Source organism: Callospermophilus lateralis, chromosome 17, assembly GCF_048772815.1.
Source record: "Callospermophilus lateralis isolate mCalLat2 chromosome 17, mCalLat2.hap1, whole genome shotgun sequence".
NCBI lineage: Eukaryota > Metazoa > Chordata > Mammalia > Rodentia > Sciuridae > Callospermophilus > Callospermophilus lateralis.
In genome coordinates, this window is record NC_135321.1 from 62944597 (window position 1) to 63016685 (window position 72089).

Consider the following 72089-nt stretch of genomic DNA (forward strand, 5'->3'; position numbering starts at 1 on the left):
GTTCTCTCTAGTATATAGAGCATGTCCTGGATGCAGGGAGCCCACATGGGGTGGTCAAAGTGACTGAACAGAAGAGGCAAAGGCAAGGCCTGTGTTGGGTCAGGTCAACTTGCAGGGAAGTGTGGGTTGTGGATTGTGACTGATCCTGATGAACCCAGGCCAGTGCTTTGGCCCCTATCTGGACTGGAGCCTACCATGAATCTGGAGGAGGGATTGTGGAGGGCTCTTCAGGAATGTCAATGCATACCTTTGATCAGATGATCTATGAAAGGGCAGAAAAGTGTGTCAGATATCTGGGGCTAGGCCTAAGTGCTAGGGAACATGGGTTGAACAGCTGGCTCTGTTGGAGCTTCTCACCCAGCCAGGAAGGGCATCTGCTACCACAGAGAAAACCACTGATCGCTTACATCTCCAAGCATTACTTCCCTCTACCTGGAGCGCTAGACACTCTCTAACAGTTCCAGAAGCTCTGGCCTCAATGTTCTTAGTTCCACCACTGCCTGGATGTTCAGGGTTAGGGTGTAGGGCAGTAACCAGGCAAGCTCAGGGGGTGTCCACCATCAGTGAGGTCTGTTCACAGGGTACAAGTTTCACTACCTTGGGGTTGGCCAACCACCTGGAAAATAAACCATCTTCTAGCATATGGATCAACCCTGCTCATGAACAATGCCACAATAACACCCTCATGTTTCAGAAAAATTTAGAGTTCAAAAAACATGATCAGGGAATGCCAGTGTCTCAGATGCCCCAAGCACACACCTCTGGCATCATAATTCATGTAATTCTCACTATTCAAACAAATGAAATACAGCCCTCATTGGAAGGTGGGTTGGGGTGGGAAACCAGGTGTTCCACTACTTTCAGCACAGCTTGGATTTTCACATGACCTCTCCTGAGTCTTGGGTTCTTGGTATATAGTTCTAACCCCACCATTAATAGAGAGAGAGTTGTCATCCATAAATCATATCTTTGACCAGATGCTGATGCTTGGCTTTTCTGCGTGGTTCAGCGCATGGACATGAGAAGCCTGGAATAAGTGTGGGAGGATGTTAGAGAAATTTGCCTGGTGCACTAAGGACCACATGGTTCTCTTCAGGTGCTAAGTGATGTCAGGAGCACTCAGAATGGTTTCTGCATTCGGAAATAATCCCTCCTGGGACCAGCCAATCCCATGGTCTGAGCACTACTCCCCATGCCTGCTACCAGCTCCTCATTGCTATGAAGCTACAGCTTGAGTTTTCCAATAAGAAATCTTTTTTTAAAATAATCCTATGTCTTGCTTACCTGTCAGGTTTGTGGATTTTGAGGCTGAAGAGATAGAGGACCCAAAGCTTCAGTTGATGATAGTTTCCAGTGTCAGACACATCCAATCCCATAGAGGCTCAATCTTCCACATTCTCCAGTCTTTGAGATTGTGCAGCAAGAGAGAGCTAAACACATTCCCATAAAAATTTATGATTAAAAAAAAGGTGATAACGGGGTGTGATAGCACACATGTGAACATTCTTTCAGAATAGGGCACTTCTCTTGCCAGTGGAACAGCCCCTGAGCATTTGGGATTCCAGATGCCCTTGGATTTGAAGTGGATATAGCCTATTCCAAGGTGCTATCTTCTCTCCCCCTGCCTATGTAAAGAGTCAACACACCGTCTGCCTAGGACATGAGTCCATGTGGCCCAAGTATATCGAATATGGGTATCTCAAAATGTCCTCCCACATGACATACATTGTCCCACTGGTGCAGAGTCTCCTCTAATGGTTCCTGATGTCAGAATGTGCAGGGCCATCCTGGACCAGAGTAGATCCCTTAAACACTTTCTTTCACTGAATGGATGGAGCACAGCTAGAACAACCATGTACGCATCACCCTCTTACCCTCTGTCCTAGTGTGAACCTCCAGAAAGACTGGCCCTGAGGCTCACCCACCAGAAGTCTAATACTGCAGGTATCCAGAGACCAAAGTTCCTGACTAGATCACACTTGAAGTCATAACTGTATAGATGGATATCATGAACATCTGGTGGGGTTTCCCAACTTCACCATGTGGATAGGCCCACATTTGGCCATAGCGAAGTCCATGGGAAACTTGGAAGAGAATGAAATGGAGTGACATCTAAAAGGGGACAATTTGTATCAAGATCTAAATCTCCTGCCCTAGACTGATGAGCTGTGCTCCAAGAGGACTTTTTCACCAAGGTGGGCTGGGCTGGGAATCCAGGTGTCTACAAGACTTTGGGAATGTCAGCCTGGACTCATGGAATTATGTTTTATTCTTTACATTCTCAGCACTGTTTGTCTGTTGGGTGGGGTAGCTCATGGTCTTGATTTAGCAACTCCACGGTGTGAACCAGAAGACACCATCCATGCTTCCTACAACTCCCAGAGGTGTCTTGGGCTTGGGGACCCTTCCTACCAAGGCCACACACAATTTCTTCTTCTCCAGGCACAGGCTTCAATTTCCACACCCCCATTTCTTGGAAGTGTTGCTTTTCATAGGACTACACATGGATATCTTGACCCTAACCAAAGAGCTGGACCAGGAGGAAGGACTCACCCAGCAGAATGGCCATCAGAACTTCAGTCTGACACCAAGACAGGTGATACCTCCCATTCATTTTTACACATGCCACAAGTCCCTCTGTCTACCCTCATACCCAATACAGACTGAGCATGGGCCATTTCTGTTCTGTAGCTGGTGAAAATGCAACTATTGCCCTCAAAGTAGAAATGAACAGTGTAGGCGCCTGAAAGTTATGTTGTACCCCGACTATAGTGCTTCTAAATCAACTGCCAGCCAAGGTATAGAGGGACATAGTGATAGCACTGAACATGAGTCCTATATGGAGATCTGGCCCACCAGGGGTCACATAACCCTAGGTCCTATAATGAAAGCACACTGGTATCTTCCTGCACTGTTGTGAGTCTTCCTCAATGGGGCCCATCCAGTCCTCAACTCTTCCCTGGACCACAGAATCTCTTCTCTAAGCCTGGGCCAGTGAAGGGCAGTGGGTCCCAGCAGAACTTCTCCTACAGGAGCCACATGAGAAAGCAGAGGTGTTTAGTGAGGACAACCATGACCCTCCATACCCCGAACATCCTCCTGGCTTCCCAGCACCTTCTGCTGTGCTGCAACTGTCCCAGAACCAGGAATTCACAAAGGCCCCTTCATCCCCGGAGGCTGAGCACTACAGGCTCCTCTGCCCAAAAGAAGAGTCCTCATCTCTATCCCCCTCCTGATGCCAATCTATGAAGTGAACTACAGATTGACACCCAATGCATGCAGGAAAGACACCCTACTCTGGGTATCATCTCCAGGTCTCTGGAAAGAAACATATGGCTCTGGGGCTGATTCCTATTGCCCAGCATCTGAGAGGAATGTCAGTCATCAGACCCCAGAGAAAGAAGAAGAGGCATTGAAGACAGTAGGATAGGTATCAGGTGAGCCAACCTCTCAGGCAGGGTCTTGGTGAGATCTCACCTTCACTACATCCTGCAACACAAGGGGCAAAGATCCTTGTCTTTCAGAACTGATCCTGCTAGTCCTCAGGAAAGGGAGGGCAAGGAGAGGGCACTGGGAATGTAGGAGGAAGGCCAAAGGTGGGAACTGGGAAGGGAGAAGGAGAGAGGTGCATACCTGGGGCAAAGCTATACATGGCGGGAGTTGACTGTCAAGAGTGAAGAAAAAGCATTTAGTAGAGAAATGTTCTCATGGCTGCTGCCTTCTGCTGTGGTGTCTGTGCTACTCTGTGGGGTGAGGACTGAGAGGAGGAGGTATCTGCAGATTCCATTCCTCAGGGTGCACAGATGCAGGGCCAAGCCCTTGCCTCCATATTTAGCCTGCACCTTCCACTGATGCTGGAAGAAAAACAGAACAAAAGCTTAACAGAAACCCAGTCATTATGTTGTTTACATAGCCTCAGTTAATTTAAGGGGCCTTCTCTGTACATCCCTTCATGAACTGTGTCCCATAACCATCTCTGTTACCAATTGGCTGAGGATTCAAACATCCATCTGGAGAGCAAGCACAAATAGGAAAAGTGCACCTCCCTTAATATTATCTGTTCTCAGTTTCCAGGGCCAACATATCCCAGATCTTAGCATTCACAGCCCTAAGAGTGAATGACAGTGACCCTCAGTGTCCAGTGAGAGCAGCTCTGCCATTGTGTTCCTGACAGGAGGAACGAGTAGCTACTGAGAGTTCCCTGGAACTCTTTCAACAACCAGACCTAGTAGCTCTTAGCAGCTCTCCATTGCTCTCTGTCATTCTCTTTCATAACTGTCCTCAGGGTGACCTTCCAGGTCTGCTTTCAGTGCCAGCAGCCTTTCCTGTAACCAGTTCTTAGTAAAATCAGCTCTACCTGCTCTACTTGAGATAAAAGGCATGCATAGGTTGAATATAACAATGTACTTGAGGCCTCACTAGGAGTTATGCTGCACCACAAGGGTAAGTGTTAAAGGAACTTTTTGCATAAGGAGATTGGGAAGGAAGCTCATTTACTTAAAAAGAAAAAACAAGGTGGGCTCAAGCACACACAGTATCCTTCCAGGAAACCATGGGACTTCCCTGAGGTATGGGTAGGAAGAGGCTCCTCATACAGCAGACCAAAACCAGCTAAGGAGATTCAAAATGGTGGTATCATTGAAAGAGATTGAAGGATGGAGTGATCTCAAATATACTTTGACCAAATATAATTCTAGGTCACAGTGACATAATTGGGTCAGCCATGAATGTCAAAGACAGGGAAACCAATGTTTTTCTTTCCTTTTGGTATTTTTGGTGGTACAGGTTATTGAACTCTGGACCTCACACATGCTAGGCAAGTATTTGATCACTGTGCCACAACCCAAGCCCCCAAAGTTTTCTTTAAATGCCTTTTGGAAAGTGTTGGCCCTTTCTCTTCTGTCTCATGTAAGAGAGATGTTTGGAGCCTTCCGTCTTTTAAACCATCATAGAATTTTCTAGAATTGGCAATGGGGATGGCATTTTACTTAGATAGCTTATTTCTGATCCTGTGGAAGAGGCTAGATATCCAGGATGAACAAATATTCAGCATCACAAAGGGCTTCCTGCATAGGTGGACAAGGCTTGGTTTCTAGGGAAAGAAGTCATGGCTCCCTTTGAAACTTCAGCTAACAACACAGTCAAGATACATTCTGCCTGTTGTCATTACTCCCCAGATGGCAAGCCAGACAGGCATCCTACAGATCACTGATAACAATTTTAGAAAACAGGCGAGTGATGGACCACGTAATTTGGAGCATCATTCAAGAACTGAGGTGAGCTGGGGCAAGCTGATCCATCACCCTGCAAGATCCCCACCTACACACATGGGTGATGGCCACTGCAGAAGCACACTGTACACAGGCCCTGAAGTTCCTGACACACCACTAAGCATGCACAATTCAATGACTCAAATTCTTTTTTCCCAAAGCATACAGTAAATGAAAGTGAGGAAATACAGAGTGAGATTGGGGCTAACTAATAGTGTTAGTGCTTTTCCAAATGCTAGTTAGCATAAATTGGGACCAATAGCATTTGTCTTTTTCCAGAGCCTTACAGGCATAAGCTTGGACACATCACAGTGATGCAAGGGCAATATAAACCCCTAGACTAGCACACTTGGTCAGAGAAAGCCAGCTATCAGGTCCCCTCTTGCACTGCAGGAGTTCGATACATGTTCTTCAATAAATCCTACTGTTACACTCACTCTTCCTGGTCTGCAGAGTTCATTCTTTGAATTTGCAAGAAAGATCCCAGGAAAAGGAATTGATGGTGAGCCACTGGGTTCTGCATTGACATAGAAGTGTATAAACCACCTTTGAGAGGAGCACAAATACTTAGCTGCAGAAAACTGCACTTCACACAGTCTTAACCTGCCAGCGGAAGCAGAAAAAACCCAGTTTCACCTGCTAACAGGGGTAGAAAATCAAGATTCTTCTTTCTGTGCCCAAATTGGGGCTTCTATGGAGGGTGACTGAAATGGAGCAACAAACTGTCTCCTTCATTTCTGGAGTTCTATACTCCTTATAGAAATAACTCTCTCTTTCAAAAATAATTAATGTCTGTCACCCATCTAAAATTCAGTAGAGCACCTGCTAGTCTAAAGCCACAAGTGTCAGACTTACTGGAGGAGGCTTGTTCAATATCTTTTGTCACTAAAGTAGAAATGTTGGTCAAGCTCAGCTTCAACCTCTCTCTGAGGAATACAACAGATCAATGGATCCATTAAGTGTTTGCTTTTTTTTCCACTTTAAGACTGACTGGACTCAATGGTGGGAAGGGGTCCCTTACCTGGTGTATCTTGGATCCTAACACAATGTCTTAGTCTGATCCAAGGTCTTTGAAAAACAGTAAGACACTAATCCCCAGACGGTGAGCCACATTGTCTATTGCTCCAGTTTTCTTCCCTTCTTTTCCTTTCTGTGTCTCTCTCACACATGCGCTGTAAACATCATGTAGATTCTGATTTCTTATACTCATTTAAATCCCAATTGTTTCAATAGAACACATGAATGAGGTTTTGAGGAATTTTCAATCCTTAGCGCACCTGTTAGGACCCAAATCCCATGCTGTCTCTGGTGAGCTTCACTCAGGAGCAAGGTCCCATTCTCTGGGTTTCCAAACCCTGCCTGTTCAGAGAAGAACCCTGCCAGTTCATCCCTCTCCTAGTCTAGACTTCAGATTAGGAACTTTGCCTCCACCAGGGGAGAGAGCCAAAAAACTTTTTTTTTCCCCACAGCATGGAGGGGATTCTGGTGCTCAGAACCCAGGAAGAAAAAGACACAGCATGACAATCCACAATTCAAAGTCTCTTAAACCATATTTGATTTAATGTTTGTGCTGATGCAACAGGATTGTAGTGGCCCTAAGAATGAGTATGATAAGAAATATATTAGGAAAGACTAGAATCTTCTTTAGGGCACTTAACCTAGAGGGACATGGCTCTCTTTTAGCATAATAACTAGGTTCCTCAAGGACATGTAACTCTCTTTATACTGCCCCCACAATGCATGGCAAAACAGTACAGAAAAACAGAAGATCACTCCTTTGAAGAGGGAAATGACACAGGAAAGGATTTTTGAATAATGCATTGGTCAGCACAACTAATATGTTATGAAGGCCTCAGAATGTGGTCACTCATGTCTTGAGGATCATGGTACTTTGTGGTGCTAAGAGCAACTACTCCAACTAGCAGGATTCAAAGGGTGGTCATCCATGGCTTTCAGGTCCACATGGCACTGAGGGATACCTCAATATGCCAATGGAGGGATGCCAAAGGAGGTCTTCTTCCCCTTTGTCTTTTAGATGGGTTATACTCCACCTGGCACCCGACTCCTTGAAGAAGTATTTGGAAACATTGGTATTTCTTTGACACTCAGACCCTAAAGAAGTGTCTGGTATTTTTCTGAGCCCAAGCTTGGCCTGAATACCAGCTGGAGGATGTGGAAAAATAGCCTCCTGAGGCAAGTATAAACTGTAATCCAGTTTACACTTAAACATAAATTGTAAAAGGGAGAAAAAAGTTGCCACAGGTACCCTATACATAACAAGCTTTTTTTTTTCTTCCTGGAGACACAACCCAAAATTATGCAACCAATGTAAATTAGACTCTTCACTCTTGGCTACACTAAAAAAATGCAATCCTAAGATTCTCAAGCTATATCAGCACCAATATTTTCAGCAAATAGAATAGAACTTTACTGGCTCTAAGTATGAGTATGATTGCAAATATATCAGGAAAAGGCTAAAATGGAAAGCAGTTTCTCTTAGAGAAGGATCAAATACAGAAAAGCCGTTTTTCTAAACATTTATATCCTCCTTACTCAGGTTTTGCCAACAGAGCCCCAACATTCTGAGGAAATAGAAAATCAGGAGAATGCACTTCAGCTCCTTCCTATACCTACAAGTCATAGGAAAGAGTCCCAAAAGACTCATTATACTACAGGTCACTTTTCTCTGCAAGGCTTGAGACAAATTAAGAGTGACTTAGAAAGATTCCAGGATGACCTTGATAAATATACAGAGATATTTCATGGCATTAACCAAACTTTGACCTACCTTGGAAAGACATAATGATGTTAATGAACCAAATTCTCTCTAGCACTGAACACTAGGATGCTTTATGGGTGGCTGAATCCTCTGGGGATGAATGATATATAGTGCAAGTCCCAGGAGGCCTTCTCCTTCTAACTGAAATGGACTCAGAAGAAACATAGCCAACAAAGCAATAGGCAGTTCTCTAGGAGGATCAAAAATGGGATACAGATGGGTCACATGGGGCAATGGAAGGGAAAGTACTTTCAGGATTGTGTGGTACAGGGCTTTAGGAAAACCCATACTAAATCTCCAAATTATTTCAAACAATCTGGAGAATGCAGAAACTTCCACAAACATTTTAGAAAAACTCAGGGAAGCCTTAATTAAATACACCACAATGTCCCCTGTTTCCCCAGCATAACAACCTGAAAAACAAATTCATAACTCAATCATTAGGAAAAAATTACAAAATCAACTGCAAAAGGGAGACAACACTTTAGATAGTTTCTTAAAACATGCCACTTGGGTGTTTTACAATCATGACCAAGAGGAAGAGGAGGAAGAAGATGAGGAGAGAGAGAGGAGAGAGAGAGAGAGAGAACAAAAGAAAGCAACTGCCCTTATGACAGCCCTACAGATGGCCAAATCCAGTAGACAAGGTCCCCAGAGTGGTATTGCTCCCACCATAGCTGGCTAGAATTGTGGCCAAGAGGGACATTACAAGAAAGACTGCCCATGAAACAAAGCAATGCCACCAACACCCTAACCTGTCACTGAAGTGGATCACAGGTGTTTCGAATACGCACACAGGCTAGGACCAGTGGACAAATCCCACACTTCAAACAGTCCAACAATAGGAATGATGGGTCCTGGGGAATCCTTCTTAGGTTCCAACTATTCAGACTGTTTTATTTCTGTACAGGAGCCTAGGATGACCTTGACTGTCGAGGAACGGAAAATTCATTTCTTTCTTGACACTGGTACCATTTTTTCTAATGCCTCTTAAACCTCTGATAAGTCCATCTAATTGACCTTGACTGTTTTACCCCTGCCTCAGGAAGACCTGAGCCTGGCAGACCAAAACCAAACTGAGCTGAGGCAAGCCGTTCTGCTATCCTTCTGCAACAAATCCTGCCCACAGTGGGGATGCCCACTGCACAACTTTTCCAAACCCCAATTACCATAAACTTGACCAATAGTATTGGTTCTCCTTCCAATTAATAAAGACAATAAATATTTTTTACTCAGGAAAAAAGTGAAGTTGAACCAATGGAATTCCCAAGTGCAAAACAATTTCTGACTACCTACATGCATTGTTTAGAATATTTATTTTTTAATTACAGATGGACACAATATCTTCATTTTATTTTCATGTGGTACTGAAGATCAAACCCAGTGCCTCATGCATGCTAGGTGAGTGCTCTACACACCTCTTAGCTGAAACTTCAACTCACAACCCTGCATTTCCATGAATTCTAAAGACAATGTGCAGTGTGAGAAAGGTTGTCTAGTGTTGCATTTCACATGGTGTAATACGGAAATGACACATTAAGATATCAGAAAACAGTGCATAAATACTTTTCTCTCTTTACTGAATTCAAGAGGTTTAAAGATGTATGAAGTTTTGAAGCATTTTGGTGATGGCTTTCCATGATAGAGAGTTGCTGTCTCAGGGTGCCAGGAACATATGGGGCGTTCTGCTAATGCTACAATCTGAGAGCCACTGGTACTCCAACCACAGAACTGATAATACTAAGGGAGCTAGTTGTACTCTGCCTATTTGTGATTGCATCTAAATTAATCCAAAGAAGCCTAAGATGTTTGAGAACCTCTTCTCTCCTGATGCTAATTCTGAATTTCCTTCCTGCCCCATACATACCAGGATATGAAGGTTTTAATGCTTAGTGGGTGAGCAACATGCAGAAAGGGCACTAAGAGAACAACTTCCTCTGTAAGCAGCCCAAACATGTGTTCATGCAGGTTTACTCATGTGAGAGTTCTTCAGTTCTTCCAAATAATGTCCCCTCTGCACATCACCACATCAGCCTACATCTACCTGGAGAAGGCCACATTTTCTTGCAGCAGTGCACTTTGTGCTTACTTCTGAATCTAGGCCTCAGGGGCCTCTTCTGTATATTGACAATTCTTCCTTATTTACTTTCCCTTGTTCCTTGAAACAAAGCTCTATTACATCTTGTGGTTCTCATTTACACTTTCAGTGTTATTTGTACTTCACATATGATACCACACATACATATATACACATGTATGCATAGATTCATATGTCTACTTATACACATATATGTGTTCCAATTCAAATTACAAGGGTGAATATTGTTTACTGGCTGTATCATGAATGATATGCTCAATAGAATAGTGGCTTTCTGGGGTGGAATTTATTTCTGGTTACCATGGGCTTGCCATGGAATCAGGGAGACTGATTAAGGAATAACTGTAGGAATTAAGAAAATTGTTTGTGAGAAAATACTTATCAAAATAGTGCCCAGTCTGGGTTCAAATATCTTTGAGACTTAAAACAACACTTGTATTCCCAATTATCTAGATGCAAGACTCTGGATGAGAAACCTAATTACTCTAAGAAAGATAAGGGCATATTGTTCAATGTCTACTTAAGAAAAGGCCAAGGGGCTGGGGTTCTAGCTCAGTGCCAGGATGCTTCTCTAGGATGTGTGAGGCCCTGGGTTTTAGCCTTAAGAGTAAATCAAACAAACAAACAAATAAATAAATCATGTCCATTGGCATCTACAGGAAAAAAAAAAAACCTTAAAAAAAGGAAAATCCAAAATGACAACAGAAAGTTTTCTCAGACAAAAAACCCAAGAGCCCTACAAAAATTGAGATAAACAATAATGTGAAAGAACTCTTGTCAAATTGAGTAATAAACTCCACTCCATAAAAGATAACATTAAATTATCTGCCCTGCAATATGTAAGGAGTGTTATAGAGCAGGCATTTTGATCTTTAATTTACCTCATTACATTACTCATCTTTCTGTGGCTTTGAAACCATATGTAAGGTAAACCAATTACAAGGAAGAAAACTTTATTTTGACTGAACATTTCAGAGATTTCTTTCTATGTATACTTGGTCAGCTTCATGGTTCTGGAGACTCCCTGGAGGCAGAACATCATGGCAGAGATCACATATTGGAGTAATGCTGCTCACCTCATGGCAGCTGGGAAGTAGACAGCATGAGGCCAGGATCCCAATATCCACCTCAAGGGCATGTCCACAACCATGCAACCTCCTTCCAGCAGGACCCACCGCCTACTGTTTCATCACCTCTCAATATTGCCAGAGGCTGATGAGGAAATATTTATAGACCTTTCATGGATATTTAAGATCCAAATCACAACACATATTTCATTCTATACTTCCTACATCAGGATGCATATGCCTAACACTGCATGCTGGTATTTGGAATTCACAGCTGTGACTTAAGCAAGGTCAAACTGGGTCTCACATGTGGACTGGTGTGAATCATACAGAGATATGGGATTCTGACTACATTCTGGCAGTGAATGAACACTTTGGTTGTTATCTCTTTGGGAGGGGTAAGCACATTTCATGAGAGGGTGGAAGAGAGAGCCAACTCCAAATGGTAGTAGTTCAGTTTATTAGTCGGTTCTCTGCTTCTCAGGCACATATCATAACTGTCTTTCCTGAATTTCTCTGAAAATTGGTTCAGCCAAACTAAATTTTCTGCTTGTCCACCCTGGGACATGCTGCATTCTATAAGGAAGATTATTCAATGTTACTGTAATAGTTAATTCCATGTACTGATTTGGCTAGGCACAAATACCCAGCAGTTTGGGCCAAACACCAGTTAAATGTTACTGTGAAAGTTTTTGTTTTGGGCGTGGGGTGGGAATTCGTATATCCACTCAGTGGACTTTGATTAAAACAGATTACCTTCCACTGTCGGGGATCTCATCTAATTCATACATATATGGCCCCAGGAAGCAGACATCAATTGCCATGTCCCTTAAATACATCTACTAACAGACACCTAAATATTTTTCCACTTCACAACTATTGCTACTACTTCAAGACAAACACACACAGAAACACACACCTGAGGTGGGGTAGTTAATACAAACTCAATACACAAGTAACTCTCCATAGGTATCTCATCTTCATATACAAGCTCACACACTCCCAAATATGAAGAAATAACTCTGTCTTCCAAAATGCAGAAGCCTGCCATCTGCACACCACACAATGAATATATTCATCCGACTGCTCCACAAAATTAGTAACCGACCAGCCTTCACACACTCAACTACATGTGCATGGGTAATGAAAATAAAATTTATTCAAAATCCCTTGTACCAAAACATGATGTCCAGAATGTACAAATATCCCTCCTCCATTTCCCAACTATAATAATCACATTGCAAGTGCAGAGAAAACTACCCAAATGCCTTCCTTAACATAGCCCATATGCAAACACATGTGTATCCAAACTCCCCAGGGTGTTTTCGTGGGAAAACTATATATATACAAGACCACCACAAGTAAAATATTACAAAAACCAGAGCTGACTTTCCCTTGATCTCCCATATCCACACAGAACAAGAAGATGACCATCACCACTTCATCTGACCCACACTTCTGAACACATACCACATTCTCGTCAGGCAGTCGAAACAGAGCAAGATCCAAATTATGAATGCACATCAACACATTAGGGACCCCACCACCCCATCAAAGGAACAGTGAAAACAACCAGAGCCCTCTGAACTCCTACTAACCCTCCAGGACCAGCGCAGCGTCTCATATTCTCACCCAAACAACCACCCCGTGATCTCAGGCCCATCAAAACGGAAGGAAAACTTCCTGGCACCCAGAAATATCCACAGGGGCCCCCAACAGCCCAGCAACGCATACGTGAGACCATATCATCAACTTCACTGCCGCCATACACAAGCACCACAAATTAATAAGACAACATGACTCTCTTTATTGCACAGGACTTGTGGTCACCCGGTTCTCGCATCATCATTTAGGTGCTCTGTCCAGACGAGCCCCGCAACAGCCCACCTACGATGGCCCGTCAATCACGGGGTGACTACAGCAGACTCAACACACTTGGCTCAGTGTGTTCCCTTCTGCAAAGTTGCTAAGGCCTGGGAAATGAGCGTCCTTCAGCTAACAACCCGGATGCCAGGTGACAGTGTCCTCTACATTCACAGGTTTCAGGCGGAACAAGAAGATGACAGTCACCACTTTGTCAGACACCTACAGGAGCCTCAGACCTGCTGACCAGGACTGCGCTTCTCAGGCACCAAACAGGTGCCCTGGAGCCGGGTTTCACACAGGCTGCAAGGGACATGGATGGAGGATGCTTCGACGTGGGCGCGGCACTGGCCATCTCACCCCTCACTGCCAGGCCTGCTGCAAGCGGCCTGCATCCCCTGGGCTGCCTGGCGCAGGGGCCAGAGGAACGGGCAGGGACATAGTGGGAACGGAAGAGGTTCGCGGGTCCAGTACCTAGAGGCTTATGGGACTGAGTCTGGACGCCGCCATGGGAGCCCAGCTGGCCGTTGGGAACCCGCTGTCTGTGCTCGCGCCTGTGCCTTTCCCAGCAGGAGCCCCAATGGACGTTGGAGCCTTTGCATGGCAGCCTGTGCGCGCGCCCTTCCAACCAAGCATGTGCTCAGGCGCGAGGGATGCAGGAGGGACACCCGTGGCCCTGCAGGAGGAAGAAATGGGCAGGGAAGCCTGCAAGGTGTCTCCGGCAAGAAGGCTCCCCATAAAGAGCATCTGGGCTGGTCCTTCATTCAGTGGGAGCACCTGAAATGACAAAGTGATCTTCGCAGTTACAAACTGCTCATGCCTACAGTAGAGACCACCCTGCTGCAGTCCTTGGAAGCTAAGGAAGCTCTCTACCCTGTGCTCCTTCCCATGGCCAGTTTGCACAAATTGAATTTGACTAGTGTTATCATATGAGCACCTGTGGTATAGCAGTTTGAAGCAGTGCAAACTGATTGCATGGGTAAGGGCTGAAGCTCAGTGGCAAAGCACTGACCAAGAGGATACAAGACCCTGAATTCGACCTTGGTTTAGCAAATAAAATTTGCTTTGAAAAATCTGGTCTCCAGCATTCATTACAGTGTATAATTATTTTTTAAAAAATTTAAAAAACCTGTGGAATGAGAACAGAGTTTTTCTGCACTGCATATTTTATATCACTGCTTCAAAAGAAATAACAAGGGAAGAAAGAATGGAAGAAGTTTCCTTTTAGTGCCTGAATATCATGGTTTGCCACCCTCCTGGCATTTATTGAAAAGACTTATAATAAGGTGTTAATATTTCATGAACACCGAACTGTGTGTTTTGCAAGCCAGGGATGGGAGAAAAAAAAATCATCACCAACAAAAACAACAAGAAAAAAACACTTTATACATAAAACACAATCCATACCCCACAGTTTTTTAAGAGTACTGACTGTGTATACCGGTGATTTTGTGCCTCATGAGAGCCATGGTTCACTGGTCCTGCCCATCATTGGAAGCAAAGACAATTTGGTTGTTGAAAGAGAGGGTCACCTGTCACACCCCTCTCCTGTGGATTTTAGAAACTACTTCAAAATGACCTGGAGGCACACACCACTTGTGTCACCCCTGAATTGCCTGAAGGGAACTCAAAGTTCTTCTATACCTATTAGAGCTCTTCCTGGAATGTCTGCCCAGCCACCACCCCCCCCAGGCCAGCTGTCCTTGGCCCCTCCCCCCCTACAGAATGTCTGGATCCAACATTCCACTGTGGTTTACATTTAAACTTTGGCCAGCTTGGCTCAGTTGGACCCTGAGCATCTGTTACAGACAGGTCACTCTCTGGGTCCTGTACTGACGTTTCCCACTGTGGAGACTGTGAGACACTGTGTCAGGTGTCCTGCCTGGCCTTCAGAAGGAGGTGAGCCTGGACAGTCAGGGGTCTGTTATCTGAGGGCAGTCACCCCAAAAACCCTTGCGAGTAAGAATGGAGCACTTACCCTGTGGTCAACTGATTGAACAGAAGTAAGGGAAGGAAAGAGCCTTAGACAATACACTTGAAATGGCCCAGGAATCCCTGGGAAGACTGATACTGCTCATGGGGAGGAGGGCTCCTAAGACCCAGGTCCAGTCTAATCCGGGGAAGTACACTGGGTCAGCAGAAAGGAGAGAGGCCACGGGATTGATTCCTTGTAGAATGGACACAGGTCACTGCATGGTTTTTTAGGCAGTCACAGATGGGGTCCCAGTGAGGCCTTCCTGGAGTCAAGAGGCTGAGCCCTGTGTCCATTCTTCAGACACATGGAAGCTGCCTGGGATATCATTCTGAGGGGACTGACTGGGAGTCTCAGATCATAAGTGGGCAGGGGTAAGAAGTGTTCTTAGTTAGAAAACTGCCCAATGGGGATCTCAATGACCACAGATGCAGTGCGATATAGTCTCTGTGGGTGAGGCTGCAGGGCACTCCAACTGCCATAGCCCAGGGTCCCTCACAGACTTCCTGCCCAGGAAAACTTCTCCTTCCATTCAGACAGCAGGTGTCATTGATTCCAGAAGGGCAGGGAACCAAGGAAACCTTAGCCAACATAGATTTGGGCCTCTGGGGGATCTTCTGAATCGTTATCACTTTCACACTCTGTGTGTGTAGCCTCAGCTCATTGTTTTCAAGACAACACAGAAGACTTTTGCTTATCTTCATGGTTTGGTTGGTGCTCCATGATAAGGGAGCACATGTGGGGTGTTCTTCATTTTCCAGGATCACGTTTGAAGATGACTGGGTTCTTTTGAAGACAGGAAGGAGAATAGCACACAGTTAGGAAGGGGCTCTACTCATATTGTCATTGGAACTTAGGCAGCTGTCCCGATGGATACATGCAAGTGTTGAAGTGTGGTACACCTCCCATTCTTTGACCTCACTCAGCATAATGTCCTGGTGAACAGGAATGTGCTCCCAACAACTTGCTACAGGTAGCAGCTGGTGCAGGCCTGAGTCTCTGGGACACTTTCCTTCCCATTATTCGGAGTACAAAGGAAAAGGACATCAGAATGGCTCTAATTCCCAGGCCCAATAAAAGAATGACCAGTGTCTGTGAAAACCTCTGGAAAACCCCAATCCTCACCATCCCATCAACTTCATAAACCTCAGTAACCTTTGCTGGTCAGCCCTGGAGAGGATCTCCGGGACTCAGTGTCTATCACATAGACCTCTTCCCTGGGAAAGGAGTTTCCTGCATTATGGCAGCAACCAGTGAGCACTAGGATCACAGATGGCCAGGATCTGTCCCCCATTCGTGTTTGGTGTGGGAAGTGCTGGGAGAAGCACCCACATGCTGGGCAGGATGTGCTCCTGGGTGAACTACAGAATTCCTCAGCCTCTAGCTAGGCAGAGATCTCAATCAGGTGTTTCTTGTTTGTGTGTGGATGCCTAGGAATAAAGTGGAGGGGTATATAAGGAGTATTAGCAAAAGGAAGGCTGAGGAGGTGATGGGGGAATAGGTTTAGAACCTGTCACCTTCACAAGTGACCCTAAAGTCCCTGCATCTGCCCTGGAGAAGGTCCCTTTCCTGTTGGTGAGGATGAGGAGGAGCATGGTGCCACTGAATAGAGTCAAGTTGATCCATTTCTAGGGAGTCACCTAGGAGGCCAATGGAGTGTCTGCAAAGGATGCACAAGGGGCCTCTCAGAATCAGAAAAAGCTGAGGTGTCACAGTCAACTGGGAATCCTGGTGTACTGAAAATGAGATTTCTCTGGGTAGAACTATGACTAAAGGAACGGAGCAAGAAATTCACTCAGGGACATTTGCAAACTGCACAATTTCCCTGCCCAAGGGCCCTGAGCTGTGAGCATTTGTTCGCAGATTTCCACTGAGTAAGAAACTGGGGGTCCTCAATCCTGCTGTCATTTTCCCTCCCCCATTCTCCGCTTTGCTTTGCCTCCACAGCATCTGCATCGCGGAGACCAGGCATGAACTTCAATCCTGGTGCCCACATGTCTGCATTCAGGGGCCTACCCTTTCTTCCAGCTGCCCCTGTGCCAACACACCAGCCATTCTGGGAGTTGCCCCTGGCACCAAGGGTGACTGCACCTATCTCCCAGGGTAACCCTCTAGTGCTGTCCACTTACCCTGGACAGTCATATGTGCCAGGGCTGTCCACCTCTGGAAAACATGGGCCACAACTGAGGCCAGTGGGGCCTCCTCATATTCACAACATTATCCACACTCAGACACCCCTCAACTGGAGGGCCCCAGGGGCCTTCTGTGGGGGTGTGGAGCATCCTGCTCCATTCCTCACAGCACCTTCTGCCCTGAGGACCACTGTACCTGCCTCAGACAGTGGAGGGATTCAAAACTATGGGATCCACTGGCACCTGGGCCTTCGCCCTCCAGCACCACGACCATTTGCCCAGATGGCCCCCATCATGTTCCCAATGAATGCACGCCAATGGCCAGGTACAGTGTACGGGGAGGGCACACTACCCACCTTCCCAGCTGCAGTGCCACTAGATGACTCCAGCAGACCTCCCAGCGTGTATGAGAACTTCCGGCGCTGGCAGCGCTTCAAGACCCTGGTCCGCAGGCACCTTCCTCAGACTCCTGATGTGGAAGCACTTTCCTGCTTCCTCATGTGAGTGTTCTCCTCAGGCTCCCCCTTGAGCTCTGTCAGGAGGAAAAGCATGGGTTGGAAAGAGGAGGCTGGGATGTAGGGGAACTGGACGAAAGGTCCTGAGGGTGAGGGGACAAGCTGAGACCAGGGAATGAAACGTGCCTTATGTCCGGTGCCTATCACAGCCCTGTGAGTGCAGGCAATCTTTGTCTCCAATGATCATCACCATCACATGGAGGACTCAAGGTCAGAGGAGGTTCCTGGGGGTAATGTGGGCCAGGAATCGAAGTTGGCTGTCTGACTCCATGCCTCCCCCAGTCATTTCACCTTCCACCATAGACCTGATTGTTCTCAGCACCAGGGACATCCCAACCACAAGTGGGTTTAGTGGTGCTGGCTCCAACACAGAAATCTATGGCTCCCCATACACATTGTCATGAACTCCTGATCAGGACCCTCTGGTGATGTCACACTCGAGGGGAAGCTGTCTTTGGATACTGCATGGGCATGTTCAACTTTGCCCCAGTTTGTAACTGCTCCCAGGCCATTCTGTGCCCTGTCTTCAGTCAGCCTGGGCCACCATGATGCTATGGAAAATTTGTGAAAAAACAAAAAGGCATTCCTTTCTCACAGTTCTTTAGTCAGGATTCCCAGGTAAAGGGTAACTGACCTAAAATCCCATGATTGCTCTCTCTTCTCCTTGCTTGAAAAGACAGCGGGCTCACCTGTGTCCTCACAGTGTCTCCTCCTTCTCCCAGAAGAACACTAATGCCCTCATGAGGCGCCACCCTCAGGATCTCATCTAACCTTCTAAGCACTAAATGCAGTGTCCAGATACCATTCCATTGGGGGTTAGGGCTTCAACAGGTGAATGTTGGGGGATAAAAACATTCATCACATAGTACACCTCAATGATATTTGAGGAATCCAATCACAATCATGCTGGACAATGCAGCCCTTGGTGTTCAAGTTTTGTATAAGTATCCTGGAGTCCCAATGTCAATACTTTGAGTTGAACATCATGGGGCAAATAAAACAAAGGTAGGAGATTATGCTGTTGGTCTACTGATAAAGGAGGGTGACCTTGTGGACACTGATCCTGATGAATTCCAGCCCAGTGCTTCGGTCTCTGTCCCGACGAGAGCCCACCATGACCATGGAAGAGGGCCTGAGGAAGGGTTTGCAGGAATGGCAGCGCACCAGCAACTTTGATCGGATGGTCTTCTATGAGACTGCAGAAAAGTGAGCCAGTTTTCAAGGCCCAGAGCCTACTGATGGGGGATCATGGTTTGCACAGCAGGGTCTGGTACAGACTGTCACCTACCTATGTTTTGGCTCCGAGGCATCTAGCTCTCCAAATAGCGGCTCCTTCTAGCTTGAGGCCTGGGCATTCTCTCGGCAACAATCCCAGAAACACCAGGCTCCATACTCTTGATTCCAACTCTGCCTTGAGGTTCAGGGTCAGGATGGGGAGGAGGTACCAGCCCAGCCAGAGGGTCTGCTGCTGCTTTGCTGGCTCTGCAGAGGGGAAAAGTTGCACTAGATTCACTCGGGCCACCTGCCTGGGAACTGGTACCTCTTTGTAGAGTGAGGTCCATTATAACTCATCAAAGTGGCCACTACTTCAACCTGATGTTCCAGAAGAGGGTGGTGGTGGGGAGTGCATTGTCAGGGCCAGCCACCACCTCAGGTGCCCCCAGGACATGTCTCTGGTCCTTACTGCCTTTGCTCTATGTAATCCCAGCCTTTCTAACAAGGGAAGGGAAGAACCCACCCTCCTTGGAAGAAACCCAATGTTCTCAGCTTAGCTTTCACTTCCACATGACCCTGCCTGTAATTTGGTCTCCCAGGTGATCCTTTCAGGGCCCAAGGTCCCAGCCTCGGTACCCCTGAATTGGGTCAGGACCTCTGGTGTTCCCTGATATAAATCACATCCCTGACCAGTTTCTACAACTAAACTGATGATGTGGTTCCTCCTGGCAGAAACAGGAGAGAGCCAGAACAAGGATCAGCTAGGGGCCCTGCCTGGGTCCCTCAGATCTGATTCCCTTAAGGTGCTAGTTGATGTAGTGTTTCCCGAGAACTGTAGTTCTTCCTCTGTAGCAGCTCCCTCCTGTCACTGGCCGGACCTACTCCAGGACGCAACTCCACATTCCTGCCACTAGCTCCTGACTGGTAGCTTAGAATACTCCATCGCCTAGAATCCCACACCAGCACCTGCCTGGTATGGCTAACCTGATTCTCAGCTCTGCCTGTGCCTGCCTTACCCAAATCCCATCAAGGTTCATGGAGTTTGAGGCTGCAGAGGAGATGGAGGATCCAAGGATGCAGTTGTCAGGGGTCTTCCAGTGCCGACCTCCTCCTGCAACTCCGAGGCTGGACATCCGAAGGCCTCCAGTCCCTGAGGCTGTCCAACAGCCAGGTAGCGTACCCACATTCACACAGTAGTCCATGATAGTGTCCAAACAGTGAAAAAGGCCAAGGCAAGTTGTTGTCCCAAATAAGAACTTTTCCTTCAGTATTGGAGATTCACTCTTACAAGAAAAAAAGCCCCTAACACCTGAGGTCCCTGCCACCCAGCTATGAACTGTGTATTGACTGGGCCAAGTACAGATCTCCTTTCTCTCCTTGTCTATCCAAAGAAACAACACAAGATCTGCCTGGGACTTGGGTCCCGGTAGGGTAGAGTGCATGCAATACCAGTCACTACAAATGTCCTCCCACTTGACTCTCCTAGATGTTGCATCTGGTGCACTATTATATCCCTCGGTTCCTGGGTCAGGTTGTCCTCATGCATGGCATACCAGGTTAGGTCCCCTGAACCCCTGAACCCTGCCTACTACCAAGTGTTTGGGATGAACATGGAATCCTCATTCACACACCACTCTGGTCCTCCCTGTCCTAGTGTGCACCTCCAGAAAGACCAACACTAAGGTATGGTCTGCCCGCTCATTAGCGGCCAAAACCAAGGCACCAGAGACCAAGGTGCCTGAGACAAAGGCACGCAAGTCCAAGGAACGCAAGAACAAGGTGGCCAAGACCAAAGGGCCTGAGAAAAAGGCGCCCGACGAGATCCCACCTGAAGCCATCCAAGAGTACATGGACATCATGGATGAGCTATTCGGGCCTACGAACTTTGCCACGTGGGAGCCCTCCTACTTGTCTACAGAAGAGCTTGCGGCAAACTTGGGAGAGGAAGGACTAGAGCAACAGGATGATTTATACCCAGATCCAAGTCTCATGAGCTATGTTGATGAGAACTTTGTCAACAAGGTGAGCTGGGCTTACAATCTTGGTGTATACAAGGTTTTGGCACTCATGGAATTGAGTTTTCTGGCTTAGAATCTCAGATTTATTTTGTGCATGTGTCTGTGTGTTAGAGAGAGAGAGAGAGAGACAGAGAGAGAGAGAGAGAGAGAGAGAGAGAGAGAGAAAGAGAAAGAGACAGAGAGAGAGAGAGAGAATGTGCATGCACACGTGTGCACTCATACATGGGTGTAGCTGGTACTTGGGATATAACAACCCCATGGTGCAAATGAGCATGGGATTATTATTGCTTCCTCTTTCTCCTAGAAGTCCTCCTGACTTGGGGCCATTTCCTCCCAAGGTCACTCACACTCTCTTCCTTCTCATCCCAGGCAGAGAATATAATTCATCCTCGCTTCCTGCAAGAAATGCTTTCCTCCAAACCATATATAAATATCTTGGCCCTAACAAAAGAACTGGAGCAGCAGGAAGGACTCATTAATGACCAGGTAGAAAGCAGAAGGAAGGTCTCCCAGTAGACCAGGGGTAGGTGATACAGAAGAGAGGCATGGACACCTGATAAAGAAGTGCAGGGACACCAGGAATAACAGTGGTTGGGAAGAAACAAGAGGTAGACAAGAAGAAAATGGCAGCAGGTAGAACAAGGAGATAGAGACACGAGGTTTACCAGGGTTTCAGAACAGACACCAAGGCACAGAGCAATATATGGCAGACTAGGAGACAAAGGGACACAAGTATACAGGAAAGGGAGTTACCACAGGTGGAGAGGGGAGCAAGGGATAGCAGGTAGATGAGGAAGGCACAGGACCTTACTCATGTGGCCCACAGGATGTTATCATTATCCTGTCTGTGATGGCTCCCTGAGTGAGTCTGTTCCAGGATACAGGATGTAGGATGGGAAAAAAAAGGAAGGAGACATGAGAGCCATGAAAGGGTTCAGGATATCAAGCAGAAAGGAAGCCCAGGAGTGTGGCCAGCAGACACTCAGTGTGTTTTTATGAGACCAAGATGAGTAACAGATCCACTTCCCACTGAAATATGATTGTCCTGATCCCTGTGGCCCATTTCATGCATGAAGAAGAGTTGGCCAGTGCCCATATCCTCCTTCAGCTTGTGAAGAAGCACCTTTGCAGGTGCCTCAAGGTCATAATATGTCCCAACAGGACACAAGAACTTCCGAGGCAGCTGCAAAACACGGTGCAGAGAAGCGGAAACATCACACTGATCAAGGGGCCAGCATGGAGGACTGGTCCACAGAGGTGGCTTCCCAGGTCATGAAGAGGAGCAGGACCATCGAGCCAGAGTTGCTGGGTTCAAAGGACACTGCTATCCTCCAAGGCTGTCACGGGTCTTCTTCATTGGGGACCATTCACTCCAACCATCCTCCCCCAAACCGCAGATCCTCCTCCTCAAACCTGGGGAACAAAAGTGTAGTGGGTCCCAGAAAAGCCACTTCTTCTGGGCGGCCACATAAGACAGCCAATAGCTGCAGTGTGGACGAGGACCTCCAAAGCCTGGATTTTCTCCTTATCTCCCAGCACCGCCTGCTGCCCTGGGAACTGTCCCAGAGCCAGGCCCCTCCAATAGAAACCCTGTGCTCAGGAGATCAAGCAATCCAGGCCCCACATCACCAGAGAGGACTCCTCAGCTCCCACCCTCCTCCAGGTGCCATGACCATGAAGAGTGCTCTCACTGGACGCACATGCTTCATGAAAAACACACCCTGCACTGGGCCTCCCCTCCAGGTCACTGGAGGGCAAGATGTGGATCTGGAGCTGGCTAAAACCTCACAGCCTCTGAAGAGGAAGTGCACATCATCAGGCAACCTAAAGGAGAAGAGGCCCTGAGGACAGTCCTGTTGACCAGTGGCCTCTGGGGTGTCTGCCCCTCAGGCAAGATCTCACCTTGCTTCATTCTGTTTTGGAAGGTCCAAAGGTTCTTCATCACATAGGACAGTTCCTGTGGGTTCTCAGAAAAATGAAGGGAGTGGGAGGGTATAGTAAATGTAGAAAGAGGGTAGGGGGAGGTACTGAGAGGGGAGGGTCACAATGTTCAATCCTGGGTGGGAAGCTGTACCTTGTTTGACTGTAACTGGGAATAAAGGCACTTTGGTAGGAAAAAAATCTGCAGCTTCTGCCTTCTGCCATGTTTTCTGTGCACCCAAATGCAGTGAGAATTGAGAGGTGATAACTGGGGTTGCTAGGACCCAGGGTGCACAAGTGTCCATCTATTGGGTCTTGTTTCCAGATTTAGATGAGTCCTCCCCCTAATCCTGAGAGAAAACAGACAAGATTCCAAAACCCAACTCATCACCCCGTGGGAAATGCCTCTCTTGGTTTAGGGGATCTTCTCTGTGTATCCCTCCATGATCTTTGGCTGTTAAACATCTCCCTTACCAATCATCTGAGGGCCTGCTATGAAGAGAAATAACAATGAGGCAAAGCACATCTCCCTTGGTATTCACAGTTCTGAGGTCTGAGGAGGAACTGGTGGCTCTCAGATCTTAGTGTTACTAGTTCTGAGATTGAATGTCAGGGACCCTCAGCTCCTAGTGATCGAAACTGCCATGTTGCCTTCATGGGATCAGTAGCCAGCCACTTCCATCAGTTCCCTGGAGATCATCTGACAACTGCACCTAGCAGTGCCTGCAGTTCTCCACTGCTTTTGATTTAAAAGGTGAACTCAGGCATGCACAGTGTCCTTCCAAGATACCCATAGTATGTCTGCTTAGGCATGGTTAGGGCAGGGGCTCCTTGCACTCCACACTAAGGACCATTGAAGGGTCCCAAAGGGTTGAGTCGTGTTGAGCACTGCAGATTGGAGTCATCTGGGGAGGACCTGCTATGGAAGCAAAACGCTCTGAGTGACTGTGAGGCATTTGTGGCAGCCAAGGCCACCACAGACAGGGGCACAATTTTTTATCAATTTATTGAGAACATTGGGCCCTTCTGTCTCATTTAGATGGAGAGCTGCTTTTGAGCCTTCAAGCCCCTGTGCAATTAAATAAATTCTAGAAATAAGCCTGGGAACAATTTTTTCCTAGACAGCTTCTTTCTCCACTCCAGAATGATGATGAACAATATTATTCAACTGATCCCCAGTATGGCTGTGGTCTTCCTGTGTAGGCTTCCTGATGAGAAGACAAGGCCGACCTTTATACCTCTCCCCCCTACAGTTCTGACCGCAACTCACTAGGGACCCAGCAGGCTGCAAGTCCTGACTTCATCCCAAGACAGACCCACCCCCCACTCATGCAGTGCTCTGACCCTCCCATATGTAGTATTGGCCCCACCCTGACCCCAGCCTGACCAATACTGAGTGTGACTGGCCCAAATGTAATGTAATCAAGTTCTCCTACAAATCAATGAGGAAAAAAGAAGGCTACACATCACATGGTTTGCCAATCAACAAAATGTGGAAGTTTACCAAAGAGAATACTTAAATAGCAAGGAGCCCAAATTTTAGTGCCATTTGTGAGATGAAGAAATGGGGTGACTTCAGACATGCACAAAAGTGATTGGAAGTGAAGTCGTTTGTGGTCTGTCATGTGCAATCAAACTCCATGGTTCTTCATAGGGCCCAGGTTCCATGCCATCAGTATCAGGGTCACAAATTTTTATCAAGTACCTATTGACAACTTTGAGCCCCCCGTCTCAGTTGGATAGAGACCTGCTTTTGAGCCGTCAGGCCCCTCTGACATTAATCAGGTTTCTAGAAGTAAGCATGGAAATAGTGTCTCTGAAGACTACTGAGTGATGCTGGAGAGTGGGGATGGATGGAAAAGTGTGGCATGGAGAAAGGAGGCTGGGATGTAGAGAAACTAGAGGGAACATCCTGAGGGTGAAGGGATAAGCTGAGAGACCTACATTCCCAACCCAGTTCATCACACCAGGGGAGGAAATGGGCCTTACCTCTGGTGCCCATCACAATCCTGTGAGTGCAGCAATCTTGGTGCTCAATGAGCATCACCATCACTCAGGGGATGTAAGGTCACAGGAGGTTCCTGGAAGTAATGTGAGCCAGGATTTAGAATTGGTTCTCTGACTCCATATGATTGTCCCTCTCTCAGTATTTTCACCTTCTTGCATTGATCTGATTTTTCATGGCAGACAACATCACAGCTAGTGTCGGAGATATGGGGGGAGGCACCAGTATAGATCTCTCTGGACACCCAACCACATTGTTCCGAGGAATTTCTGTTTAGGATATTGAGGTGGTGCAGAATACATGAGTGAGTACTCATTCCATTTGAATCCTCCGTGGACATGTACATCATTGTCTCAGGCTTTGACTCTGCTCCCAGGGCACTATGTACTCTGTCTCACTCAAATAAGGCTGCCATATGTACTGCTAGAGAATGGGAAGTTGAAACCACAGGCATTCATCTCTCACACTTCTGAATTTGGGAAACCCCAGAAAGATGGTGTGAGATTTAATGTCCAGTGAGTTTTCCCCTCCAGGCTTGAGAAAATGGCTACCTTGCCTGTGACCTCCTAGGGCTAAGAGAGCTTTAGCATCCCTTCCTTTTTCTAGAAGGGCACTAGTACTATCATAGGAAATCTACCCTGATGACATCATTAAAATCTTAAGAGCCACTGAAGCCACCATCTCATGGAGGTTAGGGCATTCACTCATGCATTCTGCAGGCCAAAACTTTCAGGTCACAATACACAAAAACATCAAGAACTCAAGAGAAATCAGATTCCAGGATAGTACTTGATGTTCTCTCTAGTATATAGAGCATGTCCTGGATGCAGGGAGCCCACATGGGGTGGTCAAAGTGACTGAACAGAAGAGGCAAAGGCAAGGCCTGTGTTGGGTCAGGTCAACTTGCAGGGAAGTGTGGGTTGTGGATTGTGACTGATCCTGATGAACCCAGGCCAGTGCTTTGGCCCCTATCTGGACTGGAGCCTACCATGAATCTGGAGGAGGGATTGTGGAGGGCTCTTCAGGAATGTCAATGCATACCTTTGATCAGATGATCTATGAAAGGGCAGAAAAGTGTGTCAGATATCTGGGGCTAGGCCTAAGTGCTAGGGAACATGGGTTGAACAGCTGGCTCTGTTGGAGCTTCTCACCCAGCCAGGAAGGGCATCTGCTACCACAGAGAAAACCACTGATCGCTTACATCTCCAAGCATTACTTCCCTCTACCTGGAGCGCTAGACACTCTCTAACAGTTCCAGAAGCTCTGGCCTCAATGTTCTTAGTTCCACCACTGCCTGGATGTTCAGGGTTAGGGTGTAGGGCAGTAACCAGGCAAGCTCAGGGGGTGTCCACCATCAGTGAGGTCTGTTCACAGGGTACAAGTTTCACTACCTTGGGGTTGGCCAACCACCTGGAAAATAAACCATCTTCTAGCATATGGATCACCCCTGCTCATGAACAATGCCACAATAACACCCTGATGTTTCAGAAAGATTTAGAGTTCAAAAAACATGATCAGGGAATGCCAGTGTCTCAGATGCCCCAAGCACACACCTCTGGCATCATAATTCATGTAATTCTCACTATTCAAACAAATGAAATACAGCCCTCATTGGAAGGTGGGTTGGGGTGGGAAACCAGGTGTTCCACTACTTTCAGCACAGCTTGGATTTTCACATGACCTCTCCTGAGTCTTGGGTTCTTGGTATATAGTTCTAACCCCACCATTAATAGAGAGAGAGTTGTCATCCATAAATCATATCTTTGACCAGATGCTGATGCTTGGCTTTTCTGCGTGGTTCAGCGCATGGACATGAGAAGCCTGGAATAAGTGTGGGAGGATGTTAGAGAAATTTGCCTGGTGCACTAAGGACCACATGGTTCTCTTCAGGTGCTAAGTGATGTCAGGAGCACTCAGAATGGTTTCTGCATTCGGAAATAATCCCTCCTGGGACCAGCCAATCCCATGGTCTGAGCACTACTCCCCATGCCTGCTACCAGCTCCTCATTGCTATGAAGCTACAGCTTGAGTTTTCCAATAAGAAATCTTTTTTAAAAATAATCCTATGTCTTGCTTACCTGTCAGGTTTGTGGATTTTGAGGCTGAAGAGATAGAGGACCCAAAGCTTCAGTTGATGATAGTTTCCAGTGTCAGACACATCCAATCCCATAGAGGCTCAATCTTCCACATTCTCCAGTCTTTGAGATTGTGCAGCAAGAGAGAGCTAAACACATTCCCATAAAAATTTATGATTAAAAAAAAGGTGATAACGGGGTGTGATAGCACACATGTGAACATTCTTTCAGAATAGGGCACTTCTCTTGCCAGTGGAACAGCCCCTGAGCATTTGGGATTCCAGATGCCCTTGGATTTGAAGTGGATATAGCCTATTCCAAGGTGCTATCTTCTCTCCCCCTGCCTATGTAAAGAGTCAACACACCGTCTGCCTAGGACATGAGTCCATGTGGCCCAAGTATATCGAATATGGGTATCTCAAAATGTCCTCCCACATGACATACATTGTCCCACTGGTGCAGAGTCTCCTCTAATGGTTCCTGATGTCAGAATGTGCAGGGCCATCCTGGACCAGAGTAGATCCCTTAAACACTTTCTTTCACTGAATGGATGGAGCACAGCTAGAACAACCATGTACGCATCACCCTCTTACCCTCTGTCCTAGTGTGAACCTCCAGAAAGACTGGCCCTGAGGCTCACCCACCAGAAGTCTAATACTGCAGGTATCCAGAGACCAAAGTTCCTGACTAGATCACACTTGAAGTCATAACTGTATAGATGGATATCATGAACATCTGGTGGGGTTTCCCAACTTCACCATGTGGATAGGCCCACATTTGGCCATAGCGAAGTCCATGGGAAACTTGGAAGAGAATGAAATGGAGTGACATCTAAAAGGGGACAATTTGTATCAAGATCTAAATCTCCTGCCCTAGACTGATGAGCTGTGCTCCAAGAGGACTTTTTCACCAAGGTGGGCTGGGCTGGGAATCCAGGTGTCTACAAGACTTTGGGAATGTCAGCCTGGACTCATGGAATTATGTTTTATTCTTTACATTCTCAGCACTGTTTGTCTGTTGGGTGGGGTAGCTCATGGTCTTGATTTAGCAACTCCACGGTGTGAACCAGAAGACACCATCCATGCTTCCTACAACTCCCAGAGGTGTCTTGGGCTTGGGGACCCTTCCTACCAAGGCCACACACAATTTCTTCTTCTCCAGGCACAGGCTTCAATTTCCACACCCCCATTTCTTGGAAGTGTTGCTTTTCATAGGACTACACATGGATATCTTGACCCTAACCAAAGAGCTGGACCAGGAGGAAGGACTCACCCAGCAGAATGGCCATCAGAACTTCAGTCTGACACCAAGACAGGTGATACCTCCCATTCATTTTTACACATCCCACAAGGCCCTCTGTCTACCCTCATACCCAATACAGACTGAGCATGGGCCATTTCTGTTCTGTAGCTGGTGAAAATGCAACTATTGCCCTCAAAGTAGAAATGAACAGTGTAGGCGCCTGAAAGTTATGTTGTACCCCGACTATAGTGCTTCTAAATCAACTGCCAGACAAGGTATAGAGGGACATAGTGATAGCACTGAACATGAGTCCTATATGGAGATCTGGCCCACCAGGGGTCACATAACCCTAGGTCCTATAATGAAAGCACACTGGTATCTTCCTGCACTGTTGTGAGTCTTCCTCAATGGGGCCCATCCAGTCCTCAACTCTTCCCTGGACCACAGAATCTCTTCTCTAAGCCTGGGCCAGTGAAGGGCAGTGGGTCCCAGCAGAACTTCTCCTACAGGAGCCACATGAGAAAGCAGAGGTGTTTAGTGAGGACAACCATGACCCTCCATACCCCGAACATCCTCCTGGCTTCCCAGCACCTTCTGCTGTGCTGCAACTGTCCCAGACCCAGGAATTCACAAAGGCCCCTTCATCCCTGGAGGCTGAGCACTACAGGCTCCTCTGCCCAAAAGAGAGTCCTCATCTCTATCCCCTCCTGATGCCAATCTATGAAGTGAACTACAGATTGACACCCAATGCATGCAGGAAAGACACCCTACTCTGGGTCTCATCTCCAGGTCTCTGGAAAGAAACATATGGCTCTGGGGCTGATTCCTATTGCCCAGCATCTGAGAGGAATGTCAGTCATCAGACCCCAGAGAAAGAAGAAGAGGCATTGAAGACAGTAGGATAGGTATCAGGTGAGCCAACCTCTCAGGCAGGGTCTTGGTGAGATCTCACATTCACTACATCCTGCAACACAAGGGGCAAAGATCCTTGTCTTTCAGAACTGATCCTGCTAGTACTCAGGAAAGGGAGGGCAAGGAGAGGGCACTGGGAATGTAGGAGGAAGGCCAAAGTTGGGAACTGGGAAGGGAGAAGGAGAGAGGTGCATACCTGGGGCAAAGCTATGCATGGCGGGAGTTGACTGTCAAGAGTGAAGAAAAAGCATTTAGTAGAGAAATGTTCTCATGGCTGCTGCCTTCTGCTGTGGTGTCTGTGCTACTCTGTGGGGTGAGGACTGAGAGGAGGAGGTATCTGCAGATTCCATTCCTCAGGGTGCACAGATGCAGGGCCAAGCCCTTGCCTCCATATTTAGCCTGCACCTTCCACTGATGCTGGAAGAAAAACAGAACAAAAGCTTAACAGAAACCCAGTCATTATGTTGTTTACATAGCCTCAGTTAATTTAAGGGGCCTTCTCTGTACATCCCTTCATGAACTGTGTCCCATAACCATCTCTGTTACCAATTGGCTGAGTATTCAAACATCCATCTGGAGAGCAAGCACAAATAGGAAAAGTGCACCTCCCTTAATATTATCCGTTCTCAGTTTCCAGGGCCAACATATCCCAGATCTTAGCATTCACAGCCCTAAGAGTGAATGACAGTGACCCTCAGTGTCCAGTGAGAGCAGCTCTGCCATTGTGTTCCTGACAGGAGGAACGAGTAGCTACTGAGAGTTCCCTGGAACTCTTTCAACAACCAGACCTAGTAGCTCTTAGCAGCTCTCCATTGCTCTCTGTCATTCTCTTTCATAACTGTCCTCAGGGTGACCTTCCAGGTCTGCTTTCAGTGCCAGCAGCCTTTCCTGTAACCAGTTCTTAGTAAAATCAGCTCTACCTGCTCTACTTGAGATAAAAGGCATGCATAGGTTGAATATAACAATGTACTTGAGGCCTCACTAGGAGTTATGCTGCACCACAAGGGTAAGTGTTAAAGGAACTTTTTGCATAAGGAGATTGGGAAGGAAGCTCATTTACTTAAAAAGAAAAAACAAGGTGGGCTCAAGCACACACAGTATCCTTCCAGGAAACCATGGGACTTCCCTGAGGTATGGGTAGGAAGAGGCTCCTCATACAGCAGACCAAAACCAGCTAAGGAGATTCAAAATGGTGGTATCATTGAAAGAGATTGAAGGATGGAGTGATCTCAAATATACTTTGACCAAATATAATTCTAGGTCACAGTGACATAATTGGGTCAGCCATGAATGTCAAAGACAGGGAAACCAATGTTTTTCTTTCCTTTTGGTATTTTTGGTGGTACAGGTTATTGAACTCTGGACCTCACACATGCTAGGCAAGTATTTGATCACTGTGCCACAACCCAAGCCCCCAAAGTTTTCTTTAAATGCCTTTTGGAAAGTGTTGGCCCTTTCTCTTCTGTCTCATGTAAGAGAGATGTTTGGAGCCTTCCGTCTTTTAAACCATCATAGAATTTTCTAGAATTGGCAATGGGGATGGCATTTTACTTAGATAGCTTATTTCTGATCCTGTGGAAGAGGCTAGATATCCAGGATGAACAAATATTCAGCATCACAAAGGGCTTCCTGCATAGGTGGACAAGGCTTGGTTTCTAGGGAAAGAAGTCATGGCTCCCTTTGAAACTTCAGCTAACAACACAGTCAAGATACATTCTGCCTGTTGTCATTACTCCCCAGATGGCAAGCCAGACAGGCATCCTACAGATCACTGATAACAATTTTAGAAAACAGGGGAGTGATGGACCACGTAATTTGGAGCATCATTCAAGAACTGAGGTGAGCTGGGGCAAGCTGATCCATCACCCTGCAAGATCCCCACCTACACACATGGGTGATGGCCACTGCAGAAGCACACTGTACACAGGCCCTGAAGTTCCTGACACACCACTAAGCATGCACAATTCAATGACTCAAATTCTTTTTTCCCAAAGCATACAGTAAATGAAAGTGAGGAAATACAGAGTGAGATTGGGGCTAACTAATAGTGTTAGTGCTTTTCCAAATGCTAGTTAGCATAAATTGGGACCAATAGCATTTGTCTTTTTCCAGAGCCTTACAGGCATAAGCTTGGACACATCACAGTGATGCAAGGGCAATATAAACCCCTAGACTAGCACACTTGGTCAGAGAAAGCCAGCTATCAGGTCCCCTCTTGCACTGCAGGAGTTCGATACATGTTCTTCAATAAATCCTACTGTTACACTCACTCTTCCTGGTCTGCAGAGTTCATTCTTTGAATTTGCAAGAAAGATCCCAGGAAAAGGAATTGATGGTGAGCCACTGGGTTCTGCATTGACATAGAAGTGTATAAACCACCTTTGAGAGGAGCACAAATTCTTAGCTGCAGAAAACTGCACTTCACACAGTCTTAACCTGCCAGCGGAAGCAGAAAAAACCCAGTTTCACCTGCTAACAGGGGTAGAAAATCAAGATTCTTCTTTCTGTGCCCAAATTGGGGCTTCTATGGAGGGTGACTGAAATGGAGCAACAAACTGTCTCCTTCATTTCTGGAGTTCTATACTCCTTATAGAAATAACTCTCTCTTTCAAAAATAATTAATGTCTGTCACCCATCTAAAATTCAGTAGAGCACCTGCTAGTCTAAAGCCACAAGTGTCAGACTTACTGGAGGAGGCTTGTTCAATATCTTTTGTCACTAAAGTAGAAATGTTGGTCAAGCTCAGCTTCAACCTCTCTCTGAGGAATACAACAGATCAATGGATCCATTAAGTGTTTGCTTTTTTTTCCACTTTAAGACTGACTGGACTCAATGGTGGGAAGGGGTCCCTTACCTGGTGTATCTTGGATCCTAACACAATGTCTTAGTCTGATCCAAGGTCTTTGAAAAACAGTAAGACACTAATCCCCAGACGGTGAGCCACATTGTCTATTGCTCCAGTTTTCTTCCCTTCTTTTCCTTTCTGTGTCTCTCTCACACATGCGCTGTAAACATCATGTAGATTCTGATTTCTTATACTCATTTAAATCCCAATTGTTTCAATAGAACACATGAATGAGGTTTTGAGGAATTTTCAATCCTTAGCGCACCTGTTAGGACCCAAATCCCATGCTGTCTCTGGTGAGCTTCACTCAGGAGCAAGGTCCCATTCTCTGGGTTTCCAAACCCTGCCTGTTCAGAGAAGAACCCTGCCAGTTCATCCCTCTCCTAGTCTAGACTTCAGATTAGGAACTTTGCCTCCACCAGGGGAGAGAGCCAAAAAACTTTTTTTTTCCCCACAGCATGGAGGGGATTCTGGTGCTCAGAACATAGGAAGAAAAAGACACAGCATGACAATCCACAATTCAAAGTCTCTTAAACCATATTTGATTTAATGTTTGTGCTGATGCAACAGGATTGTAGTGGCCCTAAGAATGAGTATGATAAGAAATATATTAGGAAAGACTAGAATCTTCTTTAGGGCACTTAACCTAGAGGGACATGGCTCTCTTTTAGCATAATAACTAGGTTCCTCAAGGACATGTAACTCTCTTTATACTGCCCCCACAATGCATGGCAAAACAATACAGAAAAACAGAAGATCACTCCTTTCAAGAGGGAAATGACACAGGAAAGGATTTTTGAATAATGCATTGGTCAGCACAACTAATATGTTATGAAGGCCTCAGAATGTGGTCACTCATGTCTTGAGGATCATGGTACTTTGTGGTGCTAAGAGCAACTACTCCAACTAGCAGGATTCAAAGGGTGGTCATCCATGGCTTTCAGGTCCACATGGCACTGAGGGATACCTCAATATGCCAATGGAGGGATGCCAAAGGAGGTCTTCTTCCCCTTTGTCTTTTATATGGGTTATACTCCACCTGGCACCCGACTCCTTGAAGAAGTATTTGGAAACATTGGTATTTCTTTGACACTCAGACCCTAAAGAAGTGTCTGGTATTTTTCTGAGCCCAAGCTTGGCCTGAATACCAGCTGGAGGATGTGGAAAAATAGCCTCCTGAGGCAAGTATAAACTGTAATCCAGTTTACACTTAAACATAAATTGTAAAAGGGAGAAAAAAGTTGCCACAGGTACCCTATACATAACAAGCTTTTTTTTTTCTTCCTGGAGACACAACCCAAAATTATGCAACCAATGTAAATTAGACTCTTCACTCTTGGCTACACTAAAAAAATGCAATCCTAAGATTCTCAAGCTATATCAGCACCAATATTTTCAGCAAATAGAATAGAACTTTACTGGCTCTAAGTATGAGTATGATTGCAAATATATCAGGAAAGGCTAAAATGGAAAGCAGTTTCTCTTAGAGAAGGATCAAATACAGAAAAGCCGTTTTTCTAAACATTTATATCCTCCTTACTCAGGTTTTGCCAACAGAGCCCCAACATTCTGAGGAAATAGAAAATCAGGAGGAATGCACTTCAGCTCCTTCCTATACCTACAAGTCATAGGAAAGAGTCCCAAAAGACTCATTATACTACAGGTCACTTTTCTCTGCAAGGCTTGAGACAAATTAAGAGTGACTTAGAAAGATTCCAGGATGACCTTGATAAATATACAGAGATATTTCATGGCATTAACCAAACTTTGACCTACCTTGGAAAGACATAATGATGTTAATGAACCAAATTCTCTCTAGCACTGAACACTAGGATGCTTTATGGGTGGCTGAATCTTCTGGGGATGAATGATATATAGTGCAAGTCCCAGGAGGCCTTCTCCTTCTAACTGAAATGGACTCAGAAGAAACATAGCCAACAAAGCAATAGGCAGTTCTCTAGGAGGATCAAAAATGGGATACAGATGGGTCACATGGGGCAATGGAAGGGAAAGTACTTTCAGGATTGTGTGGTACAGGGCTTTAGGAAAACCCATACTAAATCTCCAAATTATTTCAAACAATCTGGAGAATGCAGAAACTTCCACAAACATTTTAGAAAAACTCAGGGAAGCCTTAATTAAATACACCACAATGTCCACTGTTTCCCCAGCATAACAACCTGAAAAACAAATTCATAACTCAATCATTAGGAAAAAATTACAAAATCAACTGCAAAAGGGAGACAACACTTTAGATAGTTTCTTAAAACATGCCACTTGGGTGTTTTACAATCATGACCAAGATGAAGAGGAGGAAGAAGATGAGGAGAGAGAGAGGAGAGAGAGAGAGAGAGAACAAAAGAAAGCAACTGCCCTTATGACAGCCCTACAGATGGCCAAATCCAGTAGACAAGGTCCCCAGAGTGGTATTGCTCCCACCATAGCTGGCTAGAATTGTGGCCAAGAGGGACATTACAAGAAAGACTGCCCATGAAACAAAGCAATGCCACCAACACCCTAACCTGTCACTGAAGTGGATCACAGGTGTTTCGAATACGCACACAGGCTAGGACCAGTGGACAAATCCCACACTTCAAACAGTCCAAAAATAGGAATGATGGGTCCTGGGGAATCCTTCTTAGGTTCCAACTATTCAGACTGTTTTATTTCTGTACAGGAGCCTAGGATGACCTTGACTGTCGAGGAACGGAAAATTAATTTCTTTCTTGACACTGGTACCATTTTTTCTAATGCCTCTCAAACCTCTGATAAGTCCATCTAATTGACCTTGACTGTTTTACCCCTGCCTCAGGAAGACCTGAGCCTGGCAGACCAAAACCAAACTGAGCTGAGGCAAGCCGTTCTGCTATCCTTCTGCAACAAATCCTGCCCACAGTGGGGATGCCCACTGCACAACTTTTCCAAACCCCAATTACCATAAACTTGACCAATAGTATTGGTTCTCCTTCCAATTAATAAAGACAATAAATATTTTTTACTCAGGAAAAAAGTGAAGTTGAACCAATGGAATTCCCAAGTGCAAAACAATTTCTGACTACCTACATGCATTGTTTAGAATATTTATTTTTTAATTACAGATGGACACAATATCTTCATTTTATTTTCATGTGGTACTGAAGATCAAACCCAGTGCCTCATGCATGCTAGGTGAGTGCTCTACACACCTCTTAGCTGAAACTTCAACTCACAACCCTGCATTTCCATGAATTCTAAAGACAATGTGCAGTGTGAGAAAGGTTGTCTAGTGTTGCATTTCACATGGTGTAATACGGAAATGACACATTAAGATATCATAAAACAGTGCATAAATACTTTTCTCTCTTTACTGAATTCAAGAGGTTTAAAGATGTATGAAGTTTTGAAGCATTTTGGTGATGGCTTTCCATGATAGAGAGTTGCTGTCTCAGGGTGCCAGGAACATATGGGGCGTTCTGCTAATGCTACAATCTGAGAGCCACTGGTACTCCAACCACAGAACTGATAATACTAAGGGAGCTAGTTGTACTCTGCCTATTTGTGATTGCATCTAAATTAATCCAAAGAAGCCTAAGATGTTTGAGAACCTCTTCTCTCCTGATGCTAATTCTGAATTTCCTTCCTGCCCCATACATACCAGGATATGAAGGTTTTAATGCTTAGTGGGTGAGCAACATGCAGAAAGGGCACTAAGAGAACAACTTCCTCTGTAAGCAGCCCAAACATGTGTTCATGCAGGTTTACTCATGTGAGAGTTCTTCAGTTCTTCCAAATAATGTCCCCTCTGCACATCACCACATCAGCCTACATCTACCTGGAGAAGGCCACATTTTCTTGCAGCAGTGCACTTTGTGCTTACTTCTGAATCTAGGCCTCAGGGGCCTCTTCTGTATATTGACAATTCTTCCTTATTTACTTTCCCTTGTTCCTTGAAACAAAGCTCTATTACATCTTGTGGTTCTCATTTACACTTTCAGTGTTATTTGTACTTCACATATGATACCACACATACATATATACACATGTATGCATAGATTCATATGTCTACTTATACACATATATGTGTCCAATTCAAATTACAAGGGTGAATATTGTTTACTGGCTGTATCATGAATGATATGCTCAATAGAATAGTGGCTTTCTGGGGTGGAATTTATTTCTGGTTACCATGGGCTTGCCATGGAATCAGGGAGACTGATTAAGGAATAACTGTAGGAATTAAGAAAATTGTTTGTGAGAAAATACTTATCAAAATAGTGCCCAGTCTGGGTTCAAATATCTTTGAGACTTAAAACAACACTTGTATTCCCAATTATCTAGATGCAAGACTCTGGATGAGAAACCTAATTACTCTAAGAAAGATAAGGGCATATTGTTCAATGTCTTCTTAAGAAAAGGCCAAGGGGCTGGGGTTCTAGCTCAGTGCCAGGATGCTTCTCTAGGATGTGTGAGGCCCTGGGTTTGAGCCTTAAGAGTAAATCAAACAAACAAACAAATAAATAAATCATGTCCATTGGCATCTACAGGAAAAAAAAAAAAAACTTAAAAAAAGGAAAATCCAAAATGACAACAGAAAGTTTTCTCAGACAAAAGACCCAAGAGCCCTACAAAAATTGAGATAAACAATAATGTGAAAGAACTCTTGTCAAATTGAGTAATAAACTCCACTCCATAAAAGATAACATTAAATTATCTGCCCTGCAATATGTAAGGAGTGTTATAGAGCAGGCATTTTGATCTTTAATTTACCTCATTACATTAGTCATCTTTCTGTGGCTTTGAAACCATATGTAAGGTAAACCAATTACAAGGAAGAAAACTTTATTTTGACTGAACATTTCAGAGATTGCTTTCGATGTATACTTGGTCAGCTTCATGGTTCTGGAGACTCCCTGGAGGCAGAACATCATGGCAGAGATCACATATTGGAGTAATGCTGCTCATCTCATGGCAGCTGGGAAGTAGACAGCATGAGGCCAGGATCCCAATATCCACCTCAAGGGCATGTCCACAACCATGCAACCTCCTTCCAGCAGGACCCACCGCCTACTGTTTCATCACCTCTCAATATTGCCAGAGGCTGATGAGGAAATATTTATAGACCTTTCATGGATATTTAAGATCCAAATCACAACACATATTTCATTCTGTACTTCCTACATCAGGATGCATATGCCTAACACTGCATGCTGGTATTTGGAATTCACAGCTGTGACTTAAGCAAGGTCAAACTGGGTCTCACATGTGGACTGGTGGGAATCATACAGAGATATGGGATTCTGTCTACATTCTGGCAGTGAATGAACACTTTGGTTGTTATCTCTTTGGGAGGGGTAAGCACATTTCATGAGAGGGTGGAAGAGAGAGCCAACTACAAGTGGTAGTAGTTCAGTTTATCAGTCGGTTCTCTGCTTCTCAGGCACATATCATAACTGTCTTTCCTGAACTTCTCTGAAAATTGGTTCAGCCAAACTTAATTTTCTGCTTGTCCACCCTGGGACATGCTGCATTCTATAAGGAAGATTATTCAATGTTACTGTAATAGTTAATTCCATGTACTGATTTGGCTAGGCACAAATACCCAGCAGTTTGGGCCAAACACCAGTTAAATGTTACTGTGAAAGTTTTTGTTTTGGGCGTGGGGTGGGAATTCGTATATCCACTCAGTGGACTTTGATTAAAACAGATTACCTTCCACTGTCGGGGGTCTCATCTACTTCATACATATATGGCCCCAGGAAGCAGACATCAATTGCCATGTGCCTTAAATACATCTAACAGACACCTAAATATTTTTCCACTTCACAACTATTGCTACTACTTCAACAAACACACACACAAACACACACACACACACCTGAGGTGGGGTAGTTAATACAAACTCAATACACAAGTAACTCTCCATAGGTATCTCATCTTCATATACAAGCTCACACACTCCCAAATATGAAGAAATAACTCTGTCTTCTAAAATGCAGAAGCCTGCCATCTGCACACCACACAATGAATATATTCATCCGACTGCTCCACAAAATTAGTAACCGACCAGCCTTCACACACTCAACTACATGTGCATGGGTAATGAAAATAAAATTTATTCAAAATCCCTTGTACCAAAACATGATGTCCAGAATGTACAAATATCCCTCCTCCATTTCCCAACTATAATAATCACATTGCAAGTGCAGAGAAAACTACCCAAATGCCTTCCTTAACATAGCCCATATGCAAACACATGTGTATCCAAACTCCCCAGGGTGTGTTCGTGGGAAAACTATATATATACAAGACCACCACAAGAAAAATATTACAAAAACCAGAGCTGACTTTCCCTTGAACTCCCATATCCACACAGAACAAGAAAATGACCATTACCACTTCATCTGACCCACACTTCTGAACACATACCACATTCTCATCAGGCAGTCGAAACAGAGCAAGATCCAAATTATGAATGCACATCAACACATTAGGGACCCCACCACCCCATCAAAGGAACAGTGAAAACAACCAGAGCCCTCTGAACTCCTACTAACCCTCCAGGTCCAGCGCAGCGTCTCATGTTCTCACCCAAACAACCACCCCGTGATCTCATGCCCATCAAAATGGAAGGAAAACTTCCTGGCACCCAGGAATATCCACAGGGGCCCCCAACAGCCCAGCAACGCATACGTGAGACCATATCATCAACTTCACTGCCGCCATACACAAGCACCACAAATTAATAAGACAACATGACTCTCTTTATTGCACAGGACTTGTGGTCACCCGGTTCTCCCATCATCATTTAGGTGCTCTGTCCAGACGAGCCCCGCAACAGCCCACCTACGATGGCCCGTCAATCACGGGGTGACTACAGCAGACTCAACACACTTGGCTCAGTGTGTTCCCTTCTGCAAAGTTGCTAAGGCCTGGGAAATGAGCGTCCTTCAGCTAACAACCCGGATGCCAGGTGACAGTGTCCTCTACATTCACAGGTTTCAGGCGGAACAAGAAGATGACAGTCACCACTTTGTCAGACACCTACAGGAGCCTCAGACCTGCTGACCAGGACTGCGCTTCTCAGGCACCAAACAGGTGCCCTGGAGCCGGGTTTCACACAGGCTGCAAGGGACATGGATGGAGGATGCTTCGACGTGGGCGCCGCACTGGCCATCTCACCCCTCACTGCCAGGCCTGCTGCAAGCGGCCTGCATCCCCTGGGCTGCCTGGCGAGGTGCAGGGGCCAGAGGAACGGGCAGGGACATAGTGGGAACGGAAGAGGTTCGCGGGTCCAGTACCTAGAGGCTTATGGGACTGAGTCTGGACGCCGCCATGGGAGCCCAGCTGGCCGTTGGGAACCCGCTGTCTGTGCTCGCGCCTGTGCCTTTCCCAGCAGGAGCCCCAATGGACGTTGGAGCCTTTGCATGGCAGCCTGTGCGCGCGCCCTTCCAACCAAGCATGTGCTCAGGCGCGAGGGATGCAGGAGGGACACCCGTGGCCCTGCAGGAGGAAGAAATGGGCAGGGAAGCCTGCAAGGTGTCTCCGGCAAGAAGGCTCCCCATAAAGAGCATCTGGGCTGGTCCTTCATTCAGTGGGAGCACCTGAAATGACAAAGAGATCTTCGCAGTTACAAACTGCTCATGCCTACAGTAGAGACCACCCTGTTGCAGTCCTTGGAAGCTAAGGAAGCTCTCTACCCTGTGCTCCTTCCCATGGCCAGTTTGCACAAATTGAATTTGACTAGTGTTATCATATGAGCACCTGTGGTATAGCAGTTTGAAGCAGTGCAAACTGATTGCATGGGTAAGGGCTGAAGCTCAGTGGCAAAGCACTGACCAAGAGGATACAAGACCCTGAATTCGACCTTGGTTTAGCAAATAAAATTTGCTTTGAAAAATCTGGTCTCCAGCATTCATTACAGTGTATAATTATTTTTTAAAAAATTTAAAAAACCTGTGGAATGAGAACAGAGTTTTTCTGCACTGCATATTTTATATCACTGCTTCAAAAGAAATAACAAGGGAAGAAAGAATGGAAGAAGCTTCTTTTTAGTGCCTGAATATCATGGTTTGCCCCCCTCCTGCCATTTATTGAAAAGACTTATAATAAGGTGTTAATATTTCATGAACACCGAACTGTGTGTTTTGCAAGCCAGGGATGGGAGAAAAAAAAATCATCACCAACAAAAACAACAAGAAGAAAACACTGTATACATAAAACACAATCCATAAACCACAGTTTTTTAAGAGTACTGACTGTGTATACCGGTGATTTTGTGGCTCATGAGAGCCATGGTTCACTGGTCCTGCCCATCATTGGAAGCAAAGACAATTTGGTTGTTGAAAGAGAGGGTCACCTGTCACACCCCTCTCCTGTGGATTTTAGAAACTACTTCAAAATGACCCGGAGGCACACACCACTTGTGTCACCCCTGAATTGCCTGAAGGGAACTCAAAGTTCTTCTATACCTATTAGAGATCTTCCTGGAATGTCTGCCCAGCCACCCCCCCCCCCAGGCCAGCTGTCCTTGGCCCCTCCCCCCCTACAGAATGTCTGGATCCAACATTCCACTGTGGTTTACATTTAAACTTTGGCCAGCTTGGCTCAGTTGGACCCTGAGCATCTGTTACAGACAGGTCACTCTCTGGGTCCTGTACTGACGTTTCCCACTGTGGAGACTGTGAGACACTGTGTCAGGTGTCCTGCCTGGCCTTCAGAAGGAGGTGAGCCTGGACAGTCAGGGGTCTGTTATCTGAGGGCAGTCACCCCAAAAACCCTTGCGAGTAAGAATGGAGCACTTACCCTGTGGTCAACTGATTGAACAGAAGTAAGGGAAGGAAAGAGCCTTAGACAATACACTTGAAATGGCCCAGGAAGCCCTGGGAAGACTGATACTGCTCATGGGGAGGAGGGCTCCTAAGACCCAGGTCCAGTCTAATCCGGGGAAGTACACTGGGTCAGCAGAAAGGAGAGAGGCCACGGGATTGATTCCTTGTAGAATGGACACAGGTCACTGCATGGTTTTTTCGGCAGTCACAGATGGGGTCCCAGTGAGGCCTTCCTGGAGTCAAGATGCTGAGCCCTGTGTCCATTCTTCAGACACATGGAAGCTGCCTGGGATATCATTCTGAGGGGACTGACTGGGAGTCTCAGATCATAAGTAGGCAGGGGTAAGAAGTGTTCTTAGTTAGAAAACTGCCCAATGGGGATCTCAATGACCACAGATGCAGTGCGATATAGTCTCTGTGGGTGAGGCTGCAGGGCACTCCAACTGCCATAGCCCAGGGTCCCTCACAGACTTCCTGCCCAGGAAAACTTCTCCTTCCATTCAGACAGCAGGTGTCATTGATTCCAGAAGGGCAGGGAACCCAGGAAACCTTAGCCAACATAGATTTGGGCCTCTGGGGGATCTTCTGAATCGTTATCACTTTCACACTCTGTGTGTGTAGCCTCAGCTCATTGTTTTCAAGACAACACAGAAGACTTTTGCTTATCTTCATGGTTTGGTTGGTACTCCATGATAAGGGAGCACATGTGGGGTGTTCTTCATTTTCCAGGATCACGTTTGAAGATGACTGGGTTCTTTTGAAGACAGGAAGGAGAATAGCACACAGTTAGGAAGGGGCTCTACTCATATTGTCATTGGAACTTAGGCAGCTGTCCCGATGGATACATGCAAGTGTTGAAGTGTGGTACACCTCCCATTCTTTGACCTCACTCAGCATAATGTCCTGGTGAACAGGAATGTGCTCCCAACAACTTGCTACAGGTAGCAGCTGGTGCAGGCCTGAGTCTCTGGGACACTTTCCTTCCCATTATTAGGAGTGCAAAGGAAAAGGACATCAGAATGGCTCTAATTCCCAGGCCCAATAAAAAAATGACCAGTGTCTGTGAAAACCTCTGGAAAACCCCAATCCTCACCATCCCATCAACTTCATAAACCTCAGTAACCTTTGCTGGTCAGCCCTGGAGAGGATCTCCGGGACTCAGTGTCTATCACATAGACCTCTTCCCTGGGAAAGGAGCTCCCTGCATTATGGCAGCAACCAGTGAGCACTAGGATCACAGATGGCCAGGATCTGTCCCCCATTCGTGTTTGGTGTGGGAAGTGCTGGGAGAAGCACCCACATGCTGGGCAGGATGTGCTCCTGGGTGAACTACAGAATTCCTCAGCCTCTAGCTAGGCAGAGATCTCAATCAGGTGTTTCTTGTTTGTGTGTGGATGCCTAGGAATAAAGTGGAGGGGTATATAAGGAGTATTAGCAAAAGGAAGGCTGAGGAGGTGATGGGGGAATAGGTTTAGAACCTGTCACCTTCACAAGTGACCCTAAAGTCCCTGCATCTGCCCTGGAGAAGGTCCCTTTCCTGTTGGTGAGAATGAGGAGGAGCATGGTGCCACTGAATAGAGTCAAGTTGATCCATTTCTAGGGAGTCACCTAGGAGGCCAATGGAGTGTCTGCAAAGGATGCACAAGGGGCCTCTCAGAATCAGAAAAAGCTGAGGTGTCACAGTCAACTGGGAATCCTGGTGTACTGAAAATGAGATTTCTCTGGGTAGAACTATGACTAAAGGAACGGAGCAAGAAATTCACTCAGGGACATTTGCAAACTGCACAATTTCCCTGCCCAAGGGCCCTGAGCTGTGAGCATTTGTTCGCAGATTTCCACTGAGTAAGAAACTGGGGGTCCTCAATCCTGCTGTCATTTTCCCTCCCCCATTCTCCGCTTTGCTTTGCCTCCACAGCATCTGCATCGCGGAGACCAGGCATGAACTTCAATCCTGGTGCCCACATGTCTGCATTCAGGGGCCTACCCTTTCTTCCAGCTGCCCCTGTGCCAACACACCAGCCATTCTGGGAGTTGCCCCTGGCACCAAGGGTGACTGCACCTATCTCCCAGGGTAACCCTCTAGTGCTGTCCACTTACCCTGGACAGTCATATGTGCCAGGGCTGTCCACCTCTGGAAAACATGGGCCACAACTGAGGCCAGTGGGGCCTCCTCATATTCACAACATTATCCACACTCAGACACCCCTCAACTGGAGGGCCCCAGGGGCCTTCTGTGGGGGTGTGGAGGATCCTGCTCCATTCCTCACAGCACCTTCTGCCCTGAGGACCACTGTACCTGCCTCAGACAGTGGAGGGATTCAAAACTATGGGATCCACTGGCACCTGGGCCTTCGCCCTCCAGCACCACGACCATTTGCCCAGATGTCCCCCATCATGTTCCCAATGAATGCACGCCAATGGCCAGGTACAGTGTACGGGGAGGGCACACTACCCACCTTCCCAGCTGCAGTGCCACTAGATGACTCCAGCAGACCTCCCAGCGTGTATGAGAACTTCCGGCGCTGGCAGCGCTTCAAGACCCTGGTCCGCAGGCACCTTCCTCAGACTCCTGATGTGGAAGCACTTTCCTGCTTCCTCATGTGAGTGTTCTCCTCAGGCTCCCCCTTGAGCTCTGTCAGGAGGAAAAGCATGGGTTGGAAAGAGGAGGCTGGGATGTAGGGGAACTGGACGAAAGGTCCTGAGGGTGAGGGGACAAGCTGAGACCAGGGAATGAAACGTGCCTTATGTCCGGTGCCTATCACAGCCCTGTGAGTGCAGGCAATCTTTGTCTCCAATGATCATCACCATCACATGGAGGACTCAAGGTCAGAGGAGGTTCCTGGGGGTAATGTGGGCCAGGAATCGAAGTTGGCTGTCTGACTGACTCCATGCCTCCCCCAGTCATTTCACCTTCCACCATAGACCTGATTGTTCTCAGCACCAGGGACATCCCAACCACAAGTGGGTTTAGTGGTGCTGGCTCCAACACAGAAATCTATGGCTCCCCATGCACATTGTCATGAACTCCTGATCAGGACCCTCTGGTGATGTCACACTCGAGGGGAAGCTGTCTTTGGATACTGCATGGGCATGTTCAACTTTGCCCCAGTTTGTAACTGCTCCCAGGCCATTCTGTGCCCTGTCTTCAGTCAGCCTGGGCCACCATGATGCTATGGAAAATTTGTGAAAAAACAAAAAGGCATTCCTTTCTCACAGTTCTTTAGTCAGGATTCCCAGGTAAAGGGTAACTGACCTAAAATCCCATGATTGCTCTCTCTTCTCCTTGCTTGAAAAGACAGCGGGCTCACCTGTGTCCTCACAGTGTCTCCTCCTTCTCCCAGAAGAACACTAATGCCCTCATGAGGCGCCACCCTCAGGATCTCATCTAACCTTCTAAGCACTAAATGCAGTGTCCAGATACCATTCCATTGGGGGTTAGGGCTTCAACAGGTGAATGTTGGGGGATAAAAACATTCATCACATAGTACACCTCAATGATATTTGAGGAATCCAATCACAATCATGCTGGTCAATGCAGCCCTTGGTGTTCAAGTTTTGTATAAGTATCCTGGAGTCCCAATGTCAATACTTTGAGTTGAACATCATGGGGCAAATAAAACAAAGGTAGGAGATTATGCTGTTGGTCTACTGATAAAGGAGGGTGACCTTGTGGACACTGATCCTGATGAATTCCAGCCCAGTGCTTCGGTCTCTGTCCCGACGAGAGCCCACCATGACCATGGAAGAGGGCCTGAGGAAGGGTTTGCAGGAATGGCAGCGCACCAGCAACTTTGATCGGATGGTCTTCTATGAGACTGCAGAAAAGTGAGCCAGTTTTCAAGGCCCAGAGCCTACTGATGGGGGATCATGGTTTGCACAGCAAGGTCTGGTACAGACTGTCACCTACCTATGTTTTGGCTCCAAGGCATCTAGCTCTCCAAATAGCGGCTCCTTCTAGCTTGAGGCCTGGGCATTCTCTGGGCAACAATCCCAGAAACTCCAGGCTCCATACTCTTGATTCCAACTCTGCCTTGAGGTTCAGGGTCAGGATGGGGAGGAGGTACCAGCCCAGCCAGAGGGTCTGCTGCTGCTTTGCTGGCTCTGCAGAGGGGAAAAGTTGCACTAGATTCACTCGGGCCACCTGCCTGGGAACTGGTACCTCTTTCTAGAGTGAGGTCCATTACAACTCATCAAAGTGGCCACTACTTCAACCTGATGTTCCAGAAGAGGGTGGTGGTGGGGAGTGCATTGTCAGGGCCAGCCACCACCTCAGGTGCCCCCAGGACATGTCTCTGGTCCTTACTGCCTTTGCTCTATTTAATCCCAGCCTTTCTAACAAGGGAAGGGAAGAACCCACCCTCCTTGGAAGAAACCCAATGTTCTCAGCTTAGCTTTCACTTCCACATGACCCTGCCTGTAATTTGGTCTCCCAGGTGATCCTTTCAGGGCCCAAGGTCCCAGCCTCGGTACCCCTGATGGGTCAGGACCTCTGGTGTTCCCTGATATAAATCACATCCCTGACCAGTTTCTACAACTAAACTGATGATGTGGTTCCTCCTGGCAGAAACAGGAGAGAACCAGAACAAGGATCAGCTAGGGGCCCTGCCTGGGTCCCTCAGATCTGATTCCCTTAAGGTGCTAGTTGATGTAGTGTTTCCCGAGAACTCTAGTTCTTCCTCTGTAGCAGCTCCCTCCTGTCACTGGCAGGACCTACTCCAGGACGCAACTCCACATTCCTGCCACTAGCTCCTGACTGGTAGCTTAGAATACTCCATCGCCTAGAATCCCACACCAGCACCTGCCTGGTATGGCTAACCTGATTCTCAGCTCAGCCTGTGCCTGCCTTACCCAAATCCCATCAAGGTTCATGGAGTTTGAGGCTGCAGAGGAGATGGAGGATCCAAGGATGCAGTTGTCAGGGGTCTTCCAGTGCCGACCTCCTCCTGCAACTCCGAGGCTGGAAATCCGAAGGCCTCCAGTCCCTGAGGCTGTCCAACAGCCAGGTAGGGTACCCACATTCACACAGTAGTCCATGATAGTGTCCAAACAGTGAAAAAGGCCAAGGCAAGTTGTTGTCCCAAATAAGAACTTTTCCTTCAGTATTGGAGATTCACTCTTACAAGAAAAAAAGCCCCTAACACCTGAGGTCCCTGCCACCCAGCTATGAACTGTGTATTGACTGGGCCAAGTACAGATCTCCTTTCTCTCCTTGTCTATCCAAAGAAACAACACAAGATCTGCCTGGGACTTGGGTCCTGGTAGGGTAGAGTGCATGCAATACCAGTCACTACAAATGTCCTCCCACTTGACTCTCCTAGATGTTCCATCTAGTGCACTATTATATCCCTCGGTTCCTGGGTCAGGTTGTCCTCATGCATGGCATACCAGGTTAGGTCCCCTGAACCCCTGAACCCTGCCTACTACCAAGTGTTTGGGATGAACATGGAATCCTCATTCACACACCACTCTGGTCCTCCCTGTCCTAGTGTGCACCTCCAGAAAGACCAACACTAAGGTATGGTCTGCCCGCTCATTAGCGGCCAAAACCAAGGCACCAGAGACCAAGGTGCCTGAGACAAAGGCACGCAAGTCCAAGGCACGCAAGAACAAGGTGGCCAAGACCAAAGGGCCTGAGAAAAAGGCGCCCGACGAGATCCCACCTGAAGCCATCCAAGAGTACATGGACATCATGGATGAGCTATTCGGGCCTACGAACTTTGCCACGTGGGAGCCCTCCTACTTGTCTACAGAAGAGCTTGCGGCAAACTTGGGAGAGGAAGGACTAGAGCAACAGGATGATTTATACCCAGATCCAAGTCTCATGAGCTATGTTGATGAGAACTTTGTCAACAAGGTGAGCTTGGCTTACAATCTTGGTGTATACAAGGTTTTGGCACTCATGGAATTGAGTTTCCTGGCTTAGAATCTCAGATTTATATTGTGCGTGTGTCTGTGTGTTAAAGAGAGAGGGAGAGAGAGAGAGAGAGAGAGAGAGAGAGAGAGAGAGAGAGAAAGTGACAGAGAGAGAGAGAGAGAGAGAGAGAATGTGCATGCACACGTGTGCACTCATGCATGGGTGTAGCTGGTACTTGGGATATAACAACCCCATGGTGCAAATGAGCATGGGATTATTATTGCTTCCTCTTTCTCCTAGAAGTCCTCCTGACTTGGGGCCATTTCCTCCCAAGGTCACTCACACTCTCTTCCTTCTCATCCCAGGCAGAGAATATAATTCATCCTCGCTTCCTGCAAGAAATGCTTTCCTCCAAACCATATATAAATATCTTGGCCCTAACAAAAGAACTGGAGCAGCAGGAAGGACTCACTACTGACCAGGTAGAAAGCAGAAGGATGGTCTCCCAGTAGACCAGGGGTAGGTGATACAGAAGAGTGGCATGGACACCTGATAAAGAAGTGCAGGGACACCAGGAATAACAGTGGTTGGGAAGAAACAAGAGGTAGACAAGAAGAAAAGGGCACCAGGTAGAACAAGGAGATAGAGACAAGAGGTTTACCAGGGTTTCAGAACAGACACCAAGGCACAGAGCAATATATGGCAGACTAGGAGACAAAGGGACACAAGTATACAGGAAAGGGATTTACCACAGGTGGAGAGGGGAGCAAGGGATAGCAGGTAGATGAGGAAGGCACAGGACCTTACTCATGTGGCCCACAGGATGTTATCATTATCCTGTCTGTGATGGCTCCCTGAGTGAGTCTGTTCCAGGATACAGGATGTAGGATGGGAAAAAAAAGGAAGGAGACATGAGAGCCATGAAAGGGTTCAGGATATCAAGCAGAAAGGAAGCCCAGGAGTGTGGCCAGCAGACACTCAGTGTGTTTTTATGAGACCAAGATGAGTAACAGATCCACTTCCCACTGAAATATGATTGTCCTGATCCCTGTGGCCCATTTCATGCATGAAGAAGAGTTGGCCAGTGCCCATATCCTCCTTCAGCTTGTGAAGAAGCACCTTTGCAGGTGCCTCAAGGTCATAATATGTCCCAACAGGACACAAGAACTTCCGAGGCAGCTGCAAAACACGGTGCAGAGAAGCGGAAACATCACACTGATCAAGGGGCCAGCATGGAGGACTGGTCCACAGAGGTGGCTTCCCAGGTCATGAAGAGGAGCAGGACCATCGAGCCAGAGTTGCTGGGTTCAAAGGACACTGCTATCCTCCAAGGCTGTCACGGGTCTTCTTCATTGGGGACCATTCACTCCAACCATCCTCCCCCAAACCGCAGATCCTCCTCCTCAAACCTGGGGAACAAAAGTGTAGTGGGTCCCAGAAAAGCCACTTCTTCTGGGCAGCCACATAAGACAGCCAATAGCTGCAGTGTGGACGAGGACCTCCAAAGCCTGGATTTCCTCCTTATCTCCCAGCACCGCCTGCTGCCCTGGGAACTGTCCCAGAGCCAGGCCCCTCCAATAGAAACCCTGTGCTCAGGAGATCAAGCAATCCAGGCCCCACCTCCCCAGAGAGGACTCCTCAGTTCCCACCCTCCTCCAGGTGCCATGACCATGAAGAGTGCTCTCACTGGACGCACATGCTTCATGAAAAACACACCCTGCACTGGGCCTCCCCTCCAGGTCACTGGAGGGCAAGATGTGGATGTGGAGCGGGCTAAAACCTCACAGCCTCTGAAGAGGAAGTGCACATCATCAGGCAACCTAAAGGAGAAGAGGCCCTGAGGACAGTCCTGTTGACCAGTGGCCTCTGGGGTGTCTGCCCCTCAGGCAAGATCTCACCTTGCTTCATTCTGTTTTGGAAGGTCCAAAGGTTCTTCATCACATAGGACAGTTCCTGTGGGTTCTCAGAAAAATGAAGGGAGTGGGAGGGTATAGTAAATGTAGAAAGAGGGTAGGGGGAGGTACTGAGAGGGGAGGGTCACAATGTTCAATCCTGGGTGGGAAGCTGTACCTGTTTGACTGTAACTGGGAATAAAGGCACTTTGGTAGGAAAAAAATCTCCAGCTTCTGCCTTCTGCCATGTTTTCTGTGCACCTAAATGCAGTGAGAATTGAGAGGTGATAACTGGGGTTGCTAGGACCCAGGGTGCACAAGTGTCCATCTATTGGGTCTTGTTTCCAGATTTAGATGAGTCCTCCCCCTAATCCTGAGAGAAAACAGACAAGATTCCAAAACCCAACTCATCACCCCGTGGGAAATGCCTCTCTTGGTTTAGGGGATCTTCTCTGTGTATCCCTCCATGATCTTTGGCTGTTAAACATCTCCCTTACCAATCATCTGAGGGCCTGCTATGAAGAGAAATAATAATGAGGCAAAGCACATCTCCCTTGGTATTCACAGTTCTGAGGTCTGAGGAGGAACTGGTGGCTCTCAGATCTTAGTGTTACTAGTTCTGAGATTGAATGTCAGGGACCCTCAGCTCCTAGTGATCGAAACTGCCATGTTGCCTTCATGGGATCAGTAGCCAGCCACTTCCATCAGTTCCCTGGAGATCATCTGACAACTGCACCTAGCAGTGCCTGCAGTTCTCCACTGCTTTTGATTTAAAAGGTGAACTCAGGCATGCACAGTGTCCTTCCAAGATACCCATAGTATGTCTGCTTAGGCATGGTTAGGGCAGGGGCTCCTTGCACTCCACACTAAGGACCATTGAAGGGTCCCAAAGGGTTGAGTCCTGTTGAGCACTGCAGATTGGAGTCATCTGGGGAGGACCTGCTATGGAAGCAAAACGCTCTGAGTGACTGTGAGGCATTTGTGGCAGCCAAGGCCACCACAGACAGGGGCACAAATTTTTATCAATTTATTGAGAACATTGGGCCCTTTTGTCTCATTAAGATGGAAAGCTGCTTTTGAGCCTTCAAGCCCCTGTGCAATTAAATAAATTCTAGAAATAAGCCTGGGAACAATTTTTTCCTAGACAGCTTCTTTCTCCACTCCAGAATGATGATGAACAATATTATTCAACTGATCCCCAGTATGGCTGTGGTCTTCCTGTGTAGGCTTCCTGATGAGAAGACAAGGCCGACCTTTATACCTCTCCCCCCTACAGTTCTGACCGCAACTCACTAGGGACCCAGCAGGCTGCAAGTCCTGACTTCATCCCAAGACAGACCCACCCCCCACTCATGCAGTGCTCTGACCCTCCCATATGTAGTATTGGCCCCACCCTGACCCCAGCCTGACCAATACTGAGTGTGACTGGCCCAAATGTAATGTAATCAAGTTCTCCTACAAATCAATGAGGAAAAAAGAAGGCTACACATCACATGGTTTGCCAAGCAACAAAATGTGGAAGTTTACCAAAGAGAATACTTAAATAGCAAGGAGCCCAAATTTTAGTGCCATTTGTGAGATGAAGAAATGGGGTGACTTCAGACATGCACAAAAGTGATTGGAAGTGAAGTCGTTTGTGGTCTGTCATGTGCAATCAAACTCCATGGTTCTTCATAGGGCCCAGGTTCCATGCCATCAGTATCAGGGTCACAAATTTTTATCAAGTACCTATTGACAACTTTGAGCCCCCCTGTCTCAGTTGGATAGAGACCTGCTTTTGAGCCTTCAGGCCCCTCTGACATTAATCAGGTTTCTAGAAGTAAGCCTGGAAATAGTGTTTCTGAAGACTACTGAGTGATGCTGGAGAGTGGGGTTGGATGGAAAAGTGTGGCATGGAGAAAGGAGGCTGGGATGTAGGGAAACTAGAGGGAACATCCTGAGGGTGAAGGGATAAGCTGAGAGACCTACGTTCCCAACCCAGTTCATCACACCAGGGGAGGAAATGGGCCTTACCTCTGGTGCCCATCACAATCCTGTGAGTGCAGCAATCTTGGTGCTCAATGAGCATCACCATCACTCAGGGGATGTAAGGTCACAGGAGGTTCCTGGAAGTAATGTGAGCCAGGATTTAGAATTGGTTCTCTGACTCCATATGATTGTCCCTCTCTCAGTATTTTCACCTTCTTGCATTGATCTGATTGTTCATGGCAGACAACATCACAGCTAGTGTTGGAGATACGGGGGGAGGCACCAGTATAGATCTCTCTGGACACCCAACCACATTGTTCCGAGGAATTTCTGTTTAGGATATTGAGGTGGTGCAGAATACATGAGTGAGTACTCATTCCATTTGAATCCTCCGTGGACATGTACATCATTGTCTCAGGCTTTAACTCTGCTCCCAGGGCACTCTGTACTCTGTCTCACTCAAATAAGGCTGCCGTATGTACTGCTAGAGAATGGGAAGTTGAAACCACAGGCATTCATCTCTCACACTTCTGAATTTGGGAAACCCCAGAAAGATGGTGTGAGATTTAATGTCCAGTGAGTTTTCCCCTCCAGGCTTGAGAAAATGGCTACCTTGCCTGTGACCTCCTAGGGCTAAGAGAGCTTTAGCATCCCTTCCTTTTTCTAGAAGGGCACTAGTACTATCATAGGAAATCTACCCTGATGACATCATTAAAATCTTAAGAGCCACTGAAGCCACCATCTCATGGAGGTTAGGGCATTCACTCATGCATTCTGCAGGCCAAAACTTTCAGGTCACAATACACCAAAACATCAAGAACTCAAGAGAAATCAGATTCCAGGATAGTACTTGATGTTCTCTCTAGTATATAGAGCATGTCCTGGATGCAGGGAGCCCACATGGGGTGGTCAAAGTGACTGAACAGAAGAGGCAAAGGCAAGGCCTGTGTTGGGTCAGGTCAACTTGCAGGGAAGTGTGGGTTGTGGATTGTGACTGATCCTGATGAACCCAGGCCAGTGCTTTGGCCCCTATCTGGACTGGAGCCTACCATGAATCTGGAGGAGGGATTGTGGAGGGCTCTTCAGGAATGTCAATGCATACCTTTGATCAGATGATCTATGAAAGGGCAGAAAAGTGTGTCAGATATCTGGGGCTAGGCCTAAGTGCTAGGGAACATGGGTTGAACAGCTGGCTCTGTTGGAGCTTCTCACCCAGCCAGGAAGGGCATCTGCTACCACAGAGAAAACCACTGATCGCTTACATCTCCAAGCATTACTTCCCTCTACCTGGAGCGCTAGACACTCTCTAACAGTTCCAGAAGCTCTGGCCTCAATGTTCTTAGTTCCACCACTGCCTGGATGTTCAGGGTTAGGGTGTAGGGCAGTAACCAGGCAAGCTCAGGGGGTGTCCACCATCAGTGAGGTCTGTTCACAGGGTACAAGTTTCACTACCTTGGGGTTGGCCAACCACCTGGAAAATAAACCATCTTCTAGCATATGGATCACCCCTGCTCATGAAAATGCCACAATAACACCCTCATGTTTCAGAAAGATTTAGAGTTCAAAAAACATGATCAGGGAATGCCAGTGTCTCAGATGCCCCAAGCACACACCTCTGGCATCATAATTCATGTATTTCTCACTATTCAAACAAATGAAACACAGCCCTCATTGGAAGGTGGGTTGCGGTGGGAACCCAGGTCTTCCACTACTTTCAGCACAGCTTGGACTTTCACATGACCTCTCCTGAGTCTTGGGTTCTTGGTATATAGTTCTAACCCCACCATTAATAGAGAGAGAGTTGTCTTCCATAAATCATATCTTTGACCAGATGCTGATGCTTGGCTTTTCTGCGTGGTTCAGCGCAGGGACATGAGAAGCCTGGAATAAGTGTGGGAGGATCTTAGAGAAATGTGCCTGGTTCACTAAGGACCACATGGTTCTCTTCAGGTGCTAAGTGATGTCAGGAGCACTCAGAATGGTTTCTGCATTGGGAAATAATCCCTCCTGGGACCAGCCCATCCCATGGTCTGAGCACTACTCCCCATGCCTGCTACCAGCTCCTCATTGCTATGAAGCTACAGCTTGAGTTTTCCAATAAGAAACCTTTTTTTAAAATAATCCTATGTCTTGCTTACCTGTCAGGTTTGTGGATTTTGAGGCTGAAGAGATAGAGGACCCAAAGCTTCAGCTGATGATAGATTCCAGTGTCAGACACATCCAATCCCATAGAGGCTCAATCTTCCACATTCTCCAGTCTTTGAGATTGTGCAGCAAGAGAGAGCTAAACACATTCCCATAAAAATTTATGATTAAAAAAAAGGTGATAACGGGGTGTGATAGCACACATGTGAACATTCTTTCAGAATAGGGCACTTCTCTTGCCAGTGGAACAGCCCCTGAGCATTTGGGATTCCAGATGCCCTTGGATTTGAAGTGGATATAGCCTATTCCAAGGTGCTATCTTCTCTCCCCCTGCCTATGTAAAGAGTCAACACACCGTCTGCCTAGGACATGAGTCCATGTGGCCCAAGTATATCGAATATGGGTATCTCAAAATGTCCTCCCACATGACATACATTGTCCCACTGGTGCAGAGTCTCCTCTAATGGTTCCTGATGTCAGAATGTGCAGGGCCATCCTGGACCAGAGTAGATCCCTTAAACACTTTCTTTCACTGAATGGATGGAGCACAGCTAGAACAACCATGTACGCATCACCCTCTTACCCTCTGTCCTAGTGTGAACCTCCAGAAAGACTGGCCCTGAGGCTCACCCACCAGAAGTCTAATACTGCAGGTATCCAGAGACCAAAGTTCCTGACTAGATCACACTTGAAGTCATAACTGTATAGATGGATATCATGAACATCTGGTGGGGTTTCCCAACTTCACCATGTGGATAGGCCCACATTTGGCCATAGCGAAGTCCATGGGAAACTTGGAAGAGAATGAAATGGAGTGACATCTAAAAGGGGACAATTTGTATCAAGATCTAAATCTCCTGCACTAGACTGATGAGCTGTGCTCCAAGAGGACTTTTTCACCAAGGTGGGCTGGGCTGGGAATCCAGGTGTCTACAAGACTTTGGGAATGTCAGCCTGGACTCATGGAATTAGGTTTTATTCTTTACATTCTCAGCACTGTTTGTCTGTTGGGTGGGGTAGCTCATGGTCTTGATTTAGCAACTCCACGGTGTGAACCAGAAGACACCATCCATGCTTCCTACAACTCCCAGAGGTGTCTTGGGCTTGGGGACCCTTCCTACCAAGGCCACACACAATTTCTTCTTCTCCAGGCACAGGCTTCAATTTCCACACCCCCATTTCTTGGAAGTGTTGCTTTTCATAGGACTACACATGGATATCTTGACCCTAACCAAAGAGCTGGACCAGGAGGAAGGACTCACCCAGCAGAATGGCCATCAGAACTTCAGTCTGACACCAAGACAGGTGATACCTCCCATTCATTTTTACACATCCCACAAGGCCCTCTGTCTACCCTCATACCCAATACAGACTGAGCATGGGCCATTTCTGTTCTGTAGGTGGTGAAAATGCAACTATTGCCCTCAAAGTAGAAATGATCAGTGTAGGCGCCTGAAAGTTATGTTGTACCCCGACTATAGTGCTTCTAAATCAACTGCCAGCCAAGGTATAGAGGGACATAGTGATAGCACTGAACATGAGTCCTATATGGAGATCTGGCCCACCAGGGGTCACATAACCCTAGGTCCTATACTGAAAGCACACTGGTATCTTCCTGCACTGTTGTGAGTCTTCCTCAATGGGGCCCATCCAGTCCTCAACTCTTCCCTGGACCACAGAATCTCTTCTCTAAGCCTGGGCCAGTGAAGGGCAGTGGGTCCCAGCAGAACTTCTCCTACAGGAGCCACATGAGAAAGCAGAGGTGTTTAGTGAGGACAACCATGACCCTCCATATCCCGAACATCCTCCTGGCTTCCCAGCACTTTCTGCTCTGCTGCAACTGTCCCAGACCCAGGACTTCACAAAGGCCCCTTCATCCCTGGAGGCTGAGCACTACAGGCTCCTCTGCCCAAAAGAAGAGTCCTCATCTTTATACCCCTCCTGATGCCAATCTATGAAGTGAACTACAGATTGACACCCAATGCATGCAGGAAAGACACCCTACTCTGGGTCTCATCTCCAGGTCTCTGGAAAGAAACATATGGCTCTGGGGCTGATTCCTATTGCCCAGCATCTGAGAGGAATGTCAGTCATCAGACCCCAGAGAAAGAAGAAGAGGCATTGAAGACAGTAGTATAGGTATCAGGTGAGCCAACCTCTCAGGCAGGGTCTTGGTGAGATCTCACCTTCACTACATCCTGCAACACAAGGGGCAAAGATCCTTGTCTTTCAGAACTGATCCTGCTAGTACTCAGGAAAGGGAGGGCAAGGAGAGGGCACTGGGAATGTAGGAGGAAGGCCAAAGGTGGGAACTGGGAAGGGAGAAGGAGAGAGGTGCATACCTGGGGCAAAGCTATACATGGCGGGAGTTGACTGTCAAGAGTGAAGAAAAAGCATTTAGTAGAGAAATGTTCTCATGGCTGCTGCCTTCTGCTGTGGTGTCTGTGCTACTCTGTGGGGTGAGGACTGAGAGGAGGAGGTATCTGCAGATTCCATTCCTCAGGGTGCACAGATGCAGGGCCAAGCCCTTGCCTCCATATTTAGCCTGCACCTTGCACTGATGCTGGAAGAAAAACAGAACAAAAGCTTAACAGAAACCCAGTCATTATGTTGTTTACATAGCCTCAGTTAATTTAAGGGGCCTTCTCTGTACATCCCTTCATGAACTGTGTCCCATAACCATCTCTGTTACCAATTGGCTGAGGATTCAAACATCCATCTGGAGAGCAAGCACAAATAGGAAAAGTGCACCTCCCTTAATATTATCCGTTCTCAGTTTCCAGGGCCAACATATCCCAGATCTTAGCATTCACAGCCCTAAGAGTGAATGACAGTGACCCTCAGTGTCCAGTGAGAGCAGCTCTGCCATTGTGTTCCTGACAGGAGGAACGAGTAGCTACTGAGAGTTCCCTGGAACTCTTTCAACAACCAGACCTAGTAGCTCTTAGCAGCTCTCCATTGCTCTCTGTCATTCTCTTTCATAACTGTCCTCAGGGTGACCTTCCAGGTCTGCTTTCAGTGCCAGCAGCCTTTCCTGTAACCAGTTCTTAGTAAAATCAGCTCTACCTGCTCTACTTGAGATAAAAGGCATGCATAGGTTGAATATAACAATGTACTTGAGGCCTCACTAGGAGTTATGCTGCACCACAAGGGTAAGTGTTAAAGGAACTTTTTGCATAAGGAGATTGGGAAGGAAGCTCATTTACTTAAAAAGAAAAAACAAGGTGGGCTCAAGCACACACAGTATCCTTCCAGGAAACCATGGGACTTCCCTGAGGTATGGGTAGGAAGAGGCTCCTCATACAGCAGACCAAAACCAGCTAAGGAGATTCAAAATGGTGGTATCATTGAAAGAGATTGAAGGATGGAGTGATCTCAAATATACTTTGACCAAATATAATTCTAGGTCACAGTGACATAATTGGGTCAGCCATGAATGTCAAAGACAGGGAAACCAATGTTTTTCTTTCCTTTTGGTATTTTTGGTGGTACAGGTTATTGAACTCTGGACCTCACACATGCTAGGCAAGTATTTTATCACTGTGCCACAACCCAAGCCCCCAGAGTTTTCTTTAAATGCCTTTTGGAAAGTGTTGGCCCTTTCTCTTCTGTCTCATGTAAGAGAGATGTTTGGAGCCTTCCGTCTTTTAAACCATCATAGAATTTTCTAGAATTGGCAATGGGGATGGCATTTTACTTAGATAGCTTATTTCTGATCCTGTGGAAGAGGCTAGATATCCAGGATGAACAAATATTCAGCATCACAAAGGGCTTCCTGCATAGGTGGACAAGGCTTGGTTTCTAGGGAAAGAAGTCATGGCCCCCTTTGAAACTTCAGCTAACAACACAGTCAAGATACATTCTGCCTGTTGTCATTACTCCCCAGATGGCAAGCCAGACAGGCATCCTACAGATCACTGATAACAATTTTAGAAAACAGGGGAGTGATGGACCACGTAATTTGGAGCATCATTCAAGAACTGAGGTGAGCTGGGGCAAGCTGATCCATCACCCTGCAAGATCCCCACCTACACACATGGGTGATGGCCACTGCAGAAGCACACTGTACACAGGCACTGAAGTTCCTGACACACCACTAAGCATGCACAATTCAATGACTCAAATTCTTTTTTTTCAAAGCATACAGTAAATGAAAGTGAGGAAATACAGAGTGAGATTGGGGCTAACTAATAGTGTTAGTGCTTTTCCAAATGCTAGTTAGCATAAATTGGGACCAATAGCATTTGTCTTTTTCCAGAGCCTTACAGGCATAAGCTTGGACACATCACAGTGATGCAAGGGCAATATAAACCCCTAGACTAGCACACTTGGTCAGAGAAAGCCAGCTATCAGGTCCCCTCTTGCACTGCAGGAGTTCGATACATGTTCTTCAATAAATCCTACTGTTACACTCACTCTTCCTGGTCTGCAGAGTTCATTCTTTGAATTTGCAAGAAAGATCCCAGGAAAAGGAATTGATGGTGAGCCACTGGGTTCTGCATTGACATAGAAGTGTATAAACCACCTTTGAGAGGAGCACAAATACTTAGCTGCAGAAAACTGCACTTCACACAGTCTTAACCTGCCAGCGGAAGTAGAAAAAACCCAGTTTCACCTGCTAACAGGGGTAGAAAATCAAGATTCTTCTTTCTGTGCCCAAATTGGGGCTTCTATGGAGGGTGACTGAAATGGAGCAACAAACTGTCTCCTTCATTTCTGGAGTTCTATACTCCTTATAGAAATAACTCTCTCTTTCAAAAATAATTAATGTCTGTCACCCATCTAAAATTCAGTAGAGCACCTGCTAGTCTAAAGCCACAAGTGTCAGACTTACTGGAGGAGGCTTGTTCAATATCTTTTGTCACTAAAGTAGAAATGTTGGTCAAGCTCAGCTTCAACCTCTCTCTGAGGAATACAACAGATCAATGGATCCATTAAGTGTTTGCTTTTTTTTCCACTTTAAGACTGACTGGACTCAATGGTGGGAAGGGGTCCCTTACCTGGTGTATCTTGGATCCTAACACAATGTCTTAGTCTGATCCAAGGTCTTTGAAAAACAGTAAGACACTAATCCCCAGACGGTGAGCCACATTGTCAATTGCTCCAGTTTTCTTCCCTTCTTTTCCTTTCTGTGTCTCTCTCACACATGCGCTGTAAACATCATGTAGATTCTGATTTCTTATACTCATTTAAATCCCAATTGTTTCAATAGAACACATGAATGAGGTTTTGAGGAATTTTCAATCCTTAGCGTACCTGTTAGGACCCAAATCCCATGCTGTCTCTGGTGAGCTTCACTCAGGAGCAAGGTCCCATTCTCTGGGTTTCCAAACCCTGCCTGTTCAGAGAAGAACCCTGCCAGTTCATCCCTCTCCTAGTCTAGACTTCAGATTAGGAACTTTGCCTCCACCAGGGGAGAGAGCCAAAAAACTTTTTTTTTCCCCACAGCATGGAGGGGATTCTGGTGCTCAGAACCCAGGAAGAAAAAGACACAGCATGACAATCCACAATTCAAAGTCTCTTAAACCATATTTGATTTAATGTTTGTGCTGATGCAACAGGATTGTAGTGGCCCTAAGAATGAGTATGATAAGAAATATATTAGGAAAGACTAGAATCTTCTTTAGGGCACTTAACCTAGAGGGACATGGCTCTCTTTTAGCATAATAACTAGGTTCCTCAAGGACATGTAACTCTCTTTATACTGCCCCCACAATGCATGGCAAAACAGTAGAGAAAAACAGAAGATCACTCCTTTGAAGAGGGAAATGACACAGGAAAGGATTTTTGAATAATGCATTGGTCAGCACAACTAATATGTTATGAAGGCCTCAGAATGTGGTCACTCATGTCTTGAGGATCATAGTACTTTGTGGTGCTAAGAGCAACTACTCCACCTAGCAGGATTCAAAGGGTGGTCATCCATGGCTTTCATGTCCACATGGCACTGAGGGATACCTCAATATGCCAATGGAGGGATGCCAAAGGAGGTCTTCTTCCCCTTTGTCTTATAGATGGGTTATACTCCACCTGGCACCCGACTCCTTGAAGAAGTATTTGGAAACATTGGTATTTCTTTGGCACTCAGACCCTAAAGAAGTGTCTGGTATTTTTCTGAGCCCAAGCTTGGCCTGAATACCAGCTGGACGATGTGGAAAAATAGCCTCCTGAGGCAAGTATAAACTGTAATCCAGTTTACACTTAAACATAAATTGTAAAAGAGAGAAAAAGGTGGCCACAGGTACCCTATACATAACAAGCTTTTTTTTTCTTCCTGGAGACACAACCCAAAATTATGCAACCAATGTAAATTAGATTCTTCACTCTTGGCTACACTAAAAAAATGCAATCCAAAGATTCTCAAGCTATATCAGCACCAATATTTTCAGCAAATAGAATAGAACTTTACTGGCTCTAAGTATGAGTATGATTACAAATATATCAGGAAAGGCTAAAAAGGAAAGCAGTTTCTCTTAGAGAAGGATCAAATACAGAAAAGCCTTTTTTCTAAACCCTTATAACCTCCTTAATCAGGTTTTGCCAACAGAGCCCCAACATGCTGAGGAAATGGAAAATCAGGAGGAATGCACTTCAGCTCCTTCCTATACCTACAAGTCATAGGAAAGAGTCCCAAAAGACTCATTATACTACAGGTCACTTTTCTCTGCAAGGCTTGAGACAAATTAAGAGTGACTCAGACAGATTCCAGGATGACCTTGATAAATATACAGAGATATTTCATGGCATTAACCAAACTTTGACCTACCTTGGAAAGACATAATGATGTTAATGAACCAAATTCTCTCTAGCACTGAACACTAGGATGCTTTATGGGTGGCTGAATCCTCTGGGGATGAATGATATATAGTGCAAGTCCCAGGAGGCCTTCTCCTTCTAACTGAAATGGACTCAGAAGAAACATAGCCAACAAAGCAATAGGCAGTTCTCTAGGAGGATCAAAAATGGGATACAGATGGGTCACATGGGGCAATGGAAGGGAAAGTACTTTCAGGATTGTGTGGTACAGGGCTTTAGGAAAACCCATACTAAATCTCCAAATTATTTCAAACAATCTGGAGAATGCAGAAACTTCCACAAACATTTTAGAAAAACTCAGGGAAGCCTTAATTAAATACACCACAATGTCCCCTGTTTCCCCAGCATAACAACCTGAAAAACAAATTCATAACTCAATCATTAGGAAAAAATTACAAAATCAACTGCAAAAGGGAGACAACACTTTAGATAGTTTCTTAAAACATGCCACTTGGGTGTTTTACAATCATGACCAAGAGGAAGAGGAGGAAGAAGATGAGGAGAGAGAGAGGAGAGAGAGAGAGAGAGAGAGAGAGAGAGAGAGAGAGAGAGAGAGAGAGAGAGAGAGAACAAAAGAAAGCAACTGCCCTTATGACAGCCCTACAGATGGATAAATCCAGTAGACAAGGTCCCCAGAGTGGTATTGCTCCCACCATAGCTGGCTAGAACTGTGCCCAAGAGGGACATTACAAGAAAGACTGCCCATGAAACAAAGCAATGCCACCACCACCCTAACCTGTCACTGAAGTGGATCACAGGTGTTTCGAATACGCACACAGACTAGGACCAGTGGACAAATCCCACACTTCAAACAGTCCAACAATAGGAATGATGGGTCCTGGGGAATCCTTCTTAGGTTCCAACTATTCAGACTGTTTTATTTCTGTACAGGAGCCTAGGATGACCTTGACTGTCGAGGAACGGAAAATTAATTTCTTACTTGACACTGGTACCATTTTTTCTAATGCCTCTCAAACCTCTGATAAGTCCATCTAATTGACCTTGACTCTTTTACCCCTGCCTCAGGAAGACCTGAGCCTGGCAGGCCAAAACCAAAGTGAGCTGAAGCAAGCCGATCTGCTATCCTTCTGCAACAAATCCTGCCCACAGTGGGGATGCCCACTGCACAACTTTTCCAAACCTCAATTAGCATAAACTTGACCAATAGTATTGGTTCTGCTTCCAATTAATAAAGACAAGAAATATTTTTTACTCAGAAAAAAAGTGAAGTTGAACCAATGGAATTCCCAAGTGCAAAACAATTTCTGACTACCTACATGCATTGTTTAGAATATTTATTTTTTAATTACGGATGGACACAATATCTTCATTTTATTTTCATGTGGTACTGAAGATCAAACCCAGTGCCTCATGCATGCTAGGTGAGTGCTCTACAAACCTCTGAGCTGAAACTTCAACTCACAACCCTGCATTTCCATGAATTCTAAAGACAATGTGCAGTGTGAGAAAGGTTGTCTAGTGTTGCATTTCACATGGTGTAATACGGAAATGACACATTAAGATATCATAAAACAGTGCATAAATACTTTTCTCTCTTTACTGAATTCAAGAGGTTTAAAGATGTATGAAGTTTTGAAGCATTTTGGTGATGGCTTTCCATGATAGAGAGTTGCTGTCTCAGGGTGCCAGGAACATATGGGGCGTTCTGCTAATGCTACAATCTGAGAGCCACTGGTACTCCAACCACAGAACTGATAATACTAAGGGAGCTAGTTGTACTCTGCCTATTTGTGATTGCATCTAAATTAATCCAAAGAAGCCTAAGATGTTTGAGAACCTCTTCTCTCCTGATGCTAATTCTGAATTTCCTTCCTGCCCCATACATACCAGGATATGAAGGTTTTAATGCTTAGTGGGTGAGCAACATGCAGAAAAGGGCACTAAGAGAACAACTTCCTCTGTAAGCAGCCCAAACATGTGTTCATGCAGGTTTACTCATGTGAGAGTTCTTCAGTTCTTCCAAATAATGTCCCCTCTGCACATCACCACATCAGCCTACATCTACCTGGAGAAGGCCACATTTTCTTGCAGCAGTGCACTTTGTGCTTACTTCTGAATCTAGGCCTCAGGGGCCTCTTCTGTATATTGACAATTCTTCCTTATTTACTTTCCCTTGTTCCTTGAAACAAAGCTCTATTACATCTTGTGGTTCTCATTTACACTTTCAGTGTTATTTGTACTTCACATATGATACCACACATACATATATACACATGTATGCATAGATTCATATGTCTACTTATACACATATATGTGTTCCAATTCAAATTACAAGGGTGAATATTGTTTACTGGCTGTATCATGAATGATATGCTCAATAGAATAGTGGCTTTCTGGGGTGGAATTTATTTCTGGTTACCATGGGCTTGCCATGGAATCAGGGAGACTGATTAAGGAATAACTGTAGGAATTAAGAAAAATGTTTGTGAGAAAATACTTATCAAAATAGTGCCCAGTCTGGGTTCAAATATCTTTGAGACTTAAAACAACACTTGTATTCCCAATTATCTAGATGCAAGACTCTGGATGAGAAACCTAATTACTCTAAGAAAGATAAGGGCATATTGTTCAATGTCTTCTTAAGAAAAGGCCAAGGGGCTGGGGTTCTAGCTCAGTGCCAGGATGCTTGTCTAGGATGTGTGAGGCCCTGGGTTTGAGCCTTAAGAGTAAATCAAACAAACAAACAAATAAATAAATCATGTCCATCGGCATCTACAGGAAAAAAAAAAAAAACTTAAAAAAAGGAAAATCCAAAATGACAACAGAAAGTTTTCTCAGACAAAAGACCCAAGAGCCCTACAAAAATTGAGATAAACAATAATGTGAAAGAACTCTTGTCAAATTGAGTAATAAACTCCACTCCATAAAAGATAACATTAAATTATCTGCCCTGCAATATGTAAGGAGTGTTATAGAGCAGGCATTTTGATCTTTAATTTACCTCATTACATTACTCATCTTTCTGTGGCTTTGAAACCATATGTAAGGTAAACCAATTACAAGGAAGAAAACTTTATTTTGACTGAACATTTCAGAGATTTCTTTCTATGTATACTTGGTCAGCTTCATGGTTCTGGAGACTCCCTGGAGGCAGAACATCATGGCAGAGATCACATATTGGAGTAATGCTGCTCATCTCATGGCAGCTGGGAAGTAGACAGCATGAGGCCAGGATCCCAATATCCACCTCAAGGGCATGTCCACAACCATGCAACCTCCTTCCAGCAGGACCCACCGCCTACTGTTTCATCACCTCTCAATATTGCCAGAGGCTGATGAGGAAATATTTATAGACCTTTCATGGATATTTAAGATCCAAATCACAACACATATTTCATTCTATACTTCCTACATCAGGATGCATATGCCTAACACTGCATGCTGGTATTTGGAATTCACAGCTGTGACTTAAGCAAGGTCAAACTGGGTCTCACATGTGGACTGGTGTGAATCATACAGAGATATGGGATTCTGACTACATTCTGGCAGTGAATGAACACTTTGGTTGTTATCTCTTTGGGAGGGGTAAGCACATTTCATGAGAGGGTGGAAGAGAGAGCCAACTACAAGTGGTAGTAGTTCAGTTTATCAGTCGGTTCTCTGCTTCTCAGGCACATATCATAACTGTCTTTCCTGAACTTCTCTGAAAATTGGTTCAGCCAAACTTAATTTTCTGCTTGTCCACCCTGGGACATGCTGCATTCTATAAGGAAGATTATTCAATGTTACTGTAATAGTTAATTCCATGTACTGATTTGGCTAGGCACAAATACCCAGCAGTTTGGGCCAAACACCAGTTAAATGTTACTGTGAAAGTTTTTGTTTTGGGCGTGGGGTGGGAATTCGTATATCCACTCAGTGGACTTTGATTAAAACAGATTACCTTCCACTGTCGGGGGTCTCATCTACTTCATACATATATGGCCCCAGGAAGCAGACATCAATTGCCATGTCCCTTAAATACATCTACTAACAGACACCTAAATATTTTTCCACTTCACAACTATTGCTACTACTTCAAGACAAACACACACACACACACACACACACACACACACACACACACACCTGAGGTGGGGTAGTTAATATAAACTCAATAAACAAGTAACTCTCCATAGGTATCTCATCTTCATATACAAGCTCACACACTCCCAAATATGAAGAAATAACTCTGTCTTCCAAAATGCAGAAGCCTGCCATCTGCACACCACACAATGAATATATTCATCCGACTGCTCCACAAAATTAGTAACCGACCAGCCTTCACACACTCAACTACATGTGCATGGGTAATGAAAATAAAATTTATTCAAAATCCCTTGTACCAAAACATGATGTCCAGAATGTACAAATATCCCTCCTCCATTTCCCAACTATAATAATCACATTGCAAGTGCAGAGAAAACTACCCAAATGCCTTCCTTAACATAGCCCATATGCAAACACATGTGTATCCAAACTCCCCAGGGTGTGTTCGTGGGAAAACTATATATATACAAGACCACCACAAGAAAAATATTACAAAAACCAGAGCTGACTTTCCCTTGATCTCCCATATCCACACAGAACAAGAAGATGACCATCAACACTTCATCTGACCCACACTTCTGAACACATACCACATTCTCGTCAGGCAGTCGAAACAGAGCAAGATCCAAATTATGAATGCACATCAACACATTAGGGACCCCACCACCCCATCAAAGGAACAGTGAAAACAACCAGAGCCCTCTGAACTCCTACTAACCCTCCAGGACCAGCGCAGCGTCTCATATTCTCACCCAAACAACCACCCCGTGATCTCAGGCCCATCAAAATGGAAGGAAAACTTCCTGGCACCCAGAAATATCCACAGGGGCCCCCAACAGCCCAGCAACGCATACGTGAGACCATATCATCAACTTCACTGCCGCCATACACAAGCACCACAAATTAATAAGACAACATGACTCTCTTTATTGCACAGGACTTGTGGTCACCCGGTTCTCCCATCATCATTTAGGTGCTCTGTCCAGACGAGCCCCGCAACAGCCCACCTACGATGGCCCGTCAATCACGGGGTGACTACAGCAGACTCAACACACTTGGCTCAGTGTGTTCCCTTCTGCAAAGTTGCTAAGGCCTGGGAAATGAGCGTCCTTCAGCTAACAACCCGGATGCCAGGTGACAGTGTCCTCTACATTCACAGGTTTCAGGCGGAACAAGAAGATGACAGTCACCACTTTGTCAGACACCTACAGGAGCCTCAGACCTGCTGACCAGGACTGCGCTTCTCAGGCACCAAACAGGTGCCCTGGAGCCGGGTTTCACACAGGCTGCAAGGGACATGGATGGAGGATGCTTCGACGTGGGCGCCGCACTGGCCATCTCACCCCTCACTGCCAGGCCTGCTGCAAGCGGCCTGCATCCCCTGGGCTGCCTGGCGAGGTGCAGGGGCCAGAGGAACGGGCAGGGACATAGTGGGAACGGAAGAGGTTCGCGGGTCCAGTACCTAGAGGCTTATGGGACTGAGTCTGGACGCCGCCATGGGAGCCCAGCTGGCCATTGGGAACCCGCTGTCTGTGCTCGCGCCTGTGCCTTTCCCAGCAGGAGCCCCAATGGACGTTGGAGCCTTTGCATGGCAGCCTGTGCGCGCGCCCTTCCAACCAAGCATGTGCTCAGGCGCGAGGGATGCAGGAGGGACACCCGTGGCCCTGCAGGAGGAAGAAATGGGCAGGGAAGCCTGCAAGGTGTCTCCGGCAAGAAGGCTCCCCATAAAGAGCATCTGGGCTGGTCCTTCATTCAGTGGGAGCACCTGAAATGACAAAGTGATCTTCGCAGTTACAAACTGCTCATGCCTACAGTAGAGACCACCCTGCTGCAGTCCTTGGAAGCTAAGGAAGCTCTCTACCCTGTGCTCCTTCCCATGGCCAGTTTGCACAAATTGAATTTGACTAGTGTTATCATATGAGCACCTGTGGTATAGCAGTTTGAAGCAGTGCAAACTGATTGCATGGGTAAGGGCTGAAGCTCAGTGGCAAAGCACTGACCAAGAGGATACAAGACCCTGAATTCGACCTTGGTTTAGCAAATAAAATTTGCTTTGAAAAATCTGGTCTCCAGCATTCATTACAGTGTATAATTATTTTTTAAAAAATTTAAAAAACCTGTGGAATGAGAACAGAGTTTTTCTGCACTGCATATTTTATATCACTGCTTCAAAAGAAATAACAAGGGAAGAAAGAATGAAGAAGCTTCTTTTTAGTGCCTGAATATCATGGTTTGCCCCCCTCCTGCCATTTATTGAAAAGACTTATAATAAGGTGTTAATATTTCATGAACACCGAACTGTGTGTTTTGCAAGCCAGGGATGGGAGAAAAAAAAATCATCACCAACAAAAACAACAAGAAAAAAACACTTTATACATAAAACACAATCCATACCCCACAGTTTTTTAAGAGTACTGACTGTGTATACCGGTGATTTTGTGGCTCATGAGAGCCATGGTTCACTGGTCCTGCCCATCATTGGAAGCAAAGACAATTTGGTTGTTGAAAGAGAGGGTCACCTGTCACACCCCTCTCCTGTGGATTTTAGAAACTACTTCAAAATGACCTGGAGGCACACACCACTTGTGTCACCCCTGAATTGCCTGAAGCGAACTCAAAGTTCTTCTATACCTATTAGAGCTCTTCCTGGAATGTCTGCCCAGCCACACCCCCCCAGGCCAGCTGTCCTTGGCCCCTCCCCCCCTACAGAATGTCTGGATCCAACATTCCACTGTGGTTTACATTTAAACTTTGGCCAGCTTGGCTCAGTTGGACCCTGAGCATCTGTTACAGACAGGTCACTCTCTGGGTCCTGTACTGACATTTCCCACTGTGGAGACTGTGAGACACTGTGTCAGGTGTCCTGCCTGGCCTTCAGAAGGAGGTGAGCCTGGACAGTCAGGGGTCTGTTATCTGAGGGCAGTCACCCCAAAAACCCTTGGGAGTAAGAATGGAGCACTTACCCTGTGGTCAACTGATTGAACAGAAGTAAGGGAAGGAAAGAGCCTTAGACAATACACTTGAAATGGCCCAGGAAGCCCTGGGAAGACTGATACTGCTCATGGGGAGGAGGGCTCCTAAGACCCAGGTCCAGTCTAATCCGGGGAAGTACACTGGGTCAGCAGAAAGGAGAGAGGCCACGGGATTGATTCCTTGTAGAATGGACACAGGTCACTGCATGGTTTTTTCGGCAGTCACAGATGGGGTCCCAGTGAGGCCTTCCTGGAGTCAAGATGCTGAGCCCTGTGTCCATTCTTCAGACACATGGAAGCTGCCTGGGATATCATTCTGAGGGGACTGACTGGGAGTCTCAGATCATAAGTGGGCAGGGGTAAGAAGTGTTCTTAGTTAGAAAACTGCCCAATGGGGATCTCAATGACCACAGATGCAGTGCGATATAGTCTCTGTGGGTGAGGCTGCAGGGCACTCCAACTGCCATAGCCCAGGGTCCCTCACAGACTTCCTGCCCAGGAAAACTTCTCCTTCCATTCAGACAGCAGGTGTCATTGATTCCAGAAGGGCAGGGAACCCAGGAAACCTTAGCCAACATAGATTTGGGCCTCTGGGGGATCTTCTGAATCGTTATCACTTTCACACTCTGTGTGTGTAGCCTCAGCTCATTGTTTTCAAGACAACACAGAAGACTTTTGCTTATCTTCATGGTTTGGTTGGTGCTCCATGATAAGGGAGCACATGTGGGGTGTTCTTCATTTTCCAGGATCACGTTTGAAGATGACTGGGTTCTTTTGAAGACAGGAAGGAGAATAGCACACAGTTAGGAAGGGGCTCTACTCATATTGTCATTGGAACTTAGGCAGCTGTCCCGATGGATACATGCAAGTGTTGAAGTGTGGTACACCTCCCATTCTTTGACCTCACTCAGCATAATGTCCTGGTGAACAGGAATGTGCTCCCAACAACTTGCTACAGGTAGCAGCTGGTGCAGGCCTGAGTCTCTGGGACACTTTCCTTCCCATTATTAGGAGTGCAAAGGAAAAGGACATCAGAATGGCTCTAATTCCCAGGCCCAATAAAAAAAATGACCAGTGTCTGTGAAAACCTCTGGAAAACCCCAATCCTCACCATCCCATCAACTTCATAAACCTCAGTAACCTTTGCTGGTCAGCCCTGGAGAGGATCTCCGGGACTCAGTGTCTATCACATAGACCTCTTCCCTGGGAAAGGAGCTCCCTGCATTATGGCAGCAACCAGTGAGCACTAGGATCACAGATGGCCAGGATCTGTCCCCCATTCGTGTTTGGTGTGGGAAGTGCTGGGAGAAGCACCCACATGCTGGGCAGGATGTGCTCCTGGGTGAACTACAGAATTCCTCAGCCTCTAGCTAGGCAGAGATCTCAATCAGGTGTTTCTTGTTTGTGTGTGGATGCCTAGGAATAAAGTGGAGGGGTATATAAGGAGTATTAGCAAAAGGAAGGCTGAGGAGGTGATGGGGGAATAGGTTTAGAACCTGTCACCTTCACAAGTGACCCTAAAGTCCCTGCATCTGCCCTGGAGAAGGTCCCTTTCCTGTTGGTGAGAATGAGGAGGAGCATGGTGCCACTGAATAGAGTCAAGTTGATCCATTTCTAGGGAGTCACCTAGGAGGCCAATGGAGTGTCTGCAAAGGATGCACAAGGGGCCTCTCAGAATCAGAAAAAGCTGAGGTGTCACAGTCAACTGGAAATCCTGGTGTACTGAAAATGAGATTTCTCTGGGTAGAACTATGACTAAAGGAACGGAGCAAGAAATTCACTCAGGGACATTTGCAAACTGCACAATTTCCCTGCCCAAGGGCCCTGAGCTGTGAGCATTTGTTCGCAGATTTCCACTGAGTAAGAAACTGGGGGTCCTCAATCCTGCTGTCATTTTCCCTCCCCCATTCTCCGCTTTGCTTTGCCTCCACAGCATCTGCATCGCGGAGACCAGGCATGAACTTCAATCCTGGTGCCCACATGTCTGCATTCAGGGGCCTACCCTTTCTTCCAGCTGCCCCTGTGCCAACACACCAGCCATTCTGGGAGTTGCCCCTGGCACCAAGGGTGACTGCACCTATCTCCCAGGGTAACCCTCTAGTGCTGTCCACTTACCCTGGACAGTCATATGTGCCAGGGCTGTCCACCTCTGGAAAACATGGGCCACAACTGAGGCCAGTGGGGCCTCCTCATATTCACAACATTATCCACACTCAGACACCCCTCAACTGGAGGGCCCCAGGGGCCTTCTGTGGGGGTGTGGAGCATCCTGCTCCATTCCTCACAGCACCTTCTGCCCTGAGGACCACTGTACCTGCCTCAGACAGTGGAGGGATTCAAAACTATGGGATCCACTGGCACCTGGGCCTTCGCCCTCCAGCACCACGACCATTTGCCCAGATGGCCCCCATCATGTTCCCAATGAATGCACGCCAATGGCCAGGTACAGTGTACGGGGAGGGCACACTACCCACCTTCCCAGCTGCAGTGCCACTAGATGACTCCAGCAGACCTCCCAGCGTGTATGAGAACTTCCGGCGCTGGCAGCGCTTCAAGACCCTGGTCCGCAGGCACCTTCCTCAGACTCCTGATGTGGAAGCACTTTCCTGCTTCCTCATGTGAGTGTTCTCCTCAGGCTCCCCCTTGAGCTCTGTCAGGAGGAAAAGCATGGGTTGGAAAGAGGAGGCTGGGATGTAGGGGAACTGGACGAAAGGTCCTGAGGGTGAGGGGACAAGCTGAGACCAGGGAATGAAACGTGCCTTATGTCCGGTGCCTATCACAGCCCTGTGAGTGCAGGCAATCTTTGTCTCCAATGATCATCACCATCACATGGAGGACTCAAGGTCAGAGGAGGTTCCTGGGGGTAATGTGGGCCAGGAATCGAAGTTGGCTGTCTGACTCCATGCCTCCCCCAGTCATTTCACCTTCCACCATAGACCTGATTGTTCTCAGCACCAGGGACATCCCAACCACAAGTGGGTTTAGTGGTGCTGGCTCCAACACAGAAATCTATGGCTCCCCATACACATTGTCATGAACTCCTGATCAGGACCCTCTGGTGATGTCACACTCGAGGGGAAGCTGTCTTTGGATACTGCATGGGCATGTTCAACTTTGCCCCAGTTTGTAACTGCGCCCAGGCCATTCTGTGCCCTGTCTTCAGTCAGCCTGGGCCACCATGATGCTATGGAAAATTTGTGAAAAAACAAAAAGGCATTCCTTTCTCACAGTTCTTTAGTCAGGATTCCCAGGTAAAGGGTAACTGACCTAAAATCCCATGATTGCTCTCTCTCTTCTCCTTGCTTGAAAAGACAGCTGGCTCACCTGTGTCCTCACAGTGTCTCCTCCTTCTCCCAGAAGAACACTAATGCCCTCATGAGGCGCCACCCTCAGGATCTCATCTAACCTTCTAAGCACTAAATGCAGTGTCCAGATACCATTCCATTGGGGGTTAGGGCTTCAACAGGTGAATGTTGGGGGATGAAAACATTCATCACATAGTACACCTCAATGATATTTGAGGAATCCAATCACAATCATGCTGGTCAATGCAGCCCTTGGTGTTCAAGTTTTGTATAAGTCTCCTGGAGTCCCAATGTCAATACTTTGAGTTGAACATCATGGGGCAAATAAAACAAAGGTAGGAGATTATGCTGTTGGTCTACTGATAAAGGAGGGTGACCTTGTGGACACTGATCCTGATGAATTCCAGCCCAGTGCTTCGGTCTCTGTCCCGACGAGAGCCACCATGACCATGGAAGAGGGCCTGAGGAAGGGTTTGCAGGAATGGCAGCGCACCAGCAACTTTGATCGGATGGTCTTCTATGAGACTGCAGAAAAGTGAGCCAGTTTTCAAGGCCCAGAGCCTACTGATGGGGGATCATGGTTTGCACAGCAAGGTCTGGTACAGACTGTCACCTACCTATGTTTTGGCTCCGAGGCATCTAGCTCTCCAAATAGCGGCTCCTTCTAGCTTGAGGCCTGGGCATTCTCTGGGCAACAATCCCAGAAACTCCAGGCTCCATACTCTTGATTCCAACTCTGCCTTGAGGTTCAGGGTCAGGCTGGGGAGGAGGTACCAGCCCAGCCAGAGGGTCTGCTGCTGCTTTGCTGGCTCTGCAGAGGGGAAAAGTTGCACTAGATTCACTCGGGCCACCTGCCTGGGAACTGGTACCTCTTTCTAGAGTGAGGTCCATTATAACTCATCAAAGTGGCCACTACTTCAACCTGATGTTCCAGAAGAGGGTGGTGGTGGGGAGTGCATTGTCAGGGCCAGCCACCACCTCAGGTGCCCCCAGGACATGTCTCTGGTCCTTACTGCCTTTGCTCTATGTAATCCCAGCCTTTCTAACAAGGGAAGGGAAGAACCCACCCTCCTTGGAAGAAACCCAATGTTCTCAGCTTAGCTTTCACTTCCACATGACCCTGCCTGTAATTTGGTCTCCCAGGTGATCCTTTCATGGCCCAAGGTCCCAGCCTCGGTACCCCTGAATTGGGTCAGGACCTCTGGTGTTCCCTGATATAAATCACATCCCTGACCAGTTTCTACAACTAAACTGATGATGTGGTTCCTCCTGGCAGAAACAGGAGAGAGCCAGAACAAGGATCAGCTAGGGGCCCTGCCTGGGTCCCTCAGATCTGATTCCCTTAAGGTGCTAGTTGATGTAGTGTTTCCCGAGAACTGTAGTTCTTCCTCTGTAGCAGCTCCCTCCTGTCACTGGCCGGACCTACTCCAGGACGCAACTCCACATTCCTGCCACTAGCTCCTGACTGGTAGCTTAGAATACTCCATCGCCTAGAATCCCACACCAGCACCTGCCTGGTATGGCTAACCTGATTCTCAGCTCAGCCTGTGCCTGCCTTACCCAAATCCCATCAAGGTTCATGGAGTTTGAGGCTGCAGAGGAGATGGAGGATCCAAGGATGCAGTTGTCTGGGGTCTTCCAGTGCCGACCTCCTCCTGCAACTCCGAGGCTGGAAATCCGAAGGCCTCCAGTCCCTGAGGCTGTCCAACAGCCAGGTAGGGTACCCACATTCACACAGTAGTCCATGATAGTGTCCAAACAGTGAAAAAGGCCAAGGCAAGTTGTTGTCCCAAATAAGAACTTTTCCTTCAGTATTGGAGATTCACTCTTACAAGAAAAAAAGCCCCTAACACCTGAGGTCCCTGCCACCCAGCTATGAACTGTGTATTGACTGGGCCAAGTACAGATCTCCTTTCTCTCCTTGTCTATCCAAAGAAACAACACAAGATCTGCCTGGGACTTGGGTCCCGGTAGGGTAGAGTGCATGCAATACCAGTCACTACAAATGTCCTCCCACTTGACTCTCCTAGATGTTGCATCTGGTGCACTATTATATCCCTCGGTTCCTGGGTCAGGTTGTCCTCATGCATGGCATACCAGGTTAGGTCCCCTGAACCCCTGAACCCTGCCTACTACCAAGTGTTTGGGATGAACATGGAATCCTCATTCACACACCACTCTGGTCCTCCCTGTCCTAGTGTGCACCTCCAGAAAGACCAACACTAAGGTATGGTCTGCCCGCTCATTAGGAGCCAAAACCAAGGCACCAGAGACCAAGGTGCCTGAGACAAAGGCACGCAAGTCCAAGGCACGCAAGAACAAGGTGGCCAAGACCAAAGGGCCTGAGAAAAA